General features: G+C 36.7%; 2 protein-coding genes and 1 non-coding gene across 3 annotated transcripts; all 3 read right to left on the bottom strand.

Moving 5' to 3' along the window:
* Positions 1–25,875: 25,875 nt before the first annotated feature.
* LOC145127211 (uncharacterized) lies at positions 25,876–27,662 on the bottom strand. The gene is made up of 6 exons (XM_079062443.1): positions 27,433–27,662; positions 27,270–27,353; positions 26,865–27,052; positions 26,676–26,744; positions 26,064–26,371; positions 25,876–25,947 (listed from the first exon to the last, which is right to left on the bottom strand). Exons 1-6 carry the CDS (start codon positions 27,660–27,662, stop codon positions 25,876–25,878), a joined length of 951 nt encoding a protein of 316 aa, XP_078918569.1.
* A 1,810-nt stretch (positions 27,663–29,472) lies between these two features.
* Positions 29,473–37,880, bottom strand: LOC145124074 (putative ATP-dependent DNA helicase CHR12). The gene is made up of 12 exons (XM_079059297.1): positions 37,454–37,880; positions 36,677–36,833; positions 36,501–36,565; positions 35,984–36,172; positions 35,736–35,885; positions 35,113–35,514; positions 34,015–34,274; positions 33,716–33,931; positions 32,229–32,436; positions 31,848–32,001; positions 30,410–31,012; positions 29,473–30,314 (listed from the first exon to the last, which is right to left on the bottom strand). Exons 1-12 carry the CDS (start codon positions 37,700–37,702, stop codon positions 29,725–29,727), a joined length of 3,243 nt encoding a protein of 1,080 aa, XP_078915423.1. The 5' UTR covers positions 37,703–37,880; the 3' UTR covers positions 29,473–29,724.
* Positions 37,881–69,713: 31,833 nt separating this feature from the next.
* LOC145128050 (small nucleolar RNA R71) lies at positions 69,714–69,820 on the bottom strand. The gene has a single exon (XR_013716652.1). It is a non-coding gene; the product is annotated as a small nucleolar RNA R71 (small nucleolar RNA).
* Positions 69,821–72,089: the final 2,269 nt, after the last annotated feature.

The following is a 72,089-nucleotide window of genomic DNA, read 5'->3' as shown; positions in this document are numbered from 1 at the left end:
GTCTTGCCTTGAAAATCATGGATATATGTGTGCATGTCATTACTTTTGTTCATCCTTATAAGGAGTGATCTTTGAAAAGTATTGTAATTTGTGAAAGCGAGTTGTGTCCGAGAATAGTTCTTTTGAATAGTAAAAATCAACCGTTTCCAGAAAAATCTCTTATCGAGTAAAATTGTATGTGCGTTCTAGTTTATCGTTATCGAAATAGTAGAAAAATCGTTCTCTTCAGAAAATCCTATATTTTCTGCTATAAAATATTCGTAAGTTCTAGTTTATCGTTATCGAAATCGTAGAAAATTGTTTTCCCCAGAAAATCCTATATTTTGTGCTATAAAATAATCGTAAGTTCTAGTTTCCAACTATGTATATGTGTGGGCTAATTTATCGTTTTCAAAATCGTTTACAAACGTTTTCCATAGAGTCCTACGCTTTTTAATTTGTAAAAATAGCAGTATTACGACTCTATACTTGTTAGGAGAAAGAATCAACATGGCAATTGTGGACATTCTACGCGATGAAAAAGGACAGTCAACGTAACAAATGCGGACCATCACTTATCATGTATAGGACGGTCAACACAACGTGCCAAAGATTTATTTATGAGGTTTTTCCTTACATAAATTTATTTCTAGATGACATAACATATTCTAGTGAGTCGTTATAACCATACTAATCTGACGAAGTGTCTGTTTTGGCGTTTCTCAGGCGCCCTCGGTTTGGAAAAGACATTTGTCACCCTAGACTGGCCTGTCTAGCCGTAGCGAACAGCGAAGGTGCGGGGTGTCAACCTCGTATAGATCTATACACAAATTCCCGCTCTCCCTCCAGGAGACTCTGGCTATAACTCCTTACAGGACTTAGACGTACACTAATATTTTTATATTTAGGTACTTTTGAGATTTGTCTGACTAGAATATTAACAACCTTTTGAGCAATCGGTAGAGATCCATTATTTGTTAGATAAATAATGAAATTCGTACTTGTTGAATAAGAATATCGTTCTCGTTCCATATCGTTGATTGTGCTCGTTAACTAGGTGCTCGTGTTCGTTCCTTTTCGTTTATTGAAAAATAAGTCATTTTAGTCAAGAGAAAAAATGTCAAGTTATAATTTGTATAAATTTATAACTACCGGTTATGACACGCATTTTCTGCTTTATGACATATAGAACATTACTTATGTTGTTGGAGGTTTTACGACAGCATTGTATGACATGCAAATATTTCTGTCATAAAGGCTTTATTGGTGTATTTTCTTGACATAAACTTTTATATTGAATATTTATAAAATACCCCCTGACAGTTTGCAAAATAGTCACAAAGTTCCCATTTTCGAAAATCACTAGAATAAGTGTCAACTTATCAAGGTTCCTTTTTATAAGTTTTATTTCTAGACATGAAAGCATAGATAAAGGGCTTAAGTTGGACACATCCAATAGTTGGGAGGCTCTTTTGTACACAAAGTATCTTCTGTTTCTTATGAAGTTGTGAAATCTTACGTTCATGAGGATATTACTAAAATAATAATTTAATAATATTTCCACACACATACAAACATACGTATACATGCAAGTATGCAAGTATTTATGCAAGATTTGACTTGTACTCTCCCCCAAAAATATTAAAATATTGAAAAAAAGTGGGGTATAAAGCTCACCTTGAGTTGGTTGAGAAGTTGTTTGGAGTTATGGAGTGAAGATCTCAAGCTTAAACTTTTGGCTGAGATGAAGAACTTCCCTGGGAGGGATGTTTTCCTAAGGATGATCATCACATATTATTATGAGCAAAATAATATGGATTCATCTTGAAATATTATAAAATATTAGATGAGTGGAAGAATTTACCTTAAAATTTCACAGGAAGAAGTTGAGAAATTTCCTTTCAGCAAGATCCCCTGTTCTTGCTTGAAGATGAGTTTTTGAGAGAAAATGGGAAAAGTGTGGGAGAAGGTGAAGTCTAAACTCCTTACTAACGTTGCTTTGAGGATGAAAAGGGAGGGAATCTTTGGTGCATGGGTATCTGGTGGTCCATGCATGGATATTTGGTGGGTAAAGCATGAAATATTGTGATTTGCATGGGAAATGAGAACTTCATCAAATCACAAAGTCAACCTCTTTGTCTTTATCTTGATTTAGGATAGGATCTTCCTAAATCCTAAGCTTTTATTTTATGTAAATATAATTTAAATAGTTAAATTTGGCATAAAATAAAGGTTTTAGGGGTCTTTGTTAAGAAAAACACGAGTTTGGTGGGATTCCCGACCTCAAAATACCCCAAAATGAAGAAAAGGTCCGGAATAGTCCAAAATTCGGGGCTAAATAGTGAATTCCGGAGCTCTAGGGTAATTTCCGAAGTTGTAGCTCAAATTTCGGAGGGGTGGATTAAAGCTGCGAGGGTCCGAAATGGTTGGCAAGAAGTTCCGGAGGCGCTGGACAAGTTCCGAAGCAAACAGTACTTTCCGAAGGGCTGTTCTCGGATTCCGAAGTCAGAAGCGATATGTGGTCCGGACCGAGGTGCGAAGCGACTAGCAATTCCGAAGCGGTCACGCAATGTCTTCCGGATTCAAACCTTCCGGAGTAGTGAGGAAATCTAAAGCAAGGGTGTTCCGAAGGTGAGAACCTTCCCGGTTCCTTAGAAGGTGTCCGGACTAAGAGGGTTCCGGACTAAGAGGAGTCCGGACCAAGAGGTTCAGGACCAAGAGGAGTCTGGACCAAGAGGGTTCCGGACCAAGAGGAGTCCGGACCAAGAGGGTTCCGGATCAAGAGGTTCCGGACCAAGAGGTTCCGGACCAAGAGGGTCCTTTTGGGGTTTCCTCTTCCGGTTTTGGAGTTGTTTTCGACTGAGGAAGGTACTTAGGGAGATTTATACACAAACTCAAACGCTCCCCAATTAAGGAGATTCTGATACAAAAACAGTCATGGCAGGTAGTGACATGCCCTGTTTAATGGATCACATAAATGTATTAATGTAAATGTTATGTGAATTGTGTGCTAGCTGTATTGTGTTCTTTCTCTGTCTAGCATGTATGTTTGTTTCTCATCACTCTGTTTCATGTTTGTTTCTCATTATAGTATGTATTGACTCATGAGTGAACTGACTCATTGTATGTTTCATCGTTCTAGTAATAGTATCTTCCTAAACTACCCCTATGGTAGCTTACTAGCAATGTATGAACATGTTTGTATACCCTTGCTACCCAAGGGCATGGACTTGAATGAAGGAAAACCTTTTATATCTATATACATATACATAATATATAACTAGGATTCAAACGACCCTCGGACAACTAACCTTGATACCCTAAGACCACAATCAAACAAGAACAGGAAGCAGGGTAGACTAGCAGTCCTAAGTCCTTCTTAATCCTACTTATATAACTATATCTATATAGATACACATAATATAAGTTAAAAGAGTTTGATAAATGTATTTGACAATAAAAGAGTTTGTAAAACAGTTTGAGGTAAAACAGTTTGATAAACAATTTGAAAAGTAAGAAAACCATTTGCTTGGTAGTTATTAATCACATGTGATTGATATAATAAGTATAATTGTTCAACTTGTATTCCCCCCCATAAAAGCATTTAAAAACATTTAAAAGGTTAATTAAGGGGTATGAACTCACCTGTAGTTGGTGGTTTGGATGAACTGAAGAGATAGGATTGCTAGGTGTCAAGTGAAGACTTGTACACACACAATGATCCTATTTAACATATAAATACAACATATATGTATCTAATTAGACTTTAAGCAACTAATTAGCAAAGTTAAGTCATCCTAAGACAAGTTAAACACTTTAAATAAGTGTTATAAGTCCCAAGGAATGCATCTTAGTGTTGTAGGACAAGGCTATAGGGTTTGGGGTTCAAAAGAAACCCTAACTTGAGTTTACGGTTTTGTGACCTCAACCCAATGGGTTTACGGTCGTAAACCCTAGAGTTTACGGCCGTAAACTCCCCCTCTTATGACCATTTGAAGATTTGAAGGTTTCTAAGTCCATTGAAGTGTTTCCACTTGAAGTATAAGCCTAAGGAAGAAGCTAGGGCACCATTTCACTCCTATTTGGAGTTTACGGCCCAAAGACCACATCCCTTTGGGTTTACGGTCGTAAACCCTTATGGATGTTGGTATTTTGATGATTTCAAGTCCTTAACACATCAAGGTAAGGATCCAAGTCAGTTACCTAGGCTTAGGAAAGGACTAGGGACATTTTGGTCCCTTAAAATGGGTTTACGGTTCAAGAATGTTCTTGGACCGTAAACACCATTTTCTTGGTGTTTCTTGGATGTTTTCATGTTATAATGAAGTATAGCAAGCTTAAACACACTCTAGGATAGAAGTACTTACTATATGGAAGCTTGAAATGAGCCAAAATGCCAAGAACACTAGTGTATGTTCTTGGTGAAAATGGAAGAATCAACCTTTTGGAATGATTTAACGGTTAGAAAGGTGTTAAAACACTAGATTAAGTGATCTACTAACTTGAAATGGTTGAAAACACTTACTAGATCGAGATTTGGAATAAATCCTGGGATGATACTTGAGAGGATTTGCTTTTGTTCTTGAGAAATTTGGAAAAATGACATAAAATGACAAGTGTCATATATATACTCCAAATTTCTGGGTTTTTGGCTGAAAATATTTTATTCCGGCAGTAAACTCCAATTTCTTGAAGTTTAGGAATAACAGTGTTGCACTATAACCCTAGGGCATCCTCTCTCCTGGTATCTCCTAAAGTGTAAATCCTAAAATAATCAAACTTAATCCAAAAAGTCTGAAAATTTAACTGTAACTGATTTGACTTCTATTGAATTGACATGTTGTACAGAATAGAAATTTCGGGTTGTCACATCATCCCCTCCTTAGAAGGAATTTCGTCCCGAAATTAGAATTTAAGCAAATAAGTAGTTACAAGGAACTAAGTAAAAAGACGAGGATATTTCAGTTTCATCTGATCCTCTCGCTCCCAAGTGAATTCAGGTCCTCGCTTGGCGTTCCAGCGAACCTTCACTATCGGGATGCGGCTTTGTTTCGTTTGCTTGACCTCCCGGTCCATGATCTCTACTGGTTCTTCCACGAAGTTGAGGCTCTCGTTGATCTCGATCTCGTCGAGTGGGATTACAAGAGTCTCGTCAGACAGACACTTTTTCAAGTTCGAGACGTGGAAGGTAGAATGTACGTTACTGAGTTCGCTCGGTAAGTTAAGTTTGTAAGCTACTGGGCCGATTCTTGCGAGAATCTCGAAAGGCCCAATGTACCTTGGATTTAGCTTTCCACGCTTTCCAAAGCGTATCAAGCCCTTCCAGGGTGAGACTTTCAATAGAACATGGTCGCCCACCTGGAATTCCAACGGTTTCCTTCGTTTATCAGTGTAGCTTTTATGTCGGTCTCTGGAGGCTTTCAGTCGTTCTCGGATCTGAACGATCTTCTCCGTCGTTTCCCGTATGATCTTCGGACCTGTGAGAGTGCTTTCAGGAACTCGTCCCTTAGCTAACTGGGTATCACCCACCTCAGCCCAGCACAGAGGGGATCTGCACTTTCGGCCATAGAGGGCCTCGAATGGAGCAGCCTTTATGCTTGTGTGATAACTGTTGTTGTAGGAAAATTCTACAAGGGGTAAATGAGTATCCCATGTTTTCCCAAAGTCGATCACACAGGCTCGCAACATGTCCTCTAAGGTTTGGATAGTCCTCTCACTTTGCCCGTCTGTCTGCGGATGGTAGGCTGTACTCATGTCCAGCCTAGTTCCTAAGGAACCTTGTAGCGACTGCCAGAACCTAGAAGTGAACCTACTATCTCTGTTCGAGATAATGGATATAGGGACACCGTGCAATCGTACAATTTCCCTTATGTATGTTCTGGTAAGCTTCTCCATCTTGTCTGTTTCCTTGATCGGTAGGAAGTGCGCGGACTTGGTCAATCTGTCGATGATGACCCATATGGTATCAAGTCCACCCGTTGTCTTGGGCAACTTGGTAATGAAATCCATAGTGATCCGCTCCCACTTCCATTCTGGGATCTCAGGCTGTTGAAGAAGACCTGAGGGTTTCTGGTACTCGACCTTGACCTTTGCGCAAGTAAGGCATTTACTTACGAAGGTAGCAATCTCTGCTTTCATGTTAGGCCACCAGTATAACTTTTTAAGATCCAGATACATCTTATCTGAACCTGGGTGAACGGAATAACGAGTGTTGTGCGCCTCATTCATGACCAAGTCTCTGAAACCACCTAGTTTCGGGGTCCAGATCCGATCCATGAGATAATAAGCTCCGCCACCCTTAACTTCCAAGTTCTTACCCATCCCACGAAGGGATTCACTGATCACATTTTCAGGTTTCAAAGCGTCGAGCTGAGCTGCCTGTATTTGTGTGGATAAGTGTGAATGGATAGTCATAGTCAATGATTTGACTCTACGACCAGAATATTCTTTCCGACTTAGGGCGTCAGCTACTACATTGGCCTTGCCGGGATGATAACGAATATCGCATTCGTAGTCACTGAGTAGTTCGACCCACCGTCGTTGTCTCATGTTGAGCTCCTTCTGGTCGAATATATGCTGCAGGCTCTTGTGGTCTGTAAAGATTGTGCTCTTCGTACCGTACAGGTAGTGTCTCCAGATCTTCAAAGCAAAAACAACTGCTCCTAGTTCAAGATCTTGGGTCGTGTAGTTGACCTCATGTGTCTTCAGCTGCCTCGAGGCATAGGCGATGACCTTACCTCGCTGCATCAGAACACATCCGAGACCTTGGTTCGATGCATCGCAATAGACAACGAAGTCTTCTATCCCTTCGGGGAGGGATAGTATTGGTGCAGTGCACAAGGCTCGTTTGAGCGTTTGGAACGCTCTCTCCTGCTTTTCTTCCCAGTCAAAGGATACGCCCTTCTTGGTAAGTGTTGTAAGAGGCTTCGCAATGCGGGAGAAGTTCTGAATAAACCTGCGATAGTAGCCAGCGAGGCCTAGAAATTGATGAATTTCTGTAGGTGTCTTCGGTGCTGACCAGCTCTCAATGGCTTTAATTTTGGAAGGGTCCACGTGTATTCCTTCCTTGCTAACCACGTGCCCTAAGAATTCGACTCGGCGGATCCAAAATTCGCATTTCGAGAACTTCGCATAAAGCTTCTCCGCGCGCAGGGTTTCTAAGACTTGTCGCAGATGTTGACTATGTTCTTCCTTACTACGAGAGTAGATAAGTATGTCATCGATGAAGACGATGACGAACTGATCCAAGTAAGGACGACACACCCTATTCATTAAGTCCATGAATACAGCGGGCGCGTTTGTTAATCCGAACGGCATCACTACGAATTCGTAGTGCCCATAACGAGTTCGGAAGGCTGTCTTTGGAACATCCTCCCCTAGCACTCGTAACTGGTGATATCCGGATCTTAAGTCGATTTTAGAAAAGAAATTCGCCCCTTGAAGTTGATCGAATAAATCGTCTATCCGAGGCAAAGGATAACGATTCTTGACGGTCAGTTTGTTGAGCTCCCTGTAGTCGATGCACATACGAAAAGATCCGTCTTTCTTCTTGACGAACAAGACTGGAGCTCCCCAGGGTGAGAAGCTTGGTCTTATAAAGCCCTTGCTGAGCAATTCGTTAAGTTGACAGGATAGTTCTTGCATCTCTGCAGGTGCTAGACGATAAGGCGATTTGGCTACGGGAGTAGCCCCTGGAACTAAGTCGATTCTGAACTCGACTTGTCGTTGCGGAGGTAATCCTGGTAGCTCTTCTGGAAAGACGTCGGGAAAGTCGTGTACTACTGGAATGTTCTGAATAGATTTAGTTGCTTGGCTCACATCGACAACATGAGCAAGGAATGCGCGACATTCCTTTCGCAAGAATTTCTGAGCTTGAATGCTCGAGATGATACGAAGGTTTGTGCCGGGTTTGTCGCCATAAACTACTAGGGTTTCGCCAGACGAAAGATTAAGGCGGACTGCCTTTTCGTAACACATGATGTCGGCACGCTGAAGACTCAACCAATCCATGCCAATGATGACGTCGAAACTTTTAATTGAGACTGGCATGAGATCGATCGAGAATGAATGGCTATCTAAAGTTAAGGTACACCCTATGTATATGCAGCTAGTGCTCTCTGTCTTCCCATTAGCCATTTCTACTGTGAATGGTTCCTTGAGTGCTCGTGATTTTTGCTTAAGTAAATGAGCAAATTTTTGGTTCACGAAGCTCCTCTCCGCTCCACTATCAAATAGTATACAAGCATAAGAGTTGTCAAGGAGAAACGTACCAGTGACCACTATGGGGTCGGCAACCGCCTCCTCATGGCCTATAGCCAGAACTCTTCCTACTCCACCGGCATTCCCTGTCTTGGGGCAGTTCCTCTTGTAGTGGCCCACATCACCACAATTGTAGCAAGCTTGGCCCACTCCAGCGCCGGGGACTTGGGTGATTGGCCTCACCGGAGATTTGCAGAAACGGGCTGTGTGCCCCTTCCTGTTGCAGTTTACACACTGCATTTCCCGGCAGGCTCCCACATGGTGGTAGTTACACTTGTTGCATAGTGGCAAACTTCCAGAATACTGCTTTAATGGAGCAGCAGCAGTGGCAGGTGCTGTCGCACTATGAACTGCCACCGTCTGCTGTTTCTTCGCAGCCTTCTTCTTTTTCTTGTCATCCCAGAATTTCCGCTTGGACTCTGCGGTTCTTGCGGGTTCTGAGATGGTAAGGGTAGTTGTTGCAGCCGGGGTACGGATCCTGTGGTCAATTAGCTGCTGTGCCAGTCGTTTGGCACTATCAAAGGTAGTAGGGCGTGATGACAAAACATTTCCCTGGTATGGCGGCACCAGCCCCCATATATACGTCTCGATCTTCTTTCCCTCTGTATGAATCATGTTGGGACATAGGGCCACCAGTTCACAGAACCTGGCGGTATATGCTACGATGTCGGTGCCTTTCATGGTTAGGCGCCAAAGTTCTTCCTCCAGCTTTTGGATCTCGCCCCTCGGGCAGTACTCCTCAATCATGAGGTCTTTTAAAGTATCCCAGCCTATATCATTTGCCACTGAAAGAGATAGTGACTTAACATGGCTATTCCACCATGTTAGGGCTCTGGTTTCAAAGGTGCAAGCAGCGAACTTCACCTTGCTCCCTTCTGGACAGGAGCAGATTGCGAAAACCGATTCGGTTTTCTCAAACCATTGCGAGAGTACAATGACTCCGCCAGTTCCTCTGAAGGATAATGGCTTGCAGTTTGTAAAATCTTTGTAGGAGCACTCTCTCGAGCGCACAGGGGTTTCAACCTGTATTGTTGGAATAGGAGTCCCTCCTCCAGTGGAACTTGAAGAATGATATTCAGCCATCGCTGTTGCCACAGCCGCAGCTACAGCAGCATTGAGGGCTGCTGTATCAAATTGAGGAATAGGTGGTGGTGGAGGATTACGTCTTGTTGACTTACGTGGAGGCATCTTTTAGCTGAAAGTTTAGAATGAATAAGATATTGATAAGAATTTGACATGAACATTGATGAGAATGACTCATGGACTAACTCTCCATAGCCCAACAGCATAATTAAATGGAATACTTGAATGAAGATGAAGGCATTTGGATAATAATTTCCATTAGATTTTTATATCTGTCAAAGATATTGGAATTACAGATGTAATGAGTTTGGGGAAAAATGACCTAGAAGTAGGTCTTACATCAACCAAGATGGGAAAATTTTGACAGCATACTACCTAATCAAAACCTAGCAGGTCTAAGATTTATAAGGATAGGAAATTAGACTTAAGTTTTTACATAACTAAGTTATATCCAAAAGAGAAGTCGGTAAGATTCTAACGACGACGAGAACTGCTTGAGTGAGTCCTTGAATCCGAAAGCAGACGTTCAATGTCTCTTACGCGCCTATCAGTCGTTGCTTGTTGAGCTCGAAGTTCCCCGACTTCGGCTCGGGTCTCAGCAAGTTCTCTTTGAAGAAGAGCATTACCGACCTGAGGCCTTTCATGAGCGGACTCCAGCTGGCGAATGCGGACAGTATTAACACCCGAATTGGCATCAAATTCTACTACCCGGTCGATAGCCGCTCGACCCTGCTCGGTGTTCCGAGCAATCCTACGAACCATGATAGGTAGGACCCTATCAGCTGAACCTCCCTCAGTGAGGTTGTAGAAGCTTCTGTCTCCATTGTAAGGAAAAGGTTGACCTTGTTCCTGACTCCACATATTCAAGTTTGTGGCCCACAAAGGTGTGGGTCCTTGAAATGCGGGACGAGGGTTTGGGTTTTGAACAGCTGGGGGTTGGTTGTTGACTTCTGGCTCCGAGTCGGAACCATCAGAAAAACATTCAGCTTCATAATCATCTAAAGGAATTGGGTGATTATCTTCTGGCCATCCTGCGTTGCCGTGGTTGGGAAAGTACGGGTCTCCGGGAAGATAAAATCCAGCCATTAAATCTACGCGAGAAAAGGGATATAAGAAATAACTAAATTAGACTAACTAACTAAATAAATAATTATAAGATGATCTTTATCAGTTGCCTCAATACTTGTTTAAAGCATACCAGTTATATGTCACGCAGACGGGATAGACCTTCGAATAAGTGACCCTAACCCTAAGCCCACAACCAAACAAGGAACAGGAAGTAAGGCAAAGATCACAGATTCTAAGTCTATGACATCCTAGTACATATAACTTTAGTGTATCCACTAAACAACCATTGATATACTAATAAAGACCTTTAGTTCTCGAATAAGTAATTATAGTAACACAAAATACTCCTATAGTATTTTAAGTTTAATGTTTTGTTCTACTGTTCTTGTTGTAGAAGTGTTGGTAAGTTTTTAGACTTGTTGCAACCTCACAACCACACTTAGGCACATGCTAATCACTCCTCGGATAATGTAGTTGATCAGGCTACATCTTCCCAGGGTTGACTATATGTCTCTAAGTCTGCTTGTGCTGTCCAACAATTGTAATACTTTTGTTCTGTCCTAGTGACACTGATTTTAGTATGAATGCAGGTATGTATACTTTATTAAATATTTTATTATTTAAAGTATAAACTCTTTATCAGAGTATTTTAAATCCCGCTTGTGTTTATAGTTCGTATATCTTTTATGGGTTGATACACTCGATTCACTATAAACAATGCTCTGATACCAATCTGTCACACCCTCAAAACCAAATGAACGGCGGAAACGTTCTGGGGTGGAGGACGTCATGTACAGTATCACAACAATGCAAGTAGTAAACAAGCAACAACATCATCCATTGCATTAATAATATAATTTCATACAAGTGTGTTCCGTTAAGTTTTAAAGACACCAAAACAATATACATCAAAAATATAAGATGAGTCTTGAACGAGCTCCATCTTCCCAAAACCTGGCTCCGGTACCTGTCTACTGGTGACCTGAGAATACAAGTTATTTTGAAGGAGTTTATCAGCTTTAGAGCTGGTGAGTTCATAAGTATATTAGTGTTTGTGTTTGTATGAAAGCATTTGTAAGATGTTTTGTAAGATGTACTGTGTGTTTGTAAAAGTTTTGTATTTGTTTGAACTATCCTAGAAAACCCTATGTTTCCTACTAAAAGTAGCCTTCTACCAAGGCATCTAGTGTCTGTGCGTGTATCTTTTGTAAAAGTGAGTATTTTCCCAAATCCGACTATCATTAACCAAAAATATAGTTTTTACATTATTGTTTATTGTGTGAAATCACAAAGTAAAATGTAAAGGGAAAATGTTATAGTACTTTAATGTAGTATTATGAAACTACTGCTGTACTAACTACCTTAAGCCAATTGTATATTTTAAGGTAACATGTGATCGGCCTGTATCTTGCTACCGACTCAATAGTAAAGTGACAATGTAAGATGCCACAAAAATGACGTTTGGCACCCGTAGACTTGCAAGTCCCACTGTAGCGAGCAACAAGGTGTAGGATAGTCAATCCAGTATAGATCTATACACAAACTCATACGCTCCCCAATTAAGGAGATTCTGATACAAAAACAGTCATGGCAGGTAGTGACATGCCCTGTTTAATGGCTCACATAAATGTATTAATGTAAATGTTATGTGAATTGTGTGCTAGCTGTATTGTGTTCTTTCTCTGTCTAGCCTGTACGTTTGTTTCTCATCACTCTGTTTCATGTTTGTTTCTCATTATAGTATGTATTGACTCATGAATGAACTGACTCATTGTATGTTTCATCGTTCTAGTAATAGTATCTTCCTAAACTACCCCTATGGTAGCTTACTAGCAATGTATGAACATGTTTGTATACCCTTGCTACCCAAGGGCATGGACTTGAATGAAGGAAAACCTTTTATATCTATATACATATACATAATATATAACTAGGATTCAAACGACCCTCGGACAACTAACCTTGATACCCTAAGACCACAATCAAACAAGAACAGGAAGCAGGGTAGACTAGCAGTCCTAAGTCCTTCTTAATCCTACTTATATAACTATATCTATATAGATACACATAATATAAGTTAAAAGAGTTTGATAAATGTATTTGAAAATAAAAGAGTTTGTAAAACAGTTTGAGGTAAAACAGTTTGATAAACAATTTGAAAAGTAAGAAAACCATTTGCTTGGTAGTTATTAATCACATGTGATTGATATAATAAGTATAATTGTTCAACTTGTATTCCCCCCCATAAAAGCATTTAAAAACATTTAAAAGGTTAATTAAGGGGTATGAACTCACCTGTAGTTGGTGGTTTGGATGAACTGAAGAGATAGGATTGCTAGGTGTCAAGTGAAGACTTGTACACACACAATGATCCTATTTAACATATAAATACAACATATATGTATCTAATTAGACTTTAAACAACTAATTAGCAAAGTTAAGTCATCCTAAGACAAGTTAAACACTTTAAATAAGTGTTATAAGTCCCAAGGAATGCATCTTAGTGTTGTAGGACAAGGCTATAGGGTTTGGGGTTCAAAAGAAACCTTAACTTGAGTTTACGGTTTTGTGACCTCAACCCAATGGGTTTACGGTCGTAAACCCTAGAGTTTACGGCCGTAAACTCCCCCTCTTATGACCATTTGAAGATTTGAAGGTTTCTAAGTCCATTGAAGTGTTTCCACTTGAAGTATAAGCCTAAGGAAGAAGCTAGGGCACCATTTCACTCCTATTTGGAGTTTACGGCCCAAAGACCACATCCCTTTGGGTTTACAGTCGTAAACCCTTATGGATGTTGGTATTTTGATGATTTCAAGTCCTTAACACATCAAGGTAAGGATCCAAGTCAGTTACCTAGGCTTAGGAAAGGACTAGGGACATTTTGGTCCCTTAAAATGGGTTTACGGTTCAAGAATGTTCTTGGACCGTAAACACCATTTTCTTGGTGTTTCTTGGATGTTTTCATGTTATAATGAAGTATAGCAAGCTTAAACACACTCTAGGATAGAAGTACTTACTATATGGAAGCTTGAAATGAGCTAAAATGCCAAGAACACTAGTGTGTGTTCTTGGTGTTCTTGGTGAAAATGGAAGAATCAACCTTTTGGAATGATTTAACGGTTAGAAAGGTGTTAAAACACTAGATTAAGTGATCTACTAACTTGAAATGGTTGAAAACACTTACTAGATCGAGATTTGGAATAAATCATGGGATGATACTTGAGAGGATTTGCTTTTGTTCTTGAGAAATTTGGAAAAATGACATAAAATGACAAGTGTCATATATATACTCCAAATTTCTAGGTTTTTGGCTGAAAATATTTTATTCCGGCAGTAAACTCCAATTTCTTGAAGTTTAGGAATAATAGTGTTGCACTATAACCCTAGGGCATCCTCTCTCCTGGTATCTCCTAAAGTGTAAATCCTAAAATAATCAAACTTAATCCAAAAAGTCTGAAATTTTAACTGTAACTGATTTGACTTCTATTGAATTGACATGTTGTACAGAATAGAAATTTCGGGTTGTCACATTGATGGTATTGGACTTCTTTTTGTTCCATCGATTTGAGGAGTATTGGTTGCTAGTAATGACAGGGTGTTCTATGTTCATGTTCTTATCGTTGCTAGTTTCGTTTTCGTTGCTACCATTGGGTCTATCTTGTTTCTGCTTGTTAGGTGTTCTAGTGTTTGTGTTCTTATCGTTGTTAGTTTCATTTTCGTTGTTACCATTGGGTCTGTATCATTTCTGCTTGTTAGGTGTTTTAGCGACACAAAGGCGTTGTTATAAGTCAAGGGAATTCGTAATCTGACTTCTGCCAGGTTTTTCCAATATAGATGGAAGTGACATGACCGCACATACTTAGGATTTTAAAAGGTAATTGACTTAGGGTTCTGTCCTAATCAACATTCAGACCAGAGATAGGAAAATGATGCGGAATCGCACGCTCTTATTTTATGGAATCCTAACTATATATGATACCAACGTTCATATGGAACCATTCATGGTCCATTACTAAGGATTCTCTAGCTTCTCCGTGATTCACGGATTCGCTCGAATGGGGAAATAGTTTTTGATTACGTCTTCAATTTGCAAGACCTTTTTGTTAAAATCCGTTACATAAAGTTTATCGTTTGAAACGTACCAAAAATCTCGGTAGGGTTTCTTGTCGTCTCTTCATGTCTAGTTGTCAACTCCCTCGTCAGTCATCTCTGTTGGACAATTTCTCTTGAAATGTCATGTTGCACCGCACTTATGACAAACTGGACTTACTTCTGGGTTGAGGGTCGGAGTGACACATGGGTCCGGGGCCTTACAGTAGCGGGAGGTGTGTCCCATCTTGTTGCACCTTCTACAATGAAATGTCTGACAGGCTCCCCAATGATGGTATTTGCACTTGTTGCGGGGTGGGTTGCTCCCAAGGTATGATTATCTTGATGTGGGAGGAGTAGGGTTAGTAGGGGTAGGGACTGGTCCCGCTTGTTGCCTTTTTGTAAAACTCTGAGTCGAACTACCTCCTTTTCCGTTCCCGAACTTTCGTTTCTTGTTCTTAGGTTTAGGTTTTTGAGTGCATGGGTGAGTTGTTCTTCGTTGGTTTCCTTGGTTATTGTTACGGTTGAAGTTACCGACACTGCTTCCAACTTCGCTTGTGTCGTTGGCATTGAAGTATGCCATGACGGCTGCCACAACCGCTGTTACAGTGGCTTGGAGAGTGGCGGGGTCTATTCGTAGGACCGGTGCATAGTCGGGGTACTGGTTACCTTCATGACAAGACATAACTCTGTTTCACACGAAAAGTGAGCTTGTGAGTACTCGTAGTTAGTTTCAAGTGATTTTACACCTATAATCTTAACGTACTGGTGCTAATTGCGTCAACCTACATCCCCATGATGCAGTTATGGTATTGAGTGGGAACATGTATTGTCTGACGTAAAGTCCGTCAGAATATCCCATAGCTAGCACTATAGTTAACGGATTCGGTTGTACGGATTCTTGGAGGGTGTACTACTCTTGATTTACTACTACTGGTTGCGATTAAGGGCATTACGGACCTAAGGCGAGTAGTGTGGTGATCCTCTTTTGGCGCACAAAGTGCTTGGCCATTTTACTCATACTATGAGTGCCCTTTTTTGTGTTCCCTACGCTGCTAAGGCTGTCCTAGCCTTGATTGTTATGAGTTGCGGTCTCCAAATGACCATTTCCCCTTTTGAGGAGTGCACATGGTCTGCATAGTTTTCTGGTCCTACTTGTGGGTCTCATAAGGCATTTGGAATGGCGTTCTTGTTACTCGTGGGGGATCGGATTTACATTCCCATATATCGGGCTTTGTTTATGGTCTCCATTACTCCATAACAGAGGGTTGGAAACCGGGAGTCAATTCGGGTTACTCGTGGTCTAGCCAGAGGTGATGCCTGATTCGTGAGGGTGTTGGCTATCGGAGTTCGGTGCATGTCGATTATGGATCGGATTGTCTTTTATGAAGGTACGCCCTAAATTGGATAGGAGCCAATTCCTCAACTTTTTTTTGCGTGGGTATCGTTTTGTTTCTAGGTATGTTCATCCCAGGGGCACTTATATTGGGTGGTTACGTATCTGGGAAGAGAAAGGTGAAAGGGTCTCTGATCTACTATCAATTGGGTAGGGCTTCGCCAAGGGTTTCCTCGGCGCTTTTATCCTTGCTGGGTTCTTAGTCGGAATCCTTCCTTTCACAATTCATCTCTTGGTATTCCTTAGGATCCACTTCTGGATTTCTCCTCATGGACTTCTTCTGGTCTCTCTTTGCCCTATCTATAATTTACCGTGACAGGGTAGTAGAAGTCTTGGCGAGGAATTTCAACTACTTGTTTGTGCGAGAATCGAGGTACGAGATATACGGGGAAATTTTAGGTGTGGGAGGGGTTCATAGTGTCCTAAAATACTCCTATGGTATTTTAAACTTGATGTTCGATTCTAGTATTCTCTTGTACTCATAGTTGGTAGGTTTTAGGTTTGTTGCAACACCACCATCACTCCCAAGCACATTTTGGTCATATCTCAAATAAATATAGTTGATCAGGCTATATTTATCCCAGATATGATTACATACCTGCCTAGGTTTGACTGTAGTGTTCAACCTTTAGTTACTTGTGTTTTCTTCTCGTTATGATACTGTGTTGGTAGTTACGTATACTTTTATAGAATAGTTGTCTTTTTAAAGTATACTTTCAGGCAGAGTTTGTTTTAGTCCCATTGTATTTATAGTTGTATATCTTGTATGGCTAGATATACCAATTCACTATAAACAATGCTCTGATACCAATCTGTCACACCCCCGGACCAGACGGTGGAAACGTCCGGAGGCGGGTGACTTCATTGTGCAGTATCATAACAACTGAATATAAATGAAACAGAGCAATCCAAACATCATACATTGAGATAATAAACTTACATTGTTTACATATTGTATTTGTTGTTCGAATTACACAAAAGAGACATAAGCAGAAAAATCCAAGCTACAGCTAAAAATCTTGCATCCGCGTCCCTTGTTACCTGCTTATTAGATCCCTGAGAATACAATTCGTTTTGAAAAGCGTCAACTAAAAAGTTGGTGAGTTCATAAGCATTTTTGTATAAAATCGTTTACACTTGTTTAGAGTTGTTTGTATTGTACTTTCAGAAAATCCGATATTTTCTATGAAATCGTTTGAAGTCTTGCCTTGAAAATCATGGATATATGTGTGCATGTCATTACTTTTGTTCATCCTTATAAGGAGTGATCTTTGAAAAGTATTGTAATTTGTGAAAGCGAGTTGTGTCCAAGAATAGTTCTTTTGAATAGTAAAAATCAACCGTTTCCAGAAAAATCTCTTATTTTCAAAATGGAAATATGGTGGAATATATTGCTCCTCTTATCGAGTAAAATTGAATGTGCGTTCTAGTTTATCGTTATCGAAATAGTAGAAAAATCGTTCTCTTCAGAAAATCCTATATTTTCTGCTATAAAATATTCGTAAGTTCTAGTTTATCGTTATCGAAATCGTAGAAAATTGTTTTCCCCATAAAATCCTATATTTTGTGCTATAAAATAATCGTAAGTTCTAGTTTCCAACTATGTATATGTGTGGGCTAATTTATCGTTTTCAAAATCGTTTACAAACGTTTTCCATAGAGTCCTACGCTTTTTAATTTGTAAAAATAGCAGTATTACGACTCTATACTTGTTAGGAGAAAGAATCAACATGGCAATTGTGGACATTCTACGCGATGAAAAAGGACAGTCAACGCAACAAATGCGGACCATCACTTATCATGTATAGGACGGTCAACACAACGTGCCAAAGATTTATTTATGAGGTTTTTCCTTACATAAATTTATTTCTAGATGACATAACATATTCTAGTGAGTCGTTATAACCATACTAATCTGACGAAGTGTCTGTTTTGGCGTTTCTCAGGCGCCCTCGGTTTGGAAAAGACATTTGTCACCCTAGACTGGCCTGTCTAGCTGTAGCGAACAGCGAAGGTGCGGGGTGTCAACCTCGTATAGATCTATACACAAATTCCCGCTCTCCCTCCAGGAGACTCTGGCTATAACTCCTTACAGGACTTAGACGTACACTAATATTTTTATATTTAGGTACTTTTGAGATTTGTCTGACTAGAATATTAACAACCTTTTGAGCAATCGTTAGAGATCCATTATTTGTTAGATAAATAATGAAATTCGTACTTGTTGAATAAGAATATCGTTCTCGTTCCATATCGTTGATTGTGCTCGTTAACTAGGTGCTCGTGTTCGTTCCTTTTCGTTTATTGAAAAATAAGTCATTTTAGTCAAGAGAAAAAATGTCAAGTTATAATTTGTATAAATTTATAACTGCCGGTTATGACACGCATTTTCTGCTTTATGACATATAGAACATTACTTATGTTGTTGGAGGTTTTACGACAGCATTGTATGACATGCAAATATTTCTGTCATAAAGGCTTTATTGGTGTATTTTCTTGACATAAACTTTTATATTGAATATTTATAAAATACCCCCTGACAGTTTGCAAAATAGTCACAAAGTTCCCATTTTCGAAAATCACTAGAATAAGTGTCAACTTATCAAGGTTCCTTTTTATAAGTTTTATTTCTAGACATGAAAGCATAGATAAAGGGCTTAAGTTGGACACATCCAATAGTTGGGAGGCTCTTTTGTACACAAAGTATCTTCTGTTTCTTATGAAGTTGTGAAATCTTACGTTCATGAGGATATTACTAAAATAATAATTTAATAATATTTCCACACACATACAAACATACGTATACATGCAAGTATGCAAGTATTTATGCAAGATTTGACTTGTACTCTCCCCCAAAAACATTAAAATATTGAAAAAAAGGTGGGGTATAAAGCTCACCTTGAGTTGGTTGAGAAGTTGTTTGGAGTTATGGAGTGAAGATCTTAAGCTTAAACTTTTGGCTGAGATGAAGAACTTCCCTGGGAAGGATGTTTTCCTAAGGATGATCATCACATATTATTATGAGCAAAATAATATGGATTCATCTTGAAATATTATAAAATATTAGATGAGTGGAGGAATTTACCTTAAAATTTCCCAGGAAGAAGTTGAGAAATTTCCTTTCAGCAAGATCCCCTGTTCTTGCTTGAAGATGAGTTTTTGAGAGAAAATGGAAAAAGTGTGGGAGAAGGTGAAGTCTAAACTCCTTACTGACGTTGCTTTAAGGATGAAAAGGGAGGGAATCTTTGGTGCATGGGTATCTGGTGTTCCATGCATGGATATTTGGTAGGTAAAGCATGGAATATTGTGATTTGCATGGGAAATGAGAACTTCATCAAATCACAAAGTCAACCTCTTTGTCTTTATCTTGATTTAGGATAGGATCTTCCTAAATCCTAAACTTTTATTTTATGTAAATATAATTTAAATAATTAAATTTGGCATAAAATAAAGGTTTTAGGGGTCTTAGTTAAGAAAAACACGAGTTTGGTGGGATTCCCAACCTCAAAATACCCCAAAATGAAGAAAAGGTCCGGAATAGTCCAAAATTCGGGGTTAAATAGTGAATTCCGGAGCTCTAGGGTAATTTCCGAAGCTGTAGCTCAAATTCTGGAGGGGCGGATTAAAGCTGCGAGTGTCCGAAATGGTTGGCAAGAAGTTCCGGAGGCGTTGGACAAGTTCCGAAGCAAACAGTACTTTCCGGAGGGCTGTTCTCGGATTCCGAAGTCAGAAGCGATCAGTGGTCCGGACCGAAGTGCGAAGCGACTAGCAATTCCGAAGCGGTCACACGATGTCTTCCGGAATCAAACCTTCCGGAGTAGTGAGGAGATCCGAAGCAAGGGTGTTCCGAAGGTGAGAACCTTCCCGGTTCCTTAGAAGGTGTCCGGACTAAGAGGGTTCCGGACTAAGAGGAGTCCGGACCAAGAGGGTTCCGGACCAAGAGGAGTACGGACCAAGAGGGTTCCGGACCAAGAGGGTTCCGGACCAAGAGGTTCCGGACCAAGAGGGTCCTTTTGGGGTTTCCTCTTCCGGTTTTGGAGCTGTTTTCGACTGAGGAAGGTACTTAGGGAGATTTGAGAGAGATTTGAGATACGTGGAGAGATTTGGGAGAGATTTCACATGCTTGGAGAGATTTGAGAGAGATTCACTATACTTGGAGAGATTTCGCATACTTGGAGAGATTTAGGAGAGATTCACTATTCTTGGAGAGATTTAGCATACTTAGAGAGATTTGGGAGAGATTCACTATTCTTGGAGAGATTTCGCATACTTAGAGAGATTTGGGAGTGATTTCACATACTTGGAGAGATTTGGGAGAGATTCACTATACTTGGAGAGATTTAGCATACTTAGAGAGTTTTGGGAGAGATTCACTATTCTTGGAGAGATTTCGCATACTTAGAGAGATTTGGGAGTGATTTCACATACTTGGAGAGATTTGGGAGAGGTTCACTATACTTGGAGAGATTTTCATTTTAACACCATATGGCTCCTTAGGAACTCATATTGTACACTTAGAAGTGTTAGCACAAGTCTCACAGTAGTACTTGCTTTCTTGAGGACAGAATTTCCTAACCAAAAAGGCTAGTTGTGACATATCATATCAATCGCACCTTCCCAACAACTAATCTGAGAATAGATTGTTGTCGAAAAGGGACGATCAATGATTATATTTGTTTGTTTGTATTTGGACAATCTTTTAGAATCCATTACATCAAGAAGTTGTGGTTCAAGTTTTTTCAAAGTTGTTGGTTAAGGGGTGGTATTATCCTCCACGGGCCCCTCCTCAACTTTGGATGTTTCCGACTCAAGAAAATATTCATTAGACTTTTCCAATTCAATTACAGCTTCTTTGATGTCAAAAATCCTTTCAGTATCATTATCATCTAAAGTTACATAATCCTCCACCACAACCTCAAGCTTGGATGGTGTAAGTTTATGCACTTTGTTATCAAATAATTTATCACTACATAGAAAAGTTACCTCATTCACTAACTTAGTGTCTGAAAGATTGTCTAAAGGTTGTTGATTTAGCTGCTCAGTTATATGTTCTAATTGTTTTTCAATAACTGAAATTGACTTGGAGTTGTCTTCCTCTTTGTTGAAGGTTTCATTCAACATATCCAACATTTGATCCAACTTCTTGCTGAATGAAGATTCATCTGATTCTTGGTCCTCTGGAAAACAAGGTGATTCATGGTGCTGGCTTTGAGTCAAATCGCCAGTACACCAACAATCATAATTATATTGATCATCGTATGGATCATCATTATAGTATTGATATTGGCCTAGACTTCTATTCTCCCACCACATGTCTTGATTGATGTAATTATATTCCTCCATTCAGGATTGGGTATCAGCAAGAATATATATGTTATGTCTTGTTTGCAGACACTGGTGTACATACACAAAAACAAAAAAAAGAGTGAAGATTCTAAACTAAAAATAAAACTAAAAAAAATTTAATGACTACTTTAACACAATAATTTAAGCGCACAATCTCCCCGGCAACGGCGCCAAAATTTGATCGAGATCGTTGTCTCAATCAAAAATAACCTCAAAACCACTAGATAGCCAGGGTAAGTAAGGGTCGAATCCACGAGGAGTTTGTGGTCAAACTTTGTGCTATAATAGTCAATGAAAAAGAACTAATACTTGTAATTGTCACGAAAAATATTTAAACTAAGATTTAAATAAAAAACTAGAAACTTTATATTGCAAACGATTACCAATGAGAAAAACAAGGTTACTTCAGGTTCAGTGTCGGATGATTAAGACTCACGTGTTTATCTTCCCTTAATTTCCAAATAAATTATGAAAACATAACTAAGGTCATTTAACATGCAATAAATAACTTTGGGCACACAATATGTTATTCCTACTAATTGTCTTACTCCTTATGTCTAAATGGAGTAGGAACAATGAGTGGCTTGGCAATATTGTGTCTTATGATTACCAATTACAATGTTTAGCATTTAAAATCACAAGTTTGGAATAGTATATGTTTATTCAACCGACCGTCTTAGTTCCTAAACTATATGAATTCGGCACGATCAGTGAATTGACAATAAACTATCTTAATTGTAAAATCAAAACATGAATAATACCCAACTTCAATTATCACTAATAACATCATAACTTTAAGAACAAACAATAACTAAAGTTGATTGGAGAAATGTATATGTAACAAAGGTATGTACTTGAAATGGCAACTTGTCATAAAAGTTACACAATAAAAACTTGGTTTAATGCTCTTGCATCTTGATCTCGGCTTATCAAACCGTGAGTAATCAAAGGTATGTACTTGAAATGGTCCCATTGTCAATATTCCACATAAAAACAAATGAGAAGTTTAACCTTACATGAGATGATACTCAGGGTGAGGACCAAAAAAGATAGAGAGTAGACAAGGAATAGATGGGAGAGCAACGAATTACTAGAGAATAGTCGAAACTGTATCGTGCCAATAGAGCAACCTAGCGACCGCCCAGGGCCCAAAATTTTCAATAAATCTTAGGGAAAATCATAAAAATGTAAGCCAAACTCCGACGCAACAAATTGGGTAGGAAGATGTGATTAACATGACAAGAGGAGGTAATCATCGAGAAAAATTAAGAAATGGATATCTTTAAAGTTATTGAGGCAAATCAGAAAAAGAATGTCTTCAAATTCTACATATTAGTTCTTAAAACCACACACTATGCAACTTTTGGTTTTAGTTATACTCAGGTAAATTATTTTCTAAAATATATCTAGTTTCACTAGGAAGTGTTGATTTTTTCCTAAATTTTTCTTTTATATGATATATTTTCACAAAATTTCCAAAATCCAATACTAGTAGAACTAATTATGTTCGTAAGGGCGAATTGATACTTACAAATTTTTGGACATATTCTACGGAGAAGCATAATGGGTAAGAATATAGATGTTGATTGTATGTGATATACGGTGTCACTCTATTTTCTGTTATTTCAATATATGTTTTTGGCTAAGTAAATTTCATGTACTAAAAAGTGCATCTTGATATAATTTTAATCAAGTTATTTTTTTACCCTTAATATAGCATATAACATATAAGCTAATTTTAGGGAATAATTGAGTTCTATAGAGTTCAATGGATTGTCACATCACTCACACATCAGCATTTCATTTTTTATTCAACTTTACTCGATAACATACACACTCCATTAAATCTGACAAAGTTTAATGGATTTTCACATCATCACCATTATATTTTTAAACATAATAATAAATTTAAAAATATAAGATATAATAGTTAAAAAATACAATACTTAAAAATACATTAATTAAAAATTATGAAACGTAAAACATTTAATACCTAAAAATATATTAATTAAAAAACACGAAACCTACAAACATGAAACCTAAATATAATAATATCAAAAAAAAATATGGTTAATTTTATTTGTGGTTTAATTAAAAAAAATAATATGAAAATATGATTACATATATATTTAGTTTGAAATTTAATTGAAAAAGAAAAAGATTAATTACATTCAACCACTCAATGATCATACAACTCTTCCATTCAATCATCCTCCATGTCATCACCCACACTCCTTTCAACCTCTATTCAATACTAATCACCATTTATTCAACTCTTATTAAGGGCATCCACAATCCGTTGAACTCTATAGAGTTCAATGGATTGCCACATCACTGCACATCAGCATTTCATTTTTTATTCAACTTTACTCCATAACATCCACACTCCATTAAACCTAACAAAATTTAATGAATTTCCATATCATCACCATTATATTTGTAAACATAATAATAATTTAAAAATAGAAGATATAATAGTTAAAAAAAATACAATACTTAAAAATACATTAATTAAAAATTATGAAACGTAAAACGTTTAATACCTAAAAATATATTAATTAAAAAACACGAAACCTACAAACATGAAACCTAAATATAATAATATCAAAAAAAAATATGGTTAATTTTATTTGTGGTTTAATTAAAAACAATAATATGAAAATATGATTACATATATATTTAGCTTGAAATTTAATTGAAAAAGAAAAAGATTAATTACATTCAACCACTCAATGATCATACAACTCTTCCATTCAATCATCCTTCATGTCATCATCCACACTCCATTCAACCTCTATTCAATACTAATCATCATTTATTCAACTCCTATTAAGGGCATCCACAATCCATTGAACTCTATAGAGTTCAATGGATTGTGGATGCCCTTAATAGGATCACTGCACATCAACATTTCATTTTTTATTCAACTTTACTCCATAACATCCACACTCCATTAAACCTAGCAAAATTTAATGAATTTTCACATCATCACCATTATATTTGTAAACATAATAATAAATTTGAAAATAGAAGATATAATAGTTAAAAAAAATACAATACTTAAAAATACATTAATTAAAAATTATGAAACGTAAAACATTTAATACCTAAAAATATATTAATTAAAAAACACAAAACCTGAAAACATGAAACCTAAATGATATAATATCAAAAAATATGGTTAATTTTATTTGTGGTTAATATGAAAATATAAAATAATATGAAAATATGATTACATATATATTTGGTTTGAAACTTAATTGAAAAAAGAAAAAAATTAATTTCATTCAACCATTCAATGATCATACAACTCTTTCTTTCAATCCTCCTCCATGTTATCACTCACACTCCATTCAACCTCTATTCAATCTTAATCCATTCAACTCCTATTAAACCCCCCATTGTGGATGCCCTAAACCCCCATTATGGATGTCCTAAGTTCAATTGTATTTAAATTTGTCGGTAGGTGTCGTACTATATTTGCAATTGATATTGATGTATAATTTTTATACTTTACAGAGGAAATGTCAGTTTTGTAAATTTTAGTTGTAAAACAAATAACTAATAAACGTTTAAGCCTCAAATTCTAGTTGTAAGTTTTCATTTGCTATGTTTAGGACGAGAAACATATGATAAGGTGATGAATCTTTGGGTATTAGCTTTGTAGACTATTTAGAAAAGCGTTTATGTCTTAAAATGGCTATCAACACCATCAATTTGACAAAATTAGTTGCTACTAAAGATTAACAATAATTGTTTAACAAAAGTCACTAAAGCAAATTACAACTGACTTCTGAGTTGTATGGAATCTGAAAATACCCAAGATCGTTCTCTTTTATTTGATGAATGAGTTCGCTTGTTAAACTAACTATGTATTTATGTGTTTTAATTTAAGGGGCATATTTCTCGTATAAAATGTTGGTAATGTAACTATATATTTTGATAACTCGAGGGCCTTATTTTTAGTTTTTGCCTTATGTCTCAAATATACTAGGACAGGTCATGAGCCAGAAAGGGGTGATCATCTATGAGTCGTATGTGTGTGTGTTTTTTTTTATGTTATATAATGTAGAGAGAAAAGTTTGGAAATATCAGCGGTAAAGAGAAGGGAAGTGATATTGGATCTCTATTTTCTATTTTTAGAGAGAGAAAGAAAGATTGCTATGGTCTAAGGTAAGACCACAACATGTTGTCCCTTGAGGTTTATTATTTTTATAATATCAAATTTTAGTAAAGAAATAGTACTAAATTTTTATAGCTATTACCTTTTAGAAACTACCTGCAACGTAGTACGAAAGTTTCCACCGAATGAAACAACGACGTTTTTTTCTAATAATAAAAACTATTTTTTTTAACAAATCGTATGTATTTAACAAATCATGTGTGTTAATAATCATGTGTAGTTTTTTCTAATGATAAAACGTTTTTATAATTAATTGTTTTTCCTAACAAATCATGTGTATTTAGAGTCAAGTAGTCCCTGAAAACTACCTTACTACGACTAGTGGCGGAGCCAGGGTCAAAGTAAAGTGGTATCCCGAAAAAAAAAATTGTGTAATATACAATAAGAAAAAAAATAAAAACTGCAATTTTATTAGATATAAAGTTCAACTTCCATAACAAAGTTACGTTTTAAAGTTCACATTTTCGCTCTTTCATTTACGAAAACGAGTAATTACATTTTCAGTCTTAACATTCTCTAGTGCTTCCTTTTCTACACAACTACACTACAAATCAAAGCACATTCATAAAAACGTCACTTATTCTATTATTTTAATCGGTCTTCAAGAACTTCATTGCAGAAAAACACTGTTCAACGGTTGCGGTTGCGACGGGCAAAAACCAAAGTTAGTTTTAATAATCTATAAACCAAAGGAAAAGAGAGGTGCTTCCCGGTTTCCACCAACAAATGAGAGAGGTATGCAATTCCCTTCAAGTTGAAAAATCTCTCATCATGGAGCAAAGAGTGATAATAGATATCAAGTTGCTCATTAAGTTGCGCCATTTCTGAATCATCAAAATCATTTTTGTATATCTCGCTTAGCTTTAACAACTTTGCTTTATCAAAACTAGAAAATAAGTCACAATGACTCAAAGGCGCCATGTTCTCCATCAACTTCGTGCCAACTTCACTAAATCTATCCCCAAATTCTTGAATTTGCATATCCAAAATCGTGTTAAAAATCACAACTTCAAAATGATGTTGATTAGTCTTATTGGTCCTACGCTTGCGTGGGGTAACAAAAAGCACATACCTTCTTCTAAATTTGTGGAAACCCATCTTTTCTAAAAACTAGAAATGCTTTCTTTGTCCCTTTTACTAACGAAGCCGCTTCCAAAATATTTTGATATTTTTTTTTAAGATGCTTTGACAAGGTATCTGTGAGGCATAGAATTTCCAACATCAAGTGTAAAAGAAACACGAAATCAAGTGTCTTGAAATATGACAAAATACCCTTTGCTTGATTACGGTTAGATAAAGTAGACCCCTCCTCTTTGACATATTTAAGTACCGCAACAACTTCTGCAAACAAATTCACAAAACTTACAATTGTTTTAAAATGTGAACCCCATCTAATATCTCCAGCTCAAACAAGAGAAATCTCTTGATTCAACCCTCTTCTTGGTTCAGTTTCACCAATACCAATTTCAGGTGCCACTCTTTCTTTTTGCATCTCTCGTATCATATATTTTCTCTTACAAGACCCACAAACGACAGTAACCACCAAAGCTAGTTGTTCAAAGAATTCTTCAACATCATCATGTTTCTTTGCAACCGCCACAACCACTAATTGAAGTTGGTGTGCAAAACAATGTATATAATGTGCGGAACTGTTTTCATTTAAAATCAAAGATTTCAAACCGTTGAATGCACCACTCATATTACTTGATCCATCATAACCTTGCCCTCTCACATATATATTTAAAAAAAACTTAATAAAAAAACTATAAGAAATAAAAATAAAACTAATATCGTATTCAAATTTAAAGGAATAAATATTTTATGATTTCTCACCTGAGCCATACTCAAGTGATTGTTGGAAAATACGGTATCGATGCGGCTTTAAGAGTCAAAGAAGATGTATCCAACACGTGAACAACTCCAATAAATCTTTCCTTTACAATCTCAAGTCTATTAACATATCGCAAAACTATAGTCATTTGTTCTTTTTTTGGAAACATCACTAGACTCATCAACTAAAATAGCAAACACATCTTTACCAATTTCATCACAAATAGACTTGATTATCTCTTTTAAAAAGCAATCGACAATATCTTTTTGAATCGTCGGAGAAATCAACTTTTCATTTTTTGGAGCATTTTCTAAAGTAACTTTAAAAATCATCTCATTATCTTCTCTAATCAAATATAAGACTTCAATGAAAAGTCCTTTATTATTAGACTTTTCCGTCTCATCATGTCCACGAAAAGCAGCACGCATTTTTCAATAAAAATCTACAACTACGGATTGTAGCATGTAATCGAATTTCATAATTACTTTTCTCAAGTTCTTGCTTATGCAAGACTTCACCACTAGATTGGTTTTTTCTCAATAGCAAATCACATTTTTCTGGGGCCTTATGGTGATAACTTTGAATATTACCCATATGTTTCCGGAATGAACCTTTTTTACTCCAATTGTCAAAGCCTTCAGTTATAAATGCATATTTTCCACTTTGTTCCCCTACCATGTCTCCAAACAAGTAGCAAGAAAAAAAATATGTCTTTTTATTTTTTTATGCTATGCTCTAACCATGGAAAATCAGTAAACCATTGCACAACAAAACGTCTTGGCTTATTACTAAATAATGTATATTCAAAACTATGCCCCTTTGGTTGACAAGGCCCTTTAATCAAATATGCCCTCCTTATTTCATCTCTTTGATTAAGATTATAAGATGTAATCTTTGGCCTATCCCTCGGGTTCGAAGGAAGATCATTCAAATCAAAAGATTGTGTCACTTTTGGTTTTGGCATTGGTTGATTAGTTTATGGAACTTGAGTAGGTTCATTAGATTGTGTTTGTTGTGGTTTTGGCATTGATTGATTAGTTTGTGGAACTTGATTACTTTCATTAGCCCTATTTTTTTGGAGTTCCTTCACCATTGTTGTCTCCAAAATCTAAATGTCTTTTGAAAAAACTTTTAATAGCAACCTACAATCAAAATAAATGAACTATAAACTTGATTTCAAGTTTCAACAACAGTCAACAAATAACAACCTACAATCAAATTATCAATTATCAATATATATCAACTATAATCTTGATTCCAAGTTTCAACAACAAATGAACAAATAAAAATCTACAATCAAAATATATCAACTATAACTTGATTTCAAGTTTCAACCACAACAAAATTAAGTATTAACCCTAAGTCCCTAATTTAACAAAGTTAATTGTTAATTTCTAATTTTTCAAACATAATGATAAAAAATTGGAATTTGAATTAACCTAAATACATAATAGTGATGAGTATTTTGGTTATACTAACTTGTTTCATTGTGATGGAGGAGCCGAGGAGGTGGCCGGAATTCTGCAGGAGGCGAAAATTGAGAAGGTTGATGTTGACGATCGTAGGAAGCGGCTGAAGACGACTTCGACAACTAGGAGAAGTCGACCAACGATCACAATTCTATTATGTTCTTCTTCTTTTTTTCATTAGACTATTGGGCTTAATAACTCTTTGTTTCAATAAATTAATTGGTGTGGGCTTAAAAGTTTTGGGCCATTTTGGCTAATTTGTATTTTGGACTATTTAGAAATAACCTGAAATTTTTTAGGATAGCCCAATTTTTTTTCCGATATAAAACCGCAACATAAAACGAATTTTTCCGAAAAAATTAACACTACTAAAAAAATTTTGAGGAGGGGTCCATAATGGATCCGCCATTGACTACGAACGTCATCGTTGAAGACCAAGTTTCCCGTAGGATGCTACTTTACTCCTACTCTTCAGGGTTGAGGCGCATTTTCAAATCCCACCAAAACCAATCCTTTCCATAAATGTTTGTTGAATCCGAAAATTCATTATAAGTTTATAACCACAAAGTTGATATAATCATTTGTTGCATTTCTTTCATCCAAAGGTTACGTGTCCGACTCTATTAAGCTCATTTTTTTAAGTTTAATTCCAAGTAAGATTGGAAATCCATTTGTAAATAGGAAGTCGTTTTAAGTCTTAGCAGTAATAAAAAGAAAAAATAAATTTAATCTGTTTCAGTATTGTCATTTTCTATGTAACACTAAAAAAAAAACAAAAAAAGGCATATTCCCATTTTCGGACAAAAACAACCAAACAGAGCTATTACACAGAACTGCTTTATATGCTCAAAATATCATACAGCGAAACGAATTTTAATAGTAAAAATAAAAACTATTTGATATCATCATCACAAACCAAAACCATAAACAAATAAAACCATCTTAAACCTACTGCACCATTTTACAACAAAAACTAAACCCTAATAACACCCAATTCCGATTCCGACCTCCAACACCGGAATCACGGAACATACCTGAGAATCGATCGTTTCTTATGTGTCCTCCATGTCGGCAAATCCCCATCATCCACCCCAACATTCTCACTTTTCGGCGACCTCACCCTCTTCAACCCGGACGCGGACGCGGACCCACGTTCCAGTATCCCCTCGCTCACAATTTTCACTTCCACCCCCTCATCTTCGACACTATTACGGCTCACATCCCTCCTGGGTTTACTTTTACCGACCTGATCCCCCCCATGCTCAACAGCTTTGATCCACTGCATTTCGCTAAGTGTATCGGCATACACGACCTCTTTTCTACGTCTTTTTCCGGAGAGATGAGCAGTCTCGTAATCAAAGCCTTTGCCTCTCATGTCTTTTGGGTTGTCGGGTTTTGTGTAGGCCCAATCAGGTACTTCGTGGTCTTCCATAAGGCGGGTGCGGTATCGCTCTTTTTGTTTTCTTTCGTCGTCCATTTTTTCAAACAGCCAGAATTCTTCGTCCGATCGGGCGGTTAAGCGGTTGATTTCTCGCTCGCTTGGTACGTCTGTTCCCAGTGAACTTGTGCCTCTTCGCATCACTTCTTTCAGCATCTCTCGCCTATCTTGAGCTGTAATAATAACATTTACACCATATGTATTATGTAATGTAAGTAAGTATCAAGTCAGATAAAACCCATTAAGTCAAAAAGAAACAGACACTAACCAGTAGAAGTGGTATTAAACAACCCGGCCTGAATGACTTTGGCATCAATCCCCATCTTCTGTTTGGCGCGTTCCAATATCACTTCTTCAACGGACCCCACGCTCACCAAAACAAAAACCCGAACTTCCTTCTTTTGACCAATCCGATGGGCCCGATCCTCCGCCTGCTGGTCCATCTGAGGATTCCAATCACTATCAAAAATAATGACGGTATCCGCCGTCTGTAAATTAAGCCCAAGCCCTCCAGCCCTGGTGCTCAATAAAAACATGAAAAAAGGGGAATCAGGAGCATTGAATTGCTTCAACAATGTGCCTCTTTCTTCTGTTTTTGTTGAGCCATCGAGCCTGAGGTATTTGAATTCGTGAAGTTGGAGATAGACTTCGAGAATGTCCATGAGACGGGTCATTTGTGAGAAGAGGAGAACTCGGTGACCCGCTCGGTGAAGTTTCGGGAGTAAGCGGTCGAGGAGCTCGAATTTTCCGGATGCACGCACGATTTCTTCTTTTCGCCAGATGTTGTATTCGCCCACAAATAAGTACGGATGATTGCAACATTTTCTCAGTTGCATTGAGAGATTCTGCAAACTTTTCGATTTGCCACTTCCTGTAAATTACAAGAAATAGCAATGTACTTTCATTTAGTTAGAAGAAATAGCAATGTATTTTCATTTAGTTGTGTGTTAGAGAATCATATTTTCAAGCCTTTATATTAGAGAACTGTAATTTCATTTTTTTTATTTATTAGTGCATTCTACTTTGAAAAATCTAACAAAGTATAGCAGTGTAGTTTGGACTTTTTTTCTTATTAGGGAAGAAACGGGAAGTAGGATACTAATAAATAGAATAAAAATGGAAGTAAGATGGCTATTTCTTGCAATTACTCTTTGGTTAACATGTAAACAGAAACGAGTTTAATGAAAGAAATAGCAATGTAAGGCAAGGTAAGGTCGTTAATTTGTTTGTTATAGCATTCTACTTTCGTTTCTTCTTATTACAACATTATACTTTGAAAAATCTACCCAGTTATAGCAGTGTCATCAAAATTCAAAGTAACTTCATTGTGATTATTATTATTGAGTAGATTTTTCAAAGTACAATTTCCTAACAAGAAATAAAATATTTGAAAGTACAAATGTTACAAGTGGGTTTGAAAGTATAATGTTTTAAAAAAGACACGTTTGAAGTACAAAGCTACAAGAGAAAGAAATGAAAGCAAGATGCTATAATGAAAAAAGAAGCAAAAGTATGTTGCTATGTCTTGCCTTTAGCTAAAAATAAAGAATAAGATAATGGCACATAATCAAGTAAATTCGAATTCGGTCGTAAAAAGGGACAACTTTAATAACAGGAAAGAGAATTATTTCCTTTTTGAGTTCTCAATTAGTTTATTATTTTATTAATCTTGGATTTCTTTGCAATGAAGGGAAAAAGTTACTAACCAGTATCCATTCCAACCCTCCCAACATCAGTAACTTGCTGATAGTATACTTTCTGCCATGCTGACATGTCACATTTTAGTATGACCTGTGTTTTCTGTGGAAGATACTTCTCCACTTCATCTTTCTTCCTTCTCAAAATAAATGGCCTTATAACCTGGATTTTGTTGCATATATAAACAAATTAAAACACAAGAACAGTATATAGAGCAAAAAAAAACCTATGCTTTCATTCATTTGGTTATTATAGAAAGAAAAAAACACAAGAGTACACATTAAAACTGGGTAGATGTAGATTTTTCAAAATATAATGAAAGTAGAATGCTATAATAAACGAATAGATGAAAGTAGGTTGTTATTTCTTGCATTTAATCCAAAACTTACCTGGTGTAGACGACGAATGATCAGAAGCTCTTCTTCATCTGTTAAAGAAACATCACACCTATCTGCAAATGGTGCATTAAACCACTCCTCAAAATTCTCAACCGAATTAAAAATGGTTGGAAGGAGAAAATTTAGTAGGGCCCACAGTTCTTGTAAACTATTCTGTATTGGAGTGCCAGTTAACAGAAGTCTCCGTCGGATTTGGTAGCTGCAAAATATTGTTTAATCAGTCAAACTCAAACACGGTTTTGATGTTATTTGCATATACTATAAACAACTTTAAATCAAGAAACTAATCAGAAAACTTATAAATTACTATATCTATCCAACAACATTGTCTTTATTGGAAAAGAGAGATTTTGATATCGTATTATTAGTCATTGTGACATCTCTTATAAAAGGATATAAGAAATGTAGTGAGAGAATAAAATCTAAGGAAACAATTAATATTTACAGATAGGGTAAAACACAGAAATGCATAACGTACTTTTACGATTTCACAACTTTTTTTAGCCCCGCAACTTTCTTTTGTAGGTTATTTAACCCTTTACATTTTTATTTTTATTTTTACTTCTTGAAAATAGCTAAATTACCGAAACAACTAGTTTTGGCCAGTAAAAATTGACACACATTTGAATAAGACAAATTGAGGGTTTAATCACTATACAAGAAAGTTGAGAGATTTAATCGATAAAGTTGTGAACATATGTTGTGCTTTTCTATACTTTTACCCTTTTTTTACATTTACTTTTTTATCATTAATCAAAATAGTGTTATTTATTGAAATGTATATATGACTAAATCAAAAGAAAGCAAAAAAGATAATTTTAAGAATCAAAAATTATCAATGTTAAATTATTCTCACTAACAAGTTAAAAATAAGGATGAAAAAGTGTACATTTTTAACAACAAATTTTTCAAAACAGATGAATTAATTTCAGTGAAAATTAAGGGAGTGTTTTGTCAGGTTCAATGCTTGGGCTGGATCCAGATCTCTTGTACCTACTCGCCGAAAAATTAAATACTTATATCATTTTTATATAAAACTTTTAAATAATTTAACATTAATCTTGTTTCTTATTTATCAAAAGTAACTCCAAAGTCCCATCGTGTTTTGTTTCAACCGAAAAATTCATACTTGGAGCAATGTGTCAAATACGCTAATCGTTTATATGTGAACACTAACAGAACTTTTTATGATTGTTAACTAATTATAAAAGTTACAATAAAATAAATATTATAAGGGAAAATACAGAAGAGCATAGCATACTTTTACCAAGTTACTGATTAAAGCCCTCAACATTTTCTTAGCGACTAAATCCTTGCACTTTATTCGTGTTATTCAAATGGGTTTAATCAATAAAATAAATATAATTGAGCTACGTTTGAATAAGTCAAAAAAAGTAAAAGGATTTAATCACAATAAGAAATGTTGAGGGACTAAATCGAGAAAAAGGTAAAAGTTGATTGTGTTTTTTCCAGCATACCCGGAGACAAGAGTCTTTGCAAGAACAGATTCAGCATTCTTTAACCGATGTCCTTCATCAACAACCATGTAAAACCAAGGAATTTTCTTCAAAAATGCTTTGTCTCTCATTATAAGATCATAATGAGTGATCAACACATTAAACTTTCCTTCCGACAACTCTTCTCTCATTGCTTTTCTCTCATCAAGACGCCCATCATAAAGAAAAGCACCAATACTGCCACAAAAATGAAATTATTAGGTAAAAAACAAAAAAGAAAATCAATTGATATAAATTATAAAATGATGGTTTAAATTTACCTAGGAGCCCATGTTGAAAATTCATTTATCCAATTTGGTAGTACGGCTTTTGGAGCTACAATCAAGTGAGGACCAGAGACACCTTTGTTTTCCATGAGATATGCAATCAAGGAGATGGTTTGAATTGTCTTTCCCAATCCCATTTCATCAGCTAATATTCCATTCAGATTGTTGTTAAATAAAGATAACATCCATTGAAGCCCTTCTAGTTGGTAGGGTCTTAGTTCTCCACCCTGAAGTGTTGCTGGCTGCTCTGTTACCTGTACAAAAATGCATCCAAACCAGAAAATAGTTAAAAAGTTAAAAACTACATTATTTTATATGTTAAGTTGGCAGGAAATCTAATGGAATTCAATAATAAAAAGTTAGAAACTACGTTATTTTATATTCTTATTTAGAATGAATTCCATTATTGGTCCAAGTAGAGCTGACTTTTTTCAATTTTGGTCCCAAAAAGTTTTCTCTAGCCATTTTGGTCCCTTATTTGAGGTTCTTGTAATGTTTTTGGTCCCTGTTTCACATAAAATGAATATTTTTGGTTCTTGAGTATGGCTGATTTTTGCAATATTGATCTTGAAAATATAGTTATTTTACTTAGGAAACAACGTTACAAAACCACAAATAAGGGCCAAATTGCAAGGAGAATCTTTTTGAGACCACAATTGAAAAAAGTCAGCTATACTCAAGAGACCAAAAAAGTACTCTTTTATTTGCATTTATATTTCCTTTGTTTATCTTAAATATATAACTTTAACTTTTTATTGTTATTTACAAGTATATTTTGGTCTTTTAATACAAAATGAAACATGGAATTGAATTCCTTCCACCCTCCCCTCATAATGGTAAAATCCATCAAGCACTGAATTTCAAAGGATTCTGATGGAACAGATATGCCATGGAATGGAATCACGAATTCCAATTCCATTGGGTTCCTTCAAAATTCCCACAATCCAAACATGCCCTAAGTAGCCACAGCTCAATGACTTTAAGATTGTGTCTATTACACGAGTTATTTTCAATGATCAGGATAAAGAGGGCATTCATGTCTTTTACACAGATGAGGATCAAGAGCCTTTTTGGGTGGGAGAAAAACATTACCTTCTCCTGAATTGAATGGATGACTGAATTATATTGTCGTTGCCCTTCAAGCAAGTCAGAGGTCTTTACTCCATTATCAAGTTTAGCCTCAATTAAATCGACATCCACATCAAGCTGAGATTCATCAGGAGTTCCAATCTTTGAAACCGATGATGATTCAGGCAATTCTGCTTCTGGAGCATTCAGAGGTTCAATTCCATCATGTTCAGCATCTTTTTGACGCCTAACAGCAGCTCCTAAACGAACAAGAAGATCATTTGTTTTCCCTAAAAGCATAGTCAACCTTTCATTCTTGCTTTCCTCAACCATTCTCATGTAAGCTTCCTGATCATCTGACTTTAAAGCTTGGAACCTCAGTTTCTCTTGCCTAGTAGCACGCTGCCTTTGCCTTCCATGCCATGCCTAATTGTAACAACACAAAAACCATAACCAGTAATTTGCTACATATTCTTAAACAAACCATTACTTTCATGAGCATTATTGCAGATAAAAGAAAACAAATTAAGCTCAATACACTTTGATAGCAATAGGATAGAAGCATATGGCAGTAGAACTAATCAGATTATGTATAAAAGTAGAGATTATACATAGATATAATAAATATTGGGAAATAATTTACATACCTGAACAGCATCATTCCTTTGCTTCCTACGTTTTTGAGAAGCCTGAACTTGCAACTGGAGTTCCCTTATTGCATTAAGTATTTCTGCAAAGAATTTCCTCTTCCTAGTTTCTACTCTATTCTTTTCTTCCTCCTCTAATTTCGTTAGTCTCTGCAGCAAATGATGTTAAAAGAAGCATAAGTATTAAACTAATAACATCTTTTTCCAAAAACATACAAAGAAAATATCCATCAAGATTGAAGATTTACCTCAGCATCTCGTTTCTTCTTGAGATGGTTGTCTGAATCAACAGCAAAAGCATCTCCCACACCATAAGAAGGACGAGACAACCGCATCATGCCCCAATCAAAGAGTTGCTTCTCAGGATACACACAATTTAAGCACAGCATGTACTCTGAGCTCACATTTGACCTCACTTTTTTTTGCAACTCAGCAAGCTGTAATGTAAGATATGTGCCAACATACTTCAGTTTATTTGTTTATTATATAGTATTCTACTTCCATTTGTCTATTACAGCATTGTACTTTCAATTTTTTTCTTATCAACACATTGTACTTTATAAAATCTATCCAATTATAGCATTGTACTTGAAAAAATCTACCAAAGTACAATGTTGTAATAGAAAAAGATGCAAGTAGAATGCTATGATAAGGAAATAGATGAAAGTACATAGTTGTTTCTTGCATTTAACCCATTAAATGTTAACCTTTATTTAGATACAAAAGAGAATATGGAAAAGCAAGATGTTATAAACCACAGTCTACCTTAAGTCCATAGAGTTCAAGCAAACACTTTGACTGAAGGTCTTCACCTCTGCTTGTAGGTAATTCTAAATTCATGATAAAAAAACAAATGAGTAAAGTTAAATGATATCTACTAACAACTTCACCTGCCAGTAAATACAATGTTAAAGTATAATAAAAATGCTTCTTATGGCAACCTTCAAGTTGTGTCAAACGATTTTGGATGTGGCTCTCGATCCGTTTTTTCCTTGTTTCTGCCATTTCAGAACCTGTTATGTGATTAGATCGATGTTTGACCAAAGCCTCCTCAAGGTCTGCCATTAAATCTCCTCCATTTGGAAATGGAGAGTTATTCTGTAATGATATCAAAAAGTTAGGCAGACACACCATGTAATAGTTATAAGTAGAATATATTTTACTCGGTAAAATCTCCTAAACATGAACAGTAGACCATAGGTCTAAACCTAAAATTGAAATTACATATCCATTGAACATAGGTAGCCCAAAGATGCTTGCTAAACCACACACAGATCAAAAGCTACAAGGCAGTTCATGTAGACAAACAGAAAAGTAGAATTCAACTAGAGAGAATTGCACTGAGATTATTACACCTGAGCATACCATGATTAGCCCTAAGCTGTCAATTACACTAAAACAACACAACCTACTGGTCGAACCAAAATGGGGCAAAAATTTCAAGTAAAAAGATCAACAAGAACTCAAAATTGATGTAAGGGAAGAATTATAAAGAAGCATACAAACTAAACCTGTACAATTTTCCAATCAACAAGAGTAAATTCGCAAACCGACCCAAGTTCAAGCATCGATTTCAATCAAAAACATATATAATTAGCCCTATTCTGCCGATTAAACAACAAATCGTCCTAACAAAACAATCCGAAATACGATAAAATCCAAGAAGCAGTTATAATAAGAGAAACAGCACCACGAAAGAATTACAAAAGAGAACTCACAGGCGATGAAGCATCATCGACTTGTTTGTCGCAGTCAGATCCACCTGTGGCGGTGGCGTCAACACCAGCGTCGGCATCTTCGGAGGCGGCGGCGGTGTAGATGGAAGAGACGGCATCGAAAACATCAGGGGGGAGAGGGAGATTGTGAGAGAGGAAACTAAGAGCACAAATCAGAGTCTTGGTGTTGTCTATATGATCTTCTGGCAACGATGAAGAGCTCTGCTGCCTCTCCAAGACCTGAGCACTCATGGCGGGAGGCACCCACAACCCCGTTTGCTCCTTATTTTTTCAAATTTGTTGGGTTTTTTCAAAAATTTACCAAAAATTGGAGGCAAGGGGGTTGTTGTCGTGTTAGTATGCGGAATTATGCTTCAAAGAATTATTGGTTCTGTGCTGAACGCATAAAAACTCTCTTTCCCTTTGCCTGCCCAAGTAACCCTCGCTGCCCCGTTGCACCTTTGGTTGTCTATCTACCGATGCTTACAGGAAGTTACGAAATTACCCTTGTAATGCGTAGATTACGAAAATACCCTTGCGATGCTTCCACTAATTACGAGAATCTCCTTGGAATACTTTAACAGTATACCCTTGTCATGCTTAGATGGAATCACGGAAATATTTGCCGCCTCTCTCAACTAAAATGTAACAATCTACTCTTCAAAAACTATGCATATTAATTACTAGTTATAATAGCTTATAAAGTTTTAAATATTTGAAAATTTTGAATTTATAAGAAAATAAGAAAAATAATAAATTATTATAGCGGAAATGGTTTTTATCTTTTAAATTTAAACAAATAATTTAAATAAATAAACAAAAAAAACTAATGAGCTTTAATTTTAAAAATTTTAAAATTAAAATGTAAGTTCATTAATGACATTGATATCCATTTATTACTACATTTATTATAATTATTACTACATTAAAATATTATGTGGAATTTAAAAAATATAAAAACTTATAAAATTACATGTAGAAAAAAAATGAATTCAAAATAATCACAAAATGATATTTGTAAATTTAAATGAGAGTACGACAAGTGACAAAAAAAAACTTTCATTTATTAGAATAGATTTGCGTTTAAAGTATATCTGGTTTAAATAAAAAAATCAATAAGTTTTTAATAGAAATAAAAAAAAATTGTAAAGTGCAAAGCATAATTAAAATTCTAATTTTTATAATAATTTCTAATATAAAAAGTGTTACATTTTATGATGTTATATGATTGTATTTAATAGCCAGTAACAAAGAACTAACAAGATAATTGTACACAGATTTTTAATTGATAATTGAAATTTGCATATGAAACAAAGGAAACGAATTACTTATAAGAGGAAAAGATAAGTTTCATTCCTTAAGTCTCGGAGATCATAATTTATAACACTCTGCTCTCATTAAATTGTATTTTTCTCAGATAAACATGAATATTATAATAACTATATGTATGATCGGGGAACCATTAGGGTTCTGTTTTTCTAAACGATATATATATAAGAGCAATTTCTATCAAACGATTAATTAATCAATTAAATAAAATATAGAAGGTTTGATTTAATAATAATAATGTCTAAATAAATAAAATAAGAGTATTAGGATTAGATTAAGTAGAATTGTGTCCAAGGACTTAAATCGTAATTTAAATATATGTATATATAGTTTTGTAGCAAGAATTGGATTTAGGGTACGTTAACTTGTAAAACTTCAAGGATCTTGCATGCCAAATTCAAAAGAATGGACATATTTGTCCCCTGCATCAGACGCAGGTCTCGTGGGAGCACTCTTCTTGTCTTTTTTGGACATATATGTCGAATCGATTGATAATGCAACCCTAGCTAAGAGTTTTGGATGTATATGTATGCTCCCGGTACGACTTTGAGAGAGAGAGAGAAGAAGGGTAGGAGAGGGAGACAGGTGATGACCGGAGGTTGTTTATCGGATCTATTTTCCGGCAACAGTGAGTGAGAGAGTAAGTCGTGGGCGTTGGCATTTTTGCTTCTTTCCATGATAGCTATCATGAAGCAAATGGAAGAAGCAATCCATTTATGCTTCTTCATGTTCTAAATCGGTGGTTGACCCATCTTCGTTTTGGGCTTGAAGTGCTAGCAAGTTTTGGAAGTCTCTCTTGTAGCTCCGATGGTCTTCCAATAGAATCACGATAAGAAGTTGGGTAGAGAAAGGGTTGTGAAGGAGAATGAGGTCAAAACAGAGGTGCGGGAGCTTCATCTTCTCTAGTGACGTTCTGTGTGTGTGTGTGTGTGTTTTCCCGACGACCTTAACAAGTAGAAAGAAATCCTAAAAGAGAGAGTGAGATAGAGAGAGAGTAAGAGAGCAAACAAGTCATCATGGGGTAAGAGCGAGGTTCAAGGCTAGCACCGGTGGCGGAGGTTAAGGTTGTGTTTGTGGTTGGATTCTGCTGTCGGAGGCGGGCTTTAGCTGCCGGAGAAGCAGACATTGGCGGCGGAGGATGACACTGGAAATGTTGTTGCTCAGCATTTCTTTCAGGTACATTCTTGGGCCTAGTTTGTTGGGTAAGGTTAGATGTTGTATTTGGGCTCTTTTTTCTATTGGACTCAATCTCTCAAGCAAATGTTTAAATGTATGCTATGAACTCGACAGGAATCTTAAATGGGTTAACAAAATGTTTGATGGGGCTTATGGTTAGCAACTTGGACATACTATTTATAATTAAACTTATGGAGTCGTTGAGTTCATGGAATGTGTAATACCCTTCTAGATTAAAGAAATAAGCATTAACCGTTAGATTTTAACGATTTATTATAAAGGGAATCATTCATTCGTTGATCCTAAATGCGATTAGCTCTAGATAAATTTAGTGACTGAAGTCTTTAAATGAAATATAAGTAGAAATAGTATTTAGCCTAAATAATTATTATTGTGTTCGGTATTTTAGGGGGGATTCGTTATATGAAGATGATGTTTAGGGATGCGCCTATTTCCATACACGACGTCATAACGTGAATCTACTATGCAAACGACTTACTATTCATGTGAGTTTTCCTCACTGTACTAACAGGGTCGAAGGCACCAATGTCGTCCCTTTGGATTGTTATCACGGTTATCTTATGAATGAGTATTGTAGTGATCTGTTAGATCAATATCATGATAGAAAGGATGTTGTTAAGCTTAGGGATCGGTTAGATCTGCATGTTATATGTTCTGGCTATATGTTCTCCAGTAGCTTGTGTTGATGTAGTGTGGTTCGGTTGAGACTGTATTGCTTTGTGCTGCCAGTCAACAAACCCGGTAAATGTTTATATCGGTACATTATATGTATGCTTATCTGTTATATGTCTACATGGCTTGTGTGTGTGTGGTTGGGTTGAGGCGGGCCTGCTTTGTGCTGAAGGCCAACATACCCAGGGCAGCCCGGATAGACTGAAGGCCCATCGGGGCGTACCAGTCAGGCCGAAGGCCTGGAGAACCGTCCAAACAGGCTGAAGGCCCAGCGAGGCGGACCAGACATGTTGAAGGTTCTGAGAGCGGCCTAGACAGGCTGAAGGCCCGGTGAGGCGGTCTAGACATGCTGAAGGCTCTGAGAGTGGTCCAGATAGGCTGAAGGCCTGGTGAGACGGTCCAGTCATGCTGAAGACTCTATATGCATGCTGTTATTTGTATATGTGCTACTGTTTGTGTGTTGGTACTTTGGGGGAACTCACTAAGCTTCGTGCTTACGGTTTCAGTTTATTGTTTCAAGCGCTACAGATGTTTTGGCAAGGCGAAGGCGTAACCGTACACATCCTCGCGTTTTGGACTTATGATTTATGGGATACTCTGATAACGTTTATGTTTTGAAAATTATGTGTAAATGATTCCGGTTTTAAATAAATGTTTTTGAAACGACGGTTTTGTAAACACCTCTTTAATAATTGGGTTGCTTTGAAAAGTTTAAATTTTACTGAAATTTTATGGATGTTACATAATTGATTAGGATAAGATTCAAAAATCAATTATCTTAATTAAATCTTAAAATATAAAGTTTCTGAAAATAAAGAATAAACAAAAAACATAGTTTTGGGCCTTAAACTATCATGACTGGCCAAAAAACACCACACATCATGGAAAAGCGATGAGTTATTCTAATTGGCCTATTTTACATTTCGTGTGTGAGTTTCATCCAAATTCGAGTTGCCGAATCATTTCAGCGGATTTGATGTTGATGTCATCACATTTTCATTCCTACAAGTGTTGACATTATCAAATCATGCATTAGCACTTGTACCACATGCATCACCATCCTTCTTTTGAAAAGACTCGTCCTTGAGTCTGCTTCATCATCTGAATTCCCAACAAAAGGTGACAAGTTTGCAACATTAAAGATAGCCGACACATTGTAATGACTCGTCAACTTGATCTTGTAAGCATTGTCGTTGATTTTCTACAAAACACGAAAAAGACCATCAACATTATTGGAAGTATATCCATAGTCACAAGTTTGTAATATTACTATTAATGACAAGGTCCTTTTGGGTTACACGTAAGAAGAGATTTAAGCTTTATTTGACAAAAAAGAGAAAATAAGGGTCTTAAGGGTCTAAAGTGAAAGATGTGAAATTCAAATATTTATGGGTAATTATCTAGTGACCAAGATATTATCCAAGAAGGAAACCAAAAACCCTAATTCTATAAATATAGGAATAGGCCCGACAATAAGGGTTGCTAGAAGTAACCTAAATCGCCCCCTTTTTCTTCATCTCTATCACTAACGTTTCTTGTTCCCTAAGCAAGTCAAAGCAAAACCCTATTTTTCTAGGGTTTGTGTTAAAAGTTTCTTCACAAGTAAGGAAATAGTTAAGCATTGCAATGTCTTTTTCTTGGGTGTGATCACTAGAGAGGAATTCTAGTTTGGATTATTTAGATCCACATATCACATCAACAATAAGAGAAATCAAAGGCTTTAAGGGTATGATTCTTGTTTTTCCTCTATGTATGTTAAGTTCGGTATGCTTTAAGTCAAAAATAATTGGATAAAATTATGGGGCTTGTCAATACCTTGATGCACATATAAACACCACTGAAATTGAGTTCATAAAAAAGAAGTTATATGGTCACTTGGTGGAGTAAAGAATGCATGCAAGAGTTCTCTTTACTCCATGCATAAAGAAAGATGGGGTTTTTGGGCATTTTTCAACTTAAGGTTTTAGATCTTGGAAGTTTGTGGTTTTTAATGGATAAAGAAGGAAACTTTATCCATTTAGACATCATGTTGATTTATATATGAAAGTAAAAGGCTTGGACTTATTAGATTAAGTCGAGAAAGATGCATTCTTGGACTTTTTGAGACTTAAAATTTATATATTGCTTGATTGGAGTGTCTTAATGGGTAAAGTTGGAAACTTTATCCATTAAGACATTGTTGAGGACCAAATCTGGAAATTTGGGGTTTTGACTAAATGGATCGAGTCTTTTCACTTTGTGAGAAGGCCTGAACTCGGCCCACCCTTCCCTGGCGGGCGTGCTTTTTAGGGTTTTCCGAGTCAGGTCTGTTCTAGTTGAGATACCCGATTATTTTGTCTTATAGTGGTCGCGGGGTGCCATTATAGAGCATGGCACGCACATCCGATCAAGAATTGTCTTTTTAACCAGTTTGACTTTTGGTCAAACTTTAGTAGAACTGAGTATTTGACTAAGGTCCGGTCTCGGTTTGACATTAGGTAGCTTGGGTTAGTTATTCTATTGTTGAGGTTGCTGTTGAGCTTATGTTGAGTAGTTTAGATTATTTTTCTCGCTATAATTTGTGCTACACTATGGATCCTTTTGTATGTTAGGATGTTGATAAGTTGAAGTGATAAGTTAGGTAGGTAGAGTTGTTAATAATTACATGTGACTGTTTGTTTGGTAATTATCTGTTTATTTGTATATGTCGAGATATTATGGGTGGGTTAAGGGCAGTACAGCCGTGTACATAAGGCTAAGACACCCCAGTCGGTCCAACTTTATGTTGAAGTCCCAAAGGAGGCAGTCCAACTTTACGTTGAAGGCCCAATGGAGCGGTCCAACTTTGTGTTGAAGGTCCTAGAGGAGGCCCAACCCTGTGACGTAGGCCTTCTGTGCATGCATTATATGTGTATTGTTGTGTGAGGTATTTTGAAGAACTCACTAAGTTTTGGATTATAGTTGTGGATTAAATATTTTTCAGGTACTTTATCAGTTCGTGGGAAGGCGAAGGCATGAATGTACACACCCATCAGGAAATTAATGATTTGAGATTCTGTGATACTTTTCTTTTTAACTATAATTTTGAACTTCGGGTTATGAACAAAGGGTTCTTTTTTGCCTTGAACAAATATTATGAAAATGTGTATGTATTCTAGTTTAAAAATGAAAAAATGATTCTTAAAATCGGAACGTTACACGCGTACACATTGTTTCCATAAACGAAATTTATATGTTTTTGTTTTGAGTGTGCATTGGTCACTTTTATGCATAGACTCAAATTATTGTGATTTAGCAGTTAAATCATGATTAATAAAAGGTTTCTTTTTCATATAAATCATAGGTTTTACAAAGATTGGTTATCTCTTTATTTATAATTCAATTGTATAATTGTGTGACATAGTTTTTTAGATGATCTATTGAATGTGAGATCATAGAAACAATTGTATGTAGACTTGCATTCAATTTATGGTTGTTGGCTTAACTCAATAATCTAATAATTGTAATCCAAGTTCAAAATAATTGTTTTTCTGAATTGTTTGGATCAAGTGACACCTTCCTTTACCTATACCTATGTTGTGTTGATTGTGTTGGCTTTTTGATTTGTATTTTTCATGGCATGTGTGTAACTTTCTCTTTCTATCTTGTATCGTTATTTTTCCTTTAAGTGTAATGTAATTTGTTAGGAAAATGTATTAAAATAGAAAAATGTAATAAATTTGAAGACTAAAGAGTTCAAGCTAAGGGTCATAGAGATTGGAGTCTCAAGAAGTTCGAGCGTGCATCAAGAGATGGTGATGGAGCAAATGGGGCTTTCAAGTGAAGGTCATTTTCCTTAATTATGACCTAGTTTTTCCTATTGGTTCACAGGAAAACACATAGGTTTTGAGCTAAACGTTATCGTTATAGTTTGTGAAATTGTTATGGTTGTTTTATTTTGCATGATCGCTAATATAAAACTAGAGTCACAATTTGTTAAAAGCTAGCAACGATGATTGATAATTATAAAAATGTTTTACAAACTTTTCTTTTTAGCATTGATAGTTTAAAAATGTTTTAAACAAAAAAACCCATTTTTTCTAAAATGTAAATCTCATGTTACCTAAATAACTCATTGGTATGATTACGATACCCCTATTCACGTCTTGGAGCAAAATATAGATCTTAGCCTTAATTAATATGTTGGGTTATTAGGATCTTTTGGCCACAAAGGCATAAACACAACCAAAGTTGATTTGTAAAAGATAGTCTATAAACTTGAGATAACTTGAAATCATTTCATTTGATAATGACGTCAAAACTATGCCATAAAAGATATAGACTTGAAAATATAAATCTAGTTTTACATTTATAATTCCTAACAAACTAAATTGATTATCTACACCAGACAATAGACATGATCAATGACAACATAACTTAGGTAAGTAAAGGTGTCGAACACATGGGGAACAGAAGTATACTAATACATCAGTATTTTCGTATTAATCAATATTAAAAGAAAACATAATAAAGGGATTATAAATGCCACTTAGATAAACTAGCAAACAAATAAGCAAATAAATAATCAAATAACAACTAATCTTATCAACCATGGCTAACTATATGACAAACATAACCGGAGGGTACTCATACTTGTATTTAATACATCATAGTGTAATTAATTAATATCCTTTAAATGATATTGGTAAGTTATCCACCGATTTCTAAATTGGTTACATCAGATGGTCAAGTCATTAATCTTATGATTCTAAGTTGTCTACCAATAAGGATAGAGAGCGTCATACACCTGAGTTTTATGGTTGGGAGCGTCACGCACCTTATTTTTCTGGCTATCATATTATTGAGGGTGATGACTAACTGTTAGGCGAAGATAAGCTGACCAACTACCAGGAAGTTATCACAAGCCCATCGGCTCCTAAGTGGAAAAAGGTAATGGAGAGTGAGATCCAGCCCATGTATGATAACCAATTTTGGAACTTGGTTTATCACACATATGACCTTAAAACAATTAGGTGTAAATGGGTGTTCAAGAAGAAGACCAACATGGATAGGAATGTACACACGTTCAAAGAAAGACTGTTATGAAGGTTATACTTAAACTCAAGGAATTGATTATGAGGAAACCTTCTCATCAATAGAAATGATAAAATTTATTATGATACTAATTGCCATAGAACCATTTGATGACCATGAAATATGGAAAATGGATGTAAAACCACTTCCATTAATCGAAACTAACAAAGGATGTCTATATGGCACAACCATAACGTGTTGTACAACCCAAGTATCCAAATAGAATGTGTAAGCTTGAAAAGTCCATTTTTGGACTTAATCAAGTGTTTCACAGTTGGAATCTTTGTTTCGATGAGAAAGTAAAAGCGTTTGAATTTTCAAGAAGCGAAGATGAACAATATGTGTATGTCAGATCTAGTGGGAGTGTTGTTGTTTTCCTTGTGTTGTTTACTACTCATAAGAAATGATTTCCCAACTTTGCGAAGTTTGAAAACTTGGCTTGGGAATTGTTTCACTATGAAAGACGTGGGAGAAGCAACATACATAATGGGTATAAGGATTTATTACAGATAAGATCAAAACGACTCATTAAATTGAGCCATAGTATGTATAGATAAAATCTTGAAGCAATTCAAGATGCGGGACTCTAAGAAAGGGTTTGTGCCTAGGGGTGGCAAATCATGCCAGCATTTTGTGTTTGTAGCTAATACGAAATAGCACAAATTAATTTTACTCAACTTGAACAGGACATGACACAATGTCATGTTAGTTTTCATTAACATGAACACGAAAAAATAAAATACACGAAAAACATGACAACACGACAATATTTAACACAAAAAACATTTCCATAAATCCATCCATAAGTTCTCGCAAAATGTAAGTTTAAACACGCCAAACATGAATTTAAAAATAAAATACACGAAAAACATGACAACACGACAATATTTAACACAAAAAACATTTCCATAAATCCATCCATAAGTTCTCGCAAAATGTAAGTTTAAACACGCCAAACATGAATTTAATGGTAGAAAATAACATAAAACGACTTAAAATAATGCTAATTGTCTTTAAATTTGTGAATCCATCCCTTCATGTGTACCATTTCCCTTGCTATCCACTTCCATAATACCTAATGTATGATCTTGTAAACATAATTCTTCATCACCTACAAACAATAATAAACATACAATTGTTTTAACAAGAAAACACATTACCTAAAATCCCAAATAACCAATCTTTAGCACAAATTATATCTTCAACATTTTTATGTGTCAAGGAACTTCGATATTGATCAATAACATGACCACCATTACTAAAGGTTGATTAGGATGCTAAAGTGGAGACGTGGATGATTAAAAAATACCAAGCCATGGAAGCAGTTTTCGGATAACGATATTGATGAGCTTTCCAAAAATAAAGAACATTGATATCTTCAGTTATATCACTTCTTTGCTCATCTAGGTACATCTCCAATTATGATTTTTTTAGAGAAAGAGAATTCCTTAGTTTCATAAACTGTTAACTCCTATAAAACAGAAAATTAATTAGTACAAGTAAAAAACCTTATGAATTAAACTAATAAAAAAATTAATTACTAAAAACAATTTCTTACATGTAGTATTTCTCTCATGCTTTTACTAAACATCGTGTGATTCGCCTTTTTGTTAACATTCGTACTTGAATCGCTTGTTGATACAGTTGAAGTTCTACAATGCAATTCAGTAATGTATTCACTAAAGAGTTCATGTAACTTCTCCTGAACACGATCACTATGATCATGAAAATTGCTTCCATACAGTTTTTTGTAAGTAAAATCAACATATTGCATCTTATATGGTGGATCCAACACCGCAACCATCGCTAAACAAGACTATACTCGGACCAAAATTTTGAGAACTCCGCTTACATTTTGCAAACCATGTTCTTCATAAACTTATCCAAACTTTCCATTTCTTCTCTCAAATTTCTTTCAACCATGGAAACTGAAGGAAAATATAAATTTGATGTGCACTATTTATTTATAGAAAAAATGCATGAAACTTCATAAAATACTTCCAAGAATCTAAAATTTTGTTCCAATTTACCCCGTCCTTCATTGTCGGACGATCCAAATAATTAGAATCACTTAGTGCTAACCGAAAAAAAGAACGATGATAAAAAATAGCACGTTCGATCAAAAGAAACATAACATTCCATCTAGTTGGAAAATCTTCTCCCAATCCTTTTTTGGATTCAAATTGACATGCTTCGTAACATTCAGAAAGTTATTTTCCCTTCCTTGGGAACCCTTCACGTACTTAACTGATTCTATCACTTTGACAATCTCTTCATCGATAGCCTTCAATCCATATTGCATAACTAAATTAAACACGTAAGCACAACATCGAACATAAAAATAATATCCATTACTATGAAGTGAACCTTCATTGCATAATTAATGTAACTGCGTAAATTTTCAAACAATTTTTTTTCATTTTAAATTCATATAATTCTCATAACACATTTCATAAAAATCTCATTTATTTAATTTACAAACTCTTTCACTGGTGTGTACAATCAAGCCGACACCTTCCTGCGATCCTGAGAAAAACCTGAAACACATATCACATAACACGGTAAGCACGAAGCTTAGTGAGTTCCCTAAAATACCACACACAACTCGTTAGCCACTCGAGGTTATAACACAATAAGACCCTCCGGTCAATGTGTCTCAGTGGGACCCTCCGGTCCCACACTCGGGTGGACCCTCTGGAAAATCTTCTCTCAAATTTCTTCTCTCAAATTTCTTTCAACCATGGAAACTGAAGGAAAATATAAATTTGATGTGCACTATTTATTTATAGAAAAAATGCATGAAACTTCATAAAATACTTCCAAGAATCTAAAATTTCGTTCCAATTTACCCCGTCCTTCATTGTCGGACGATCCAAATAATTAGAATCACTTAGTGCTCACCGAAAAAAAGAACGATGATAAAAAAGAGCACGTTCGATCAAAAGAAACATAACATTCCATCTAGTTGGAAAATCTTCTCCCAATCCTTTTTCGGATTCAAATTGACATGCTTCGTAACATTCATAAAGTTATTTTCCCTTCCTTGGGAACCCTTCACGTACTTAACTGATTCTATCACTTTGACAATCTCTTCATCGATAGCCTTCAATCCATATTGCATAACTAAATTAAACACGTAAGCACAACATCGAACATAAAAATAATATCCATTACTATGAAGTGAACCTTCATTGCATAATTAATGTAACTGCGTAAATTTTCAAACAAATTTTTTTTATTTTAAATTCATATAATTCTCATTACACATTTCACAAAAATCTCATTTATTTAATTTACAAACTCTTTCACTGGTGTGTACAATCAAGCCGACACCTTCCCGCGATCCTAAGAAAAACCTGAAACACATATCACATAACACGGTAAGCACGAAGCTTAGTGAGTTCCCCAAAATACCACACACAACTCATTAGCCACTCGAGGTTATAACACAATAAGACCCTCCGGTCAATGTGTCTCAGTGGGACCCTCCGGTCCCACACTCGGGTGGACCCTCTGGAAAATCTTCTCTTAAATTTCTTTCAACCATGGAAACTGAAGGAAAATATAAATTTGATGTGCACTATTTATTTATAGAAAAAATGCATGAAACTTCATAAAATACTTCCAAGAATCTAAAATTTTGTTCCAATTTACCCCGTCCTTCATTGTCGGACGATCCAAATAATTAGAATCACTTAGTGCTCACCGAAAAAAAAGAACGATGATAAAAAAGAGCACGTTCGATCAAAAGAAACATAATATTCCATCTAGTTGGAAAATCTTCTCCCAATCCTTTTTCGGATTCAAATTGACATGCTTCGTAACATTCATAAAGTTATTTTCCCTTCCTTGGGAACCCTTCACGTACTTAACTGATTCTATCACTTTGACAATCTCTTCATCGATAGCCTTCAATCCATATTGCATAACTAAATTAAACACGTAAGCACAACATCGAACATAAAAATAATATCCATTACTATGAAGTGAACCTTCATTGCATAATTAATGTAACTGCGTAAATTTTCAAACAATTTTTTTTCATTTTAAATTCATATAATTCTCATAACACATTTCATAAAAATCTCATTTATTTAATTTACAAACTCTTTCACTGGTGTGTACAATCAAGCCGACACCTTCCTGCGATCCTGAGAAAAACCTGAAACACATATCACATAACACGGTAAGCACAAAGCTTAGTGAGTTCCCCAAAATACCACACACAACTCATTAGCCACTCGAGGTTATAACACAATAAGACCCTCCGGTCAATGTGTCTCAGTGGGACCCTCCGGTCCCACACTCGGGTGGACCCTCTGGTCCTAACTCAGTAAGCACAGAATAATACACAACATAAATCACATAGACATAATGCAGGATATCACAGTACTCAATATAAACACATAAGACCCTCCGGTCACACAAAGATTACCACTCTAGGTAAAGTATAGTGAGAAGACTCACCTCGGATGATGAACAGCCCCTATAAACGCTGCTGCTGCGCACCGGCCTCTATCTCTGAGCCAAACCCACAATTAACCTAAATAGGAACTAAGTCCAAACTCTCACTCATTAGGTCTAAAGTTAGTCCACTATTCATCCCATCAATAATCTAAAACCCATTGGGCCCACCAAGGCCCAATAATAAATGGGCTCTCTGAGGCCCAACTTCTCAGATCGAAATGGCAAGCCCAACTCAAGGGCCCAAAGTACACACACACACACACACACACACACACACACACACACACACACACATATATATATATATATATATATATATATATATATATATTCCTCTGGTCCAAAACTCTATTGCAACCAGCCCAAACTCCAGGCTCAAAATGAGACTTAGCCTAAAAGTCCACAGTGAGGTTACGCGGGGCATACCTCCCCTGGTACACTCAGCGTACTCACGACTCCAGGTTGGCTATCGGGGACACTTGGTCAGTACGTGGGGCGTATTGGGATTACGCTCAGCGTACGACCCAACTTCACTCTTTCCACTCCTTTGGTCTTAATCAGTTAAGACCTTGGCTCAAATCACATATCTGGACTCCCTAATAGCTCTTACTCCATAAAGTCAATGACTTTAATCCTTTGCATGGCTGATAAGGTCACAAACACACAAAACTCTCACTTTTTTAGCTCAAAATGCTCATATCTCATGCTTGGCTTGATCCCAACATCCAAGTCCTGATTTTTATGACACAACACCACAAAATACACTCAAAGGGGGTTGATCATAGTTTCTGGAGCTCAATAACTCATAAAGTCTCCAACTTTTGGGACAAAAACCCTAAAATACTTCACTATGATGCACAAATCAAAAGAGTGAGAAAGCTTGAAGCTTTATACCTCTACCTGAAGCTCCCAACACAGATATGCTCAGATCCAAGGGCCTGGACTCTCACTCCTTTTCCAAAGCTTCTTCTTCACTCCAAGAACATACAAAATCACCACAAGACTCTCAAATGCACTCACAAGCTCTATGAACGAAGGTTTAGGGTTTAAGAGGGCTTGATGACTGAGAATGGTGGCCAGGAATGAGGCCATCATATCCTTTATATAGGGACACACCCAAATTTAGGGTTTTCACTCTGTGTCTAGTACGCCCAACGTACCCTCTAGTACGCCCAACATACTAGGTGGCTCCACTTAAAAACCACACACATGAGTACGCAAAGCGTACACACACGTACGCCCAACGTACTCAGCTGCCACCTTTCTTAAATAAGGGACTTATTCTGCCAAAACTTCAAACTTACATTGCTTCCTCGATATAACTCTGATTCCATTGAACCTCATATCCACGGAAAGGCGACGAGATGCCCTACGCTTCTAGCAACTCGTCGTAACCCCGAGACTTCCTCATGCCCGGGTTGCAGCCCACGAACCCTAACCACAGACGATCTGAAATAGGATGTTACAATTCTCCCCCACTTGAATTAGATTTCGCCCTCGAAATCACTCCTTATCAACACATAGATCGAACCCAAAAACCCGAGAAGCACCACCGAAAGGACCTCATATCATACAACAATCTCTTACAAAGACACCTGAACCCAACAGGAACTCCTGACCCCAAAGAAGGACAGACCCTTCTGTCGTTGCGGTACTCGGTCTGACTCTCCAGAACTTGAAAACTGTAGTGGTCTGTCTCCCTGCCAGACCACTCTCGCAAAATATCATCATGATAATCGCTCATCAAATAACAGACTCTAAGAACACTCTACCAACTCTGATTCTCTAATCGATCCCGGTCGAACTCAGGAGGAACGGAAAGGTCATAACCCTTTAAGGACCCACCGCCTGAACAACTATCAGAACTCTTCTGAAGGAAATGATCCTCAAAAATTCTGTCCTCAGGCACAAGAAAGCGGTCAAAACTCTATCACCCTTAATCATAAGCCCCAATTTATCTCAAATGTCCCTTCCAACACTGAGCAACAGGTCAACTCCGACCCAAAAGTTGAACCTTCAAAGGTTACCCATTGCACACCCAGAAAAACAACTTACCGGCTTCCTTCTCACAATAACTATCTCGGCTCATTGTGACACACAAGTCACGAAGTTCGCTTTCCCCCAAGCGAATACTACAACCCCTTATGAAATCGTCTCACCTCCGACCTCTGTCGCCTACCACCTACCGGTTCCATGCATCTCGCGATTCTTCCCAAACCAACAAAACGGACCCACTCCGGTCTAAGACATCAGATGGAGATTAATACCCCTCAAAATGAAACACATCCATGAATCCGAACCTCATCTCACCTACTCAATACATGAATGGATCCAGACTCGAGCTCGAGAGTCTGATTCAACAACAGAATTGGAACCACTCATTTCCAATCCGGTACTCAACTCATGACCCAAGATTCGTGAATTTATGCACACACCAACTCTCCAATTCCTTCCGATTACGGTAATACCTACTCATCCCAGGGATATAACGATTCCCGTCCGACACGGAGACCCCCGTCTCGCCCCTGGTTCGGCAACCAGGTTCCCGAAGACTCAAGTGGTAAGGCTACCCAAGCCTAAGAACTCTTCCGCGTCATACTCTGACTAGTGAATACTACAGCTCCCCGCTGAACAGTATTCTTTCTCATCGAATACTGAGTGCTACGGTCCCCCCCCCCCCCCCCCCGTAGCCAATGACACCCCCTCACTGACTCGTGAATGCTACGGCTCCCCGCAGTATCACAACACTCCCTCGCTAACCGGTGAATACTACGGCTCCCCATAGTATCACGACACTCTCTTGCTAACTAGTGAGTACTACGGCTCCCCACAGTATCACAGCACTCTCCCACTAACTAGTGAATACTACGGCTCTCTGCAGTATCACGACACTCTCTCGCTGACTCATGAATGCTACGGCTCCCCGTAGTCTTACAACACTCTCTCGCTCACTGACTCACCATGGGCTCACTCCATGGTTTTCCTGATAATCCCAAGCGATTACTCCCACTCGGATCCACTTGCTCTCTTATCACCCCATAATCTCATCATTAAGTCATCACTACACTGAGTTCACCAACTCATGCTCTGCAGCTCAACATAGATAGGTGTTTACACCTACTCAGCTTATGCACCTCCACATAATCACTCAATGATCTTCCCAAAGAAAACCAAGCGACTCCAAATATCCCGTAACTCAGACAAAAATCTCAGAATCCTCCCAACGTGACTGCCTCTACTCATCTCGAAACCTCAGACCGATATACCGCCGGACACCTCAATTGTTCTGAATTAATCCTGACCCTCGGTCCGGAAATAATGCACTATCACGCAACTCGTCTCTGACTCCTCGACCAGCCTCCCATCGCGGGAATCATCATAAAAGCAAGAGACCTCACTCTCACAGCCGATACACAACATAGACAACGAGGGCCACCGTCCCGATATACTCCTCTTAACCACCTGAAACTGCTTCTAAAAGTATGTCACACTCATAAAGGCACCTTCCTAGGTCTCTTCCATCTCAGTCCCCACTAATGACTCCATGGTACAAGAAATACCTCACATCAGACATACTGCCCAAATGCTTTGGTGAAAAGTGTTGGATTAATGTCTAAGTCCATAACTATATTTGGTATGTACTTGGCCCGACCTGTTATGGTCCATTTGGGTTGCACTTCACCGGCACAATTTATATGGATAGTCTTTTGAGAATAGTATATTTATGATTTATATTAATATATTATAAGTTCTAATATATTAATATGGAATCATATTATTTAAATAGTATTGATCAGGAATTAATTTAGAATTAATTAAGTGATCAAAAAGAACTAATTAAATATGGACTCTTATATATATGGAATGGGCCAAGTTCATTTAGGTTGGGCTAAGCTTTCATGGATGGTCCATGGAGCTTTTAACCCATGGATCCTATGTAAATGAAAGGTCATGGGTATTAGGGTTTACATGGATGTAACCCTAATCCTCCATAATATATAAAGGGGTCCTTGGCTCACAAAATTGGCACAAGTGTGTGAAAATAAGAGTGGGCCGATTTTAGTGTGCACACATATTCTCTCAAGTTCTTCCAAGGTGTTTTGGTGATTTGTGATTCCATTTGAGGCTTCCACACTATTGGGGCTAAGCTCTTAAAGCTTGAAGACATCAAGCTACATCAAAAGGTATGTCATCTAACTAGAACTTTGTAGTATAGGTGCTTTATAATATGCTAGTTAGGATGAAACCTTGGAATAGTTAATATTTGCATGTATAATAGAGAAAACATAGATCCAAGGTTTATAGGGTTGCATGTACACCATAGGAGTGTTAGAATGCTCAAAACCCAACAGTGGTATCAGAGCCTAGGCTTGTTTTCTTGTTATACTTGCAAAAGTAGCTGAAAAATCGAGTTGGATGCATATATTCGATTGTTTTGGCTGGAATTGGACTAGGAACATTACCCTAAGATGTTTTTGTAAACTTGTTTTTGATGTGGTAATGTTCATGCTAATCCAATTTCTAAGATAATTGTCATAATTTCAAGATTTGTATTAGTTTGTATGTTCATGCTAATTTCTTGAAGATTGATGATTTGAATTATCTTGTTCTTATGAGGTTCTTAGATTAATAGAAAAGTTGTGTGAAATAGTTGTTTTCAATCCATTTTAATTTAAGAGTTGATTCCAAAGTGTGTTTTTGTAACTTGTCCTCAAGTTATATGAAAAGTCACATTTAAGAATCATAAAACTCATAAAAGTTGGCAAAGGTTACAAAATGAAGAGTCTAGTTCTAATTAAATGGTTTTATGACTCCATAACTTGTCCTCAAGTTATGGAGGTTCAAGAGTCTCTTCATTAAATTAAAAAAAAAAGTGTAACCTTAATTAGTTCCATAAGTTACAAAAAAAAAAAAGTTATTTTTTTTTATTAATTAGTTTAAAGTCTTCCATAACTTGTCCTCAAGTTATGGAACTTGAAGAGTTTTTTTTTTATTTTTTTTTATTTTTTTATAATTAAAACTACTTGAAACTCATAAGTTATGAAATTAATTAGTTTTGAATAGTTTCAAAACTTGCCCTCAAGTTTTGGAATTTGAAAAGTTTTCACTTATGAATACTTTAATTCCAAGTTAGCCCTTAGAATTTTAAAAGTTAAAATTCAACCCTTATACTTTATAATATTATAAGTTAATAATATTTATATATATATGTATAAGAGTAAAGTCAGTCTTACCGTTAGTAGGCCTCATTCACGAAGCCGGTCTATAAGGGGGGTATAAGGTTACTGCCTATAAAATGGCAGTTTAATGGGTGTCCACTCTCACCCACCGCTTCCTTGACTGGTGGAGGGTCGTTAGCCGAACAGGTAGGACAAGGACTATAATTCTCCTTTCATTAAAAGTATTAATGATAAATACTAAGTAACTAAACTCTTATTAATACCCAATCTTAGTTACTTAGGAAAATGTGAATTTGGTGCTAACCCATGAAATTACACTTTGCACTTTGCTTAAGTCGTTAGTGGAGCGTGTGTGGTTAACCGGCACACTAACCTGGACTTAACAAGGTAGGCAAAGGGTAACTTAATATTTATCATAGTATCGGTGGAGCGTGTGTGGTTAACCGGCACACTGATTAAGGGGTAAATATTAAGGGTACCAAGTATATTTGCATGGTTATTCACACCTTGTTTTGTGATCCTCGGCATCCCAGTCACAAAACCTGAAGGGCACACTCGAGATTGAAACATGCCTTTGAACAGTTCAATGAATCTCAAAGATCTAGGACTTTCAAATCCAATTAAAACCTAATAAATTATTTCGTTTTTCATGGTGGAAATTGGTGAATCGTCATTCACCTACCTTCAAATATTTTATAGCTTGGATTACGGCATCCCTCTTCTAAGTTATAAAATAGTTTGTTGGGTCCTAGCCTTAATATTTCATATTGGGTGTCATATTAAGGACTTTAAATCAACTATCTTGAATATCTCCCAAAAAGATGTCTGGTCTAGACATTTATGATCTTCCCAAATCTCTTGAAACAAGCTTTCCTAAATGAAGATGATGTCCCATGGATATCATACTTCTTTCACCTCCTCCAATTATTCTCCCTAACCCACAAGTTCCTAAAAAGTTTAAGGTCACTCAAGCCCTATTGGCAAGGCAAGGTCTAGGTGTGATCACATCTTGGAGATGTAGTCACATATTGACAAGCCGGGAGAGTTGGGTGTCAAAGTCTTGAGAAAGTTGGTGGCTCAACTACTTTCTAAGTCACATAGTGAGTTCTTTTGGGAATCCTATGAAACAGACTAAGACAAGACCCTTAATGATCTCATCTATTTGCTAAGATCAACTTCCTAAAACGCTATGGACATTGACAATGATGACATTGGATATCCAGTAAAGCTCTCTCTTCCCAATGGAAAGGGATCGGCCATAGTCAACTCGGTTGACCCAATGGTAAAGAGAGAGGCGAAGTCTGAGATAGTCCCATTATCAAGGGTCCATAGGTAACTATTGCCAAAGGAAGGGGCATTGGTCACGAAGCTGCCAAATTTACCTAAGGATGTTAAAGTCAATAAGTTTGGCTCTACTTCAGGTAAAGTCCATTGTCTAACTCTATTAAGTACATGCTGATTCTGATCGCGAAGATGGATTTCAATCGCTTGGTTCGGTGATCAGAATTTTGGGCTATTACTTAAGAGTTATGATATTTATATTGCTTAGGAATAGATAACAACAAGGTTTTCATATGGATTGTAAGGATAAGTTTTTCCGCACAGTTTTAAAATAAAAGAAAAAGGTTTTGATTTTATTTATTTTAAGTATCCTTACAATGGCATTTGTGAAAAGTTGTTGCTTATAAGATTCCATTGATAGCAATATTGGAAAAATGGATTTGATTCTTTCGGTTGTGGTAGTGTCTAATATTACAAAATAAGGAAAGATTCTCATCACCCAAGGTTCAATTGGACCGAAACTTGGAATCATGCAAGTTGTATAGTATGATGAATGAGAACTTTCAGCTTGGAAAATTAAGACTAATTCCTTATGTGAATAAGGAAAGGACTAAGGGATCGAGTACACATTCTTGTGCACTGGTCAAGTCCACCACAAAAGATCAAGAAGACTATTCGTCATGATTTACTTAAGTTCAGTAAATATGGTTATACTTATAAGTTTAAGTATAAGTCTCTAGCATTGGAGAAGTTTCAATGTGAGACAGAACGAATAAGAAGAATCAAAGTATGGCAGAAGGATAAAAGTTTCTCAAATCTGAAAAGATGGGAGAGTACTTTAGTATCATGTTTATGATCATCTTAATGATTAAGATACCATATCACAATTGGTCCTCTAAAGTCATCTCTTATGACTAAGAAGAGGAGTCATGAATTGTTGAAATGGTTAAATCAAAAAGATGAGTCATACTTCGTTCCAAAACAATTCTTAGAGTCATACTCCAAGATTGTAACTTGAGTGACATATCTTAAAGAAAGGTTTAAAACACTTGTCAAATGTAAGAGTAAAAGTGTCCTACTCTTGTACATTTGAAATTGGTAAGTTGTGATGTTTTGGATAAAACAAAGACCAACTAAGGCCAATTGTGTGAAGTGTTTGTCTTGATAAAGAATCTGCACTATCTCTTGAATATTTGGCAAGATAGTCTTATATGTCAAGAGGATAGTGGGAGTCTTAAAGATCCTAAAAAGAATTTCAAGAACTAATCAAGAATAAAACCTGAGGTTCTTCACTAGCACACGACTTGAGGTTTATAACCTATCGTGTTGAAATTTTTTGTACCTATTCAAGTTGGCTTTGCATAGGAGTTCTGAAAGTTCTCAATTGGTTGCATAACAACTTGGAAGCAATGGCAGGCCCTGTACTGACAGGTGGCAAGAAGTTAAGATTGCATAAGTTCAGTCCATATGAGTTTGGATTTGTCATTATCCTTGTCTTGTGACTATGGTTTTGACAATTCACATGGATAAGAACACATACACCATAAAATCTAAGGGTCATAAGGTTTCTCTCCGATTCATGAAAATGATGGTGAGGAAACACTTCCACCAAGTAGATTTGAAGCAGATGGCAAAAGGTCTAAACAATTGAGACTATGATTACGACATCCCTTTTCATAGTTCTGAAATTGTTTAGACACACATGCATGATATCTAAGGAAAGGTGTATGATTTTGATAAAGTTTTATCAAAGCATCTCGTATCAGAAATCTGAACTTTGGTAAGAAAGTCAATAAAGTATTGATTTCTAGAAGTCCAGCTGATTTCTGAGTACATGTCAAAGCTAGTGGGAGCATAAGTGTTATGCTAATAATCATCATGTTAGTGGGAGCATGATAATTATTGTTAGTGTTGCAAGTTAGCAATGTTAATTATAGAAAACAAAAGTTTCAATTCTTGAGGCTGCAGGGATTGAAAAAGTTGTTTTGCTATAATTAAGGGAGAGGATATACTTCATTTCAGTTCTAAAGGCTTAGATTGAGACCTTAATCATCTTTAGTGAAGAATATATATATGAATTTCATGTTGGATTGGTTCAACTTAAGGAAATTCTATATATTGCATTCTCAAAATTCGATTATGATTACGGCATCCCTCTTCATAGTCAAATTTTGAAAACATGGAAAATAAAAATATTGTAGCAAAAGACTGGTCTAGAATCATGTCTTTATGTGAGACATCATGAATCGTGTACCATTTGCTTTGGTACAGGATCGATTGCATGTGCTATAATATTTGTCATTTTTAAATTTTTCCAAATGCCCAGAGGCATTAAGAAGGGAAAAGGTCTAGAATTGGATATGACTAAAATGATTAAGCAATTGTCGAGGACAATCTGAGGTTTACCAAAGATTGGTTGCTCAGGGACAGTTGGAAGTATAGTGCTAATTTTGGAAGGACCATTTTGACATATTCTGAAAAGAGGCATCTCTTATTCAGAAGTGATAGTCAAAATGAGAATATGGAGTTGTCTCCATAGGTGGAAGTTATCTGTGTAAGATTAGAAAACTTAATGCAAGAAGCATGTCCAAAGCAATGTACTTTGAATATGAGACTTAGTTTCCATGGAGTTGATCTCCATTAGAATACCTTATAATGACTGTTGACAAGTCTTTGTGACTTTGTACATATTCATTACAGGAGGGTCAGTGCATATAAGTTTAAAATCTAAACAGATTTCGATAAATGATAGGAATTTGAAATTCTCACATTTTTTGATAAGGATTTGGGAGTGTGAAATTAGAATCATTGAAATTATGTTCAATTGGTTTATTTCACAAAGTAAGGATCATAGACAAACATAGAGTGCATACTTGGTGTATGGCAAAGCTATTGTTTAAGAAAAACATAGTGTACATGCTTGGAGCATGGGACAACTAGTGTTTTTAATTCAAGTATAAAGTTGATAAAACCGAAACAATGAATAATGAGTAATTAGTATGGTGATAAATAAAAGTGTTTATTTATATTCATAGGGTTTGATACCATATTTGATTCATTTATTCTTGTGTTTCACTTTGCATGTTTTGACTTCCAGAATAACTAAGTCGCTCTTCCTGAATGATTAAGTTATTCAAACCATCCACAGTCGGTCATATGTTGGAAGTAGATATGAATCAAGACTGTCATGGGTTGGTTTGTAGAGGTCCAAGTTGGTGGACAAAGTGGTGCTACAACACTCATGAGTGCTCATAAGTTATGAGTATTGGATTCAACCCGCGCTCATTTGAATCACTTCATGGATTTTATCACGAGTGATCATGAGACGATAATATCTTATATTCTTCAAACCTAGAGATATGAGTTGTTACTATGAGTTGGTTATACATTGATTGCACGAAAACGCATTTGGTAACTCGATGTTATAAAACGTGCCTTTGTGTATGATTCAACAAGTAGTAGAACAAGCCATATGAGTCGAAGTTTATCCATTCCTTTTACCTTCGGGATAAAAGCGATATCTGTGGGCCCCTCGATGATTTAGCGATGACACATGTGAGTGCTTGGCCAAGCCAGGACTGATTTGATTTGTTCAATCAGTCAGTCATCATAAATCGAAAATCGAGAAACAACAAATGGACAGAGAGAATGATTATAATCCATGTCTCAGTCCATATGATATCTAGAATGGAGGAATATATGATCCCTTATCTAATGGACAAGTCATTGACAAGGTCAGAGTTCGACAGCTGCTTTAAGAGCTACGATTGCTGATCGGTTCCTGAAGTCATACTCAATAATAGTTTTAGACTTATCCAAGTGGGAGACTGTTGGATTAATGTCTAAGTCCATAACTATATTTGGTATGTACTTGACCCGACCTGTTATGGTCCATTTGGGTTGCACTTCACCGACACAATTTATATGGATAGTCTTTTGAGAATAGTATATTTATGATTTATATTAATATATTATAAGTTCTAATATATTAATATGGAATCATATTATTTAAATAGTATTGATCAAGAATTAATTTAGAATTAATTAAGTGATCAAAAAGAACTAATTAAATATGGACTCTTATATATATGGAATGGGCCAAGTTCATTTAGGTTGGGCTAAGCTTTCATGGATGGTCCATGGAGCTTTTAACCCATGGATCCTATGTAAATGAAAGGTCATGGGTATTAGGGTTTACATGGATGTAACCCTAATCCTCCATAATATATAAAGGGGTCCTTGGCTCACAAAATTGGCACAAGTGTGTGAAAATAAGAGTGGGCCGATTTTAGTGTGCACACATATTCTCTCAAGTTCTTCCAAGGTGTTTTGGTGATTTGTGATTCCATTTGAGGCTTCCACACTATTGGGGCTAAGCTCTTAAAGCTTGAAGACATCAAGCTACATCAAAAGGTATGTCATCTAACTAGAACTTTGTAGTAGAGGTGCTTCATAATATGCTAGTTAGGATGAAACCTTGGAATAGTTAATATTTGCATGTATAATAGAGAAAACATAGATCCAAGGTTTATAGGGTTGCATGTACACCATAGGAGTGTTAGAATGCTCAAAACCCAACAAAAAGGTCACCACCATATGCTACCCCCACAGGATTTACCTCCAAACTCTGAAACCGGAAACTCGATATCCCTTCTGCTTCTCCCAGGAAACGGGGACAGCGCATTCTTGGCACAGAAGGTGACGTCTCATCCATCAGTCGATTGCTCAACTCAGACCGCGATCCTCCAATAAGCATCATCTCTACTCATCCCTGAGCCTTACGACTCTAACTGGCATCTCACCAATAAAATCTCCCGGAAACTAACTCGATTTCCCTTTCAAGGTATACTCCATTAAAACTCGCTCGACATGGCCCTCTGGCCTCACACTCTATCATCTGATCTCAGTCTAATCAACCAGAATCGGACAATTGGTAAAACCAGAAGCACTAACCGCCACGAATCATGGTACTCGAACCATGTGATCACCTCTCATTCTGCTACTTAGAACCTCTGGAATTCTCCCTGTATCAAGTATGGGTCCTCTGCTTTCAGTAGTATGGGCCCATACTACCTGCCACATCTACCCATACTTTCCACACTGATCATCCCAGATTTCCTAAGTATCTGCTCAACCTTCTCGATCGCGAATCCCGATATACCTGGTCACTCCCCAGCGAATACTCTCCTCTATCAGCGTACTCATCTGACTAAGGTCACTCCCTAGGCTCTTCCTAGGTTCTCTCACTTCTCTGCCATCAGCTGCTGAAGAACTCCTTATGATGCCAACCATCTACCTCCTCAATATTGTCATATTCACTTTATAGCTGACTCCCATCATCAAGAGTTCTACAAAGTACGAAGCAAGCATCATTCGGGCATCGAATAATCTCTACCAACACGTACAACCACTCTAGGTTACAAATCCACTTGCTCTACTCATACTCAAAAGGTATCAACGAACTCAAGCAACTCTACCCCTCGCGGGTATCTAACTACTCTCTCAGTAGGCTCCTCCAATGCTCATCTAGGTATCTCTCCTAGATTACTCCTCTACTCAAAGTTCTCTCTAAAAGATTCCTGCTGGATACTCTTACTCAGCACTTACTCAAAGCACATCACAGATAGCAAAATTCCTAGGCTAAGGCATCACAAATCAGGCAACTTTAGCCCTAAAATATGAAATACCTAGCCTATCTTCTAGCATGCATCACTAATATCTCAATAATAACTCATAACACAAATAAGTAAGGGTATTATGGGAAATCACCGTTTGGGCTCTGGCTGATTGTACACACTGCTCCTTCTCGTTTTTCTCTTAGAAACTCTTGCTCATTTTAGAAAAATCATTTCTTTTGAAACAATTTCTCAAATCCTCAGTTTGAGTCCAGATATACCCGAAGGTGCATCCGAATCCCTCAAAACAAAGCTCTGATACCAACTTGTAACACCGTAAATTTTCAAACAAATTTTTTTCATTTTAAATTCATATAATTCTCATAACACATTTCACAAAAATCTCATTTATTTAATTTACAAATCGCAACTCCATAGTTGTTTGATTAATAATCCAGGATCCTCAAAACATAACTCTTTCACTGGTGTATACAATCAAGCTGACGCCTTCCCGCGATCCTGAGAAAAACCTGAAACACATATCACATAACACGGTAAGCACGAAGCTTAGTGAGTTCCCCAAAATACCACACACAACTCATTAGCCACTCGAGGCTATAACACAATAAGACCCTCCGGTCAATGTGTCTCAGTGGGACCCTTCGGTCCCACACTCGGGTGGACCCTCTGGTCCTAACTCAGTAAGCAAAGAATAATACACAACATAAATCACATAGACATAATGCAGGATATCACAGTACTCAATATAAACACATAAGACCCTCCGGTCACACAAAGATTACCACTCTAGGTAAAGTATAGTGAGAAGACTCACATTGGATGATGAACAACCCCTATAAACGCTGCTGCTGCGCACCTGCCTCTATCTCTGAGCCAAACCCACAATTAACCCAATTAGGAACTAAGTCCAAACTCTCACTCATTAGGTCTAAAGTTAGTCCACTATTCAGCCCATCAATAATCTAAAACCCATTGGGCCCACCAAGGCCCAATGATAAATGGGCTCTCCCGAGGCCCAACTTCTCAAATCTAAATGGCAAGCCCAACTCAAGGGCCCAAAGCGCGCACACACACACACACACACACACACACACATATATATATATATATATATATATATATATATATATATATATATATATATATATATATATATATATATATATATATATATATTCCTCTGGTCCAAAATTCTATTGCAACCAACCCAAACTCCAGGCCCAACACTCAAGGCCTAAAATGAGACTTAGCCTAAAAGTCCACAGTGAGGTTATGCGGGGCGTACCTCCCCTAGTACGCTCAACGTACTCACGAGTCCAGGTTGGCTATCGGGGACACTTGGTCAGTATGCGGGGTGTACTGGGATTACGCTCAGCGTACGACCCAGCTTCACTCTTTCCACTCCTTTGGTCTTAATCAGTTAAGACCTTGGCTCAAATCACAGATCTGGACTCCCTAATAGCTCTTACTCCATAAAGTCAGTGACTTTAAGCCTTTGCATGGCTGATAAGGTCACAAACACACAAAACTCTCACTTTCTTAGCTCAAAATGCTCATATCTCATGCTTGGCTTGATCCCAACGTCCAAGTCCTGATTTTTATTACACAACACCACAAAATACACTCAAAGGGGGTTGATCATAGTGTCTGGAGCTCAATAACTCATAAAGTCTCCAACTTTTGGGACAAAAACCCTAAAATACGTCACTATGATGCACAAATCAAAAGAGTGAGAAAGCTTGAAGCTTTATACCTCTATATGAAGCTCCCAACACAGATATGCTCAGATCCAAGGGTCTGGATCTGAGCATATCAAAAGAGTGAGAAAGCTTGAAGCTTTATACCTCTATATGAAGCTCCCAACACAGATATGCTCAGATCCAAGGGCCTGGACTCTCACTCCTTCTCCAAAGCTTCTTCTTCACTCCAAGAACATACAAAATCACCCAAAGGCTCTTAAATGCACTTACAAGCTCTATGAACGAAGGTTTAGGGTTTAAGAGGGCTTGATGACTAAGAATGGTGGCCAGGAATGAGGCCATCATATCCTTTATATAGGGACACACCCAAAATTAGGGTTTTCGCTTTGTGCCTAGTACGCCAAGCGTACCCTCTGGTACGCCGAGCGTACTAGGTGGCTCCGCTTAAAAACCACGCATATGAGTACGCTAAGCGTACACACACGTAGCCCAGCGTACTCAGCTGCCACCTTTCTCAAATAAGGGACTTATCCTGCCAAAACTTCAAACTTCCATTGCTTCCTCGATATAATTCCGATTCCAATGAACCTCATATCCACGGAAAGGTGACGAGATGACCTACGCTTCTAGCAACTCATCGCAACCCTGAGACTTCCTCATGCCCGGGTTGCAGCCCACGAACCCTAACCACAAACGATCTGAAACAAGATGTTACAATTAACCTTTTAGTAGATATACAAAAGTATCATTACTTGAATCATTATCTAATGTGATCATAAACAACTTTTCATCAATCCCTCAATCTGATAATAAACTAGATATCGTTTCGGCTAAGCATACGCCCTTGTGTGGACGTGACATGTATTGAAAACTTAAAATTCTCTTGTTTTAGTTCTGCTCCTCGTCAATGAAGCGAGATGTAACACACAAAAAACCATTTGTATTATTGGAAGACCACAAATTAGCAGTTAATGAAATCCCACCAGGGAATAGCTCTAACAAATTCTTAAGTTTCACATTTTCTCTTTTAAACAAATTCAACATATCTTCTTCAGTAGTGTTTCTAGTAACGATGATAATTTTTTTCATTCAAATACCGAAATATTTCTCTAAAACCCTCATACTCGAAAAACTTAAAGGGAAGGTCATTCTTTGACAATGACTTCACTAATAAGTTCACGAAATATTTCAGGTTTAAAAACTGGAGATGGAGACGTCTTATTATTGCAATAGTTTTATGCTTAAAATATATAAATTATGATTTAAATTACTGTAAAAGCAAATTATTGTGTTAATATCATGTTATTATCGTTTTAGCATCGTGTCAGGTCCATGTTTAATTTTGTGTTATTATCTTTTCAAATTATAGACACGAATACGATACGACACGATGTCGTGTTTCTTTTACACGACACAAACACGAATCGATATTTTTGTTTTGTCCTAATTTCATTTTGTGTCATCGTGTCGACATTTTCCACCCCTGTTTGTGCCTATGCAACATGGAATAACATTGAGCGATGTCCTAGTTCTAGTGATGAACTAGAAAAGATGAGTAGATTCTCATATACTTCTGGTATAAAATCGATCATGTATATATGATATGTATTAGGCCTGGTGTCTCGTGTGCCTTGAGTATTAAGGATATGCTTTTTAAATGAAAAACTTAATTGGAACTTGTTGGAACCAACTAGTGGTATTCAATTCAATTCTCGGTTCTTAGTTTATAGTTTATTCAATTTTTGGTTTTTTGGTTTCAAGCTAGTTTCATTTTCGAACACCTTCTTATATAGCATATTTCTTAGTAGAACCAATATCGAACCAGAATAGATTGAAACCAATTAGTGGTATTTGGTCCAATTTTTGGTTCTTAGTTTATGACTTATTCAGTTTCTAGTTTTTTCTGGTTCAGGTTTGGTTTGGTTCGGGAATCTTTTACATGCCTATTGAGCATGACGAGTCATTATAAGTCAACCCTAGAAGATTCATTGGATCGCAGTCAAGAACATTCTCAAGTATCTTACTAGGATGAAAGACATGTTTGGTCTATGATAATATGGAAGAACTAAGTGTAAAGGGTTATATTGATGCTAGTTTCCAGACCGATAAAGACGATTCTCGTTCACATTCGGAATTCGTGTTCTTAATGAATGACGAAGTAGTGACTTGGAGGAGTTCGAAGCATGATACAGTGGCAAATTTGATAATAGAGTCTGAGTATATAGAAGTTACTGAAGATGCAAATGATGATATATGGATGAAGAAGTTCATCAGTGGTCTCAGTGTTGTTTCTATCGTTGAGATCCTATTAAGATCTTCTATAATAATGAGGGTTCAGTCGCCTTGACTAGAGAATTCATATCTTACAAGCACTAAAGACATATACTTAGGAAATACCACTACATCAAAAGCTTGTTGAAGAAGGATACATCACAGTGGGAAGAGTGTCATTGGAAGAGAGCTTTGCCGATTCGTTCACTAAACCATTATGAAAGACCAAACATGAGAACAACACTAGGTCGATAGGCATTAGAGTTGCTAATTAATTGGTGTAGTATAGTTTGAAATATTTTGCAACTTATACAATGTAAGTTTTATATAACTTGATGATTATTATGTGGAGACTTAATAATATACGTGATTGCAATAATTTTCATTAATTTATCATTATGTTCCTTTTACATGTTTTGACCAACTTCCAAAGTAGTAATTTACTCAAACCTCCATAGTCATTCGTACTTAAGGAAGTAAGTAGTGATTTAAGATTGTCATGAAGTATTATTAGACTATTCATGGTTTTGAACATGACATGGATATTCGACTAATACTCATGCATGCTTAATGGAGATTAAGTATTAGAGTAACCTGTACTTAGAGATTACTTCATGGAATTTTTCAAGAGTAATTCTAAGATGATAATATCATATATTCTTCAAATAAAGATGCACGAGACTTTAGTTCTGCAGTCTGCTATGCTTTGGTATTATCCAACATTTTCCGTAACTGGTATCCATGCAAGGAATGTCTAGGTATGACTTATGTATGTTTTTTCAACCTATGTAATCGTGTCAAGTCATTGTATGCGAAATGATCGGTTTATGTTTGTAGCACAATAAATTGTACTAAATATGTTGAATTGATGTATAATTGTCCAAGAATGGCACTACTTTTATAAAATATTGAACATTATGTGTAGGCAACTACTTGGTGCTAAACTGGGCGGAACCCTCAAGAAAAACGAGCAAAAAGAAGCTAACAAGTATGGGAGACGAATTGCTAAAAGAATGAAGAAAAATGGTGCTGAGAAATTTGATCACTCTTCAATGTTTCGATCATATCTCAAGATCTAGAGCTCCAATTGACATGAATGAAGAAGTTATGGAGACTACACAAAATTTCCTACAACTTTCATGCTTTTCGTTTTTACTGATTCTACCGTTTCATTACCAAAAAGGGGGACCAAAGATGAGGGACGTCCTAGAATGCGTCTACGACGCCCCTATGACGCCTACCCGTTTTAGGCCATTTTCAAGTGCAAATCAAGGACGACAGAAGGCATATAAAATGTCACGAAGGACGCCCAAACGTCCTACCTGACGTCTAAGATGCCCACTATGACGTCGACGCGGGAAACAGCTCCGAAAATCAGTTTTTCAGCACCTATTGAAAGGAGATTTAACCCGAATTGAAAGGAGACCTCTCCCCTGCGATTTTCACCAGTTTTGGAGGGTTCCAAACACTTCCAAACCTTCTCCAAACGTGTTCTTGATCATCATTTTCCGAATCAAAGCCAAGAAATCATCGAGTTCATAATCATTCAACATTTGAAGATCATTCAACCGTTGGATTTACATCAATTCCATCAAGTTCCAGAATTGATTACTTGTTCTCTAAGGTTCCATTGTTCTATGATTTATTGATCATCAAACATCATTCGTTTTATGATTTTTAGTGTGTTTATGGATTTTATACCGGATTTCTTTGTTTTTATTCAAGTTGTATGCTTTTTGATAGTTATGAAAAGCTAAACCATTTATGGTTACTTCCGGGAATGTTTAGGATGATTTAATGAATGTGTTTTGATTATTACTTCTATTCCAATCAACTTTGGTTATTATATGTTGTTAATTTTATGATTTCTATCAATGATAATTGAAGTTGGGTTTTATTCATGTGTTTAATTTTACAATTAAGATAGTTTATTGTCAATTCACTAATCGTGCCGAATTCATATAGTTTAGGAACTAAGACGATCGGTTGAATCAACATATACTATTCCAAACTTGTGATTTTAAATGCTAAACATTTTAATTGGTAATCACAAGACACAATATTGTCAAACCACTCATTGTTCCTAATCTATTTAGACATAGGGAGTAAGACAACTAGTTGGGATAACATATTGTGTGCCCAAAGTTATTTATTGCATGTTAATTGACCTTAGTTATGTTTTCATAATTAATTTGGAATTTTAGGGAAGATAAACACATGAGTCTTAATCATCCGACACTGAACCTGAAGTAACCTTGTTTTTCTTATTGGTAATCGTTTCAATATAAAGTTTCTAGTTTTTTTTTATTTAAATCTTAGTTTAAATATTTTTCATGAAAATTGCAAGTATTAGTTCCTTTTCATTGACTACTATAACACAAAGTTCGACCACAAAGTCCTCGTGGATTCGACCCTTACTTACCCTAGCTGTCTAGTGATTTTGAGGTTATTTTTGATTGAGACAACGACCTCAATCAAAATTTGGCGCCGTTGCCGGGGAGATTGTGCACTTAAAAAATTGTGTTGAACTAGTCATTACATTTTTTTTATTTTTTATTTTTTGTTTTGTTTTGTTTTATTTTTAGTTCGGAATCTTCACTCTTTTATTGTTTTTTTTGTAGGGACAGCCGTGAATGGAGGAATACACTTCCATGAATCAAGATATGTGGTTGGGGAACGAAAATCTAGCCCAATATCAATACTATAATGATCCATACAATGATTCATATAATGATGATCCATATGATGATGATTGTTGGTGGATTGGCAATTCGGCTCAAAAGCAACACCATGAATCACCTTGTTTTCCGGAAGACCAAGAATAAAATGAATCTTCATTCAGCAAAAAGTTGGATCAAATGCTAGAGATGTTGAATGAAACCTTCAACAAGGAGGAAGACAAGTCCAAATCAATTTCGGCGATTGAAGATCAACTACAACAATAACTGGAACAACCATAATTTTCCTAATGGTGGCAACAATGACTACAACGATGGGTTCGGAAATCAAGGCTTTGGGAATCAATACTGAAGGAATCCAAATGGTGGATTAAACATTGCAAATGGAGGATACTACAACGAAGGTAACCAATTCCCTCATCTTTACTTTCCGCAGCCTATTAGACAACCCGTGGCGTCTCATTTTCAGCCGGGAGAGTATGATGATACTTTCCTATACTCTTCGCGGAAGGAAATGAGCATCATGTGGAAGTAAGACCACAACTAATTAGTGTCTTACCCGTCTTTAGAGGCCATACAATTGATGATCCATACAATCACCTTTATGAGTTCCTTGCAATTGCTAATGCGAATACTCCACTAGGAACTAATAGAGATTCCTTTAGACTTCACTTATTTCCGTTCACTTTAAAAGAAAAAGCTAAGTATTGGTTCACTTCTCTTGCCCCCATAGTATTACTACTTGGGAGTAATTAGGAACTAAAATTTTGCTAGAGTTTTACCCTGCTAGTAAAACAACGGAAGTAAGAAAAGTGATACAAGATTTTGCACAAAAACCCAATGAAGAATTTCATGATGCATTTGAACGCCTCAAGGAATTGTTGCGTTCATGTCCCCATCATGAATTTCCCCATTGTCAACTTGTACGTTTCTTTTATGATGGAGTCGACACTGCCAATCAAACCACGATTAATGTCTCGTCTGGCGGCACTATTATGATGCAAGATAGCGAAGACGCTTGGCGATTCTTGGAGCAGTTGAGTCATGGTTCAAAAAACCAATTACTCAGCTAAGAAACGGGACACCCCAGTTTCATTTGCTGCTTCAGTTGGACCAGACAAAAACTAGAAAAATGAAGTCAAATCTGATATTAATTCTTTAAATACAAAATTTGACTTACTACTCTCTAGTCTAGGCAAAGAGAAAGGTGTGTTTTTTTTCACAGAGATAGAAGATATGTGTAAGCTGTGGAGCTACAGGACACATTGCAGATGAGTGCATGAGAAGTCAAGAGGAAATCAATCAAGTGCACGGCTATGGTTAATTCCAAAATAATCCACGATCATTCAATCGGAAATACAACCAAGGTGGGAACTACAACAACAATGGGAATTTCAAAAAAAACCGTCAAGGGAATTACCAAAACCAAAATCAGCCAAAACAGTTCCAGCAGTCCAACTTTAATCAATGTGGAACATCAAAGAAGGAAGAAACTGATGGCAACAAGTTGGAAAAAATCATGGATTTCATAACCCAAACATATTAGAAAGCCGACACTAACTCCAAGTCCATAGCTGCTATCGAGAAGCAAATTGCTCAACTTGCGGAGCAAATTGGGAAAAGAGAAGATGGCAAGTTTCCAAGTACCACCACAGTCAACCCGTCCCACAACCAAAGACCGGGTAAAGAGCATCAAGTGAACGAGGTAATCACCTTACATAGTGGGAAAAAGGTTGATAACAAGGTTAGTGCTCCTACCTTAGAAAATAACAATGACACTGAAGTCATCTTTGACGAAAAAGAAGAGTTTGAGACATGTTTTAAATCTAAAAAACAAAAAGTAGCTAAGGGTAAAAATGACTCTAAAGTTGGGGAGCATGGTGTGGAGGTTAATACCGCACCATACCCTTCGGCTTTAGAGAAATCGACATCCTTCCATTTTGGGAAGCGAGGGCCGAAAATGGAAGACATGTGGGATCTATTTAGTCAAGTTAAAATAAATATCATGTTAGTCAAACTTATTAAGGAGGTGCCTTCATATGCAAAATTTTTGAAGGATTTATGTGTTCAAAAACGCAAACTCCAAGCACACCTCCCTAAAAAGATTGATTAACCGAGCATGCAAGTTCCATAATATCAAATAAATTTCCACTCAAGCTTAAGGATCCCAGAGCACCTTTAATTTATGTTACCCTAGTTAATATTAATATCAAAAAGGCGTTCCTTGATCTTGGAGCTAGTGTTAATATAATCCCGGGAAATCTTTGTGATCAACATGACTTAGGCACTTTGGAACAAACTGATATTATTTTACGATTGGCCGATAAGTCAACAAAAATTCCCCGGGGTATATTATAAGATGTCATCATTAAGGTGGAATATTTCTATTACCCACTTGATTTTCTTGTGCTTGACACCGAGAGCATTTATAAAGAAAGTCAACCTTCTATTATTTCGGGTCGTCCGTTTTTGGCAATAATAAATGCACAAATTAATTGTAGGGTGCAATGGATATCTATTTTGGAAATAGGAAACTTAGAATTAATATTTTTAATACGTTTCCTAACTCACCATCAGATTATGAATGTTATCGTGTGGATGTGATTGATGACTTAGTGCATCAATTCACTCCTAAAATCTTACATCTCGATCCGTTGGAGTTTTTTCTTTCTAATGACAGAGACGAAGTGTTAGACCTGGAAGACATCAAGATGGTTGAGGAACCTTTTGAAAATGCTATTGGAAAAGAGAGGCCACCATGGAGTCATCAAGTTGAAAAATTGCCAACAAGTTTTTCGGACCCACTTAAGCCATCTTTGGAGGAGCCACCCAGTATTGAACTTAAAACTCCTCCTTCACATCTTAAATACTCTTTTTTAGGATCTAACGAGAACTTACCAATTATCATATCTTCTGATTTGGCAGGTCCACAGGAGGAAGCATTACTGAAGGTGCTTTCCAAGTACAAGGGAGCAATTGGATGGACCATAGCAGACTTGAAGGGAATTAGTCCAGCCACATGTATGCATCGAATCATCACTAAAGCTGGAGCAAAGCCATCCCGAGATGCACAACAAAGGCTCAACCCAAATCTACGAGAAGTTGTTAAAAAGGAGGTGCTGAAATGGCTTGATGTGGGTATTATCTACCCAATATCTGATAGTGATTGGGTGAGC

The sequence above is a fragment of the Lactuca virosa genome, chromosome 7, assembly GCF_052849685.1.
Source record: "Lactuca virosa cultivar CGN04683 chromosome 7, Lactuca_virosa_CGN04683_v6, whole genome shotgun sequence".
NCBI lineage: Eukaryota > Viridiplantae > Streptophyta > Magnoliopsida > Asterales > Asteraceae > Lactuca > Lactuca virosa.
Note: the sequence above shows the minus strand (reverse complement) of the source record. Positions and strands in the feature narration are given on the sequence as shown.

Coding starts and splice junctions, on each gene's coding strand:
- LOC145124074 (XM_079059297.1), bottom strand. CDS start 37,702: ATGAGTGCTCAGGTCTTGGAGAGGCAGCAGAGCTCTTCATCGTTGCCA. Junction 33,932..34,014: donor TTTTCAACATGGGCTCCTAG/GTAAATTTAAAC, acceptor TTTTTGTGGCAG/TATTGGTGCTTTTCTTTATG. Junction 31,013..31,847: donor GAGGGTTGGAATGGATACTG/GTTAGTAACTTT, acceptor TGTAATTTACAG/GAAGTGGCAAATCGAAAAGT.
- LOC145127211 (XM_079062443.1), bottom strand. CDS start 27,662: ATGCGTGCTGCTTTTCGTGGACATGATGAGACGGAAAAGTCTAATAAT. Junction 27,354..27,432: donor GATGAAATTGGTAAAGATGT/GTTTGCTATTTT, acceptor ATATGTTAATAG/ACTTGAGATTGTAAAGGAAA. Junction 26,745..26,864: donor AAGAGTGGCACCTGAAATTG/GTATTGGTGAAA, acceptor ATTTGTTTGCAG/AAGTTGTTGCGGTACTTAAA.